We start from the raw sequence: 72,089 nt of genomic DNA on the forward strand, positions 1-72,089 counted from the left end.
TTTTGTATCTACTACCCCTATAAAAGGAAGAGAGGGCGGAGAACCAAACAATCAGACCCGTCCATCAACAAGATCTAATGGCCCTTAATCCTTCAATGTTTAACGCAACAAACCACGCATTAAACCAAATCCATCGTTCAAAAAAAAACGCTGCCCGCACACGACCGCACGACCTCTCCCCTCCTTCCCGCACGACCTCTCTCGCCCCTCCTCCCTGCACGTCTCTCGTCCCCTCCTCGACCTTTCTCGCCCCCTCCTCCTCCTCCTCCTGTGCCGTTCGCCGCCCCGCCGTTCCTCCCGCAGCCTCGCGCCGCTGTTAGCCGCAGAAGCCGCCCCGCCGCGCCCGAAGCCGCCTCCCGCAGCCGCCGCCAGCCACCCCTGTGAGGAGGAGGCATCCCGCACAAGATTCGGCCAATAGGTGTTCCCTCGCCCTATCCCATGACTGGGGATGGACCAGGGAGGCGGTCGTCGCCCGTATGGTTCACTCAACTCACGCCGCCACAGATCTGAGCCTCCTCATCACGCCATCGATCTTGGGACCAGAAACTCCTTCACCTCGCGCGTGCAAGTATGCCATCGACCTGGTCTCGCGCCAAACCTCCTCTCCCGCCAGCCGTTAACCTCGCCTCGCCGCGGATCTGAAGCATCGTATTCATATATTCTTCTTCAGGCAGGTTAGTGTGAGCCTCTGCTCCTCTCCAGGCCTCCCCCTTCAATCTTCCTCTGTTTCGTGTCTTCCTAAATATGCTCTGCCAGTCATGGTGCTCCATTGTCATAATATAACTGAAATAGCCATATTAAATGCATGGTAGTGAACTGAACCTCACGTTCAGATTTCTGTTCGCACCATTCCCCTCTGAAGTCTCTTTGTTTTAACATGCACATGATTCAGATTCAAGAGGAGGCGAGGAACTTTCGGCTGTTGGTGGATGTACGGCAATGAGACCACTCAAATTCAAGAGCTGGCGGGAAACTTTGGGCCATTGATGGATGTACTTGTCAGCAAGGGTGATGGATCCTCATTGCTTAACAAACCTATGAGAATTAAGAGAATTGTTCAAGCATCATCTGCCACTGCTGAAAGATCTTTAACTGTTAAGGTAATTCAACGGCACATATATCAAATAGAATAGCTGAATTGTTGTGCTCACCTTGTCTTTGCTTCTTGATTCTAGGTAAGAACAACTTTCTTTGAAGGAAGAAACTGTGCTGATTCGTTAGTTTCAGACATTTATGACTCGGGTGCTTCAGCCATAACAATACATGGTCGATCACAGCAACAATGCTATAGCAAATTTGCCGGTTTTGACTATACTAACCAGTGTGCATAGAAGGCCCCTGACGATCCGCATGTCATGGGAAATGGTGATATATTCTCCTTTATAAAGGTTAGTATATACATCAGTTTACATGATTTACAATTTTAGCGAAGTTTGCTTGTGATCCACATTTTAACTTGTAATTGTGTAAGCAAAACATTTTCAAATAATTACAATATCCTCACTTCTCTCTAAATTTATACCAGAAAGCAAGAAGAATTGCCAGCTTAATCAGGAAATACGAAATCTAGGCGTTACAGAAAATTATCAGCTATTATCAAGCATTTATCTGCTCCCATTGTTTTGCGCAGCCTATGGAAAGGAAGATTCCCAACAGTGGTCAGGGGAACAAGGTACAACTTCTCCCAAAAATCTATTATCTTTCTTTCACGTAAATGAGGTGTTGCAACTAGCTCAATTCTACGGGAGCTTGGGATATTTGAGAGCACTTCCAATCATTAACTAAATTAGGATCTTCAAGTTCTGCCTTAGTTCTAGATAAAATGGATTATGCTCCAATTTTTACTTTTGAAAAGGTCTAACTTTTGGCCCAACTTTCAATGGTCATCTGCCATAAGAAGTGCTATTCATCGCTGCAAAACATTGCTATTTCTGAAAGTTTTTAACGCTCTGCATATACCTTTTCTGTATCTGGCACGATACCTTTTAAATACTTACAACCATTCCATAATTTGAATAGCTATTTTGTCTGTCTTCTGCAGTGGCTCAACCAGAGCATATAAACTGTTATATTCACATTTGCTGCTCTTCTACGAATGTCTCACTGATCCCTCTTCTTTGATCTCAAAATTTAGATGACAATTACTCCTATCTTTAGAATCAATATATTTGGTTCATGTTCGTAGATGCGTAATGGTTGATGACTGTGCATTCATATTGTTTATGTAGTTAGTGAAAGGTCTGTATAATGCATACTTTACATTGAACTGATAGCTGATAGACAAGGTAAACTGTAGCATGAAATCGCTATAATTCATGAGGATACATGCAAAGTCAGTATTACTTATGCTCATAGGTCCTAACATTTTTTTGTAATGCTTTTACTTGCTTAATTAGTAACCTCTCTACGTCTCTGTAATAGATGCGATGTTTGATTGATCAGTCTAACAGCGTCTGATCACCATTGAAACAACCTATGCAGTGATTTGTTAAACATAATGGAACACATGGTTGGCAAGAAATGTATATACGTATATGCCCTTATGTGAAATTGTATTAAATTTCTTTGGTGCTAATGCATGACATTTGATACTTGACAGCCTTGGATATTTACTGAGATAAAAGAACAAAGGGACTTGGATATTTACTGAGATAAAAGAACAAAGTGACTTGGATATTTACTGAGATAAAAGAACAAAGGGACTGGGATATCACATTTGGTGAGAGATTGAGTATTCTGAAAGATTTAACGTGCTTCTGTCTCGAACACTAGGGCTCTGCTGGCATCAAAGGCGAGTCATCTCATCATCTCTGAGAGTATGTAGAAATTAGGACATTTTCTTTGTCATATTTTCATAAGGAGGGTGTAATTATTGAAAACTGATGTTGGGTGTGATTATGTACAAGGAAGAAGCTTTTGACTTGTTGAAGACAGAAGGTCTAGCATACCTCACCTTGATGTTGAATATGCGTTTAATGGACATTAACAAGCGTTGGATATAAACTACTTTTGCTTTCTTGGCGGCGGCTCTCGGAGGGAAGGAGCATCATGTTGTGAACATTGTTATCTTGAAGACATAACTTTTTGTTGATTAGCTCACATTGTTTGATAAAGAAATAGTCAAATGTCGTTTATGTTGCATGAGTTTTTTTAGCGGAGCTTATGCATTCTGAGGATTTCTGAAGGCTTTGGAGTTGCTAATTTGAATAGCCCGTATGGTTAATGGAAGCTCATGTTTGTGTCATCCATTGCGGCTAATTATAGCAAACGTGTGTGGCTGGGTTTTGAATTCAGCCTAAGAGCGTGTCCCCCTTACTACTCGCCCCCAGCTGTCATTGCAATCTGGTGTAGTTTGGGTTTGTATCCTTGTAAGACCGATGTTTTCATGTTACTTTTTGTTGGTTCGATTTTTGTGGCGTTAGAACCCTTCCTTAACACTGTAATGAAGATTTTTATGATTTGTGTTTCAGCAAAATACAAGCCAACATTTTTTCTCCATGATATCAGGTGTGTCTATAAAAAATAGACGCCCATCAATGCTTGAAAACGTTGCCGCTGAGGTGCTTATTTAGGCTATGAAAATAATATGTTGATTACGTGCGTTGCACGTGCAAGCTTAGTACTTTTCAAATCCGTTTTGAACTTCTCTAAAATCAAGGGAGCAGAGCACAAAATCCGCACTGGCGGTTAACACGTCTGTCATGTGACGGCGCGGTGCGGTGGCCCAACCGCCCACCGCGACCGTGGCCCAAGCACCTCACTCGCACCCACACCAACCCCCTACCGCGCACCCGGTCGAACACCTCGGCCGCACCCGCACCCACCACCACCACCCACCTCCGACGTGCACACGCGCCGCACTCCTCTCTATATATCCCCACGCCTCCAATCGCCACCACTCGCCGCCCACCTCCCCCTCTCCACTCCCCCCCTCCGCCGACGACCACCACTCCCCCCTTCCTCCTCCTCCTCCGCCGCCGCCGCAGCAATGGACTCCGTCGCGTCGTGGGGGCTGACCCCGCTGGCGGACGCGGACCCGGACGTCTTCGACCTCATCGAGCGGGAGAAGCGGCGCCAGCGGAGCGGGATCGAGCTCATCGCCTCGGAGAACTTCACCTCCTTCGCCGTCATCGAGGCGCTCGGCTCGGCCCTCACCAACAAGTACTCCGAGGGCATGCCGGGGGCGCGCTACTACGGCGGCAACGACGTCATCGACGAGATCGAGAACCTCTGCCGCGACCGCGCCCTCGCCGCCTTCCGCCTCGACGCCGCCTCCTGGGGCGTCAACGTGCAGCCCTACTCCGGCTCGCCCGCCAACTTCGCCGCCTACACCGCGCTCCTCAACCCGCACGACCGGATCATGGGGCTCGACCTCCCCTCGGGCGGCCACCTCACCCACGGCTACTACACCGCCGGGGGGAAGAAGATCTCCGCCACCTCCATCTACTTCGAGAGCCTGCCCTACAAGGTCAGCGCCGCCAACGGCTACATCGACTACGACAAGCTCGAGGAGAAGGCCATGGACTTCCGCCCCAAGCTCATCATCTGCGGAGGCAGCGCCTACCCCAGGGACTGGGACTACGCCAGGCTCAGGGCCGTCGCCGACAAGGTCGGGGCCATGCTCCTCTGCGACATGGCGCACATCAGCGGACTGGTCGCCGCGCAGGTATAATCACCACAAACTCACGTCGGCTTGTTACATTCAGAAATTGGATCTTGGCTTCAAGATTCCTCTTTTATGCGATGCGATCTGGTTGTTGGGATCTTAGTAGTAGGTACCTGGTTGTTGAGCTTTCTAGTTGTATATGATTGTCTTTTAGCTGTGTGCATCTATTAGATCTGTGCATATTTCATAACTGGTTGGTGCTGGGTTGTTCTGAACTGGAAAATAGATGCACACAGCTAAAAGAGTTGAGCTTTCTAGTAGGTACCTGGTTGTTGAGCTTTCTAGTTGTATATGATTGTCTTTTAGCTGTGTGCATCTATTAGATCTGTGCATATTTCATAACTGGTTGGTGCTGGGTTGTTCTGAACTGGAAAATACTCTGTTTACCTGGAATGTTACTATTAGATCCCATCTAAGTAAGTGAGTTGCGCTTTGGTATCTTTCCGTAAATGTTTAGTTTCTTAAAACGTTGAGTTGTAATTTCAGACAAATGCAAGATCGAAGGATTAACAACTGTTATTTTTTCCCCTGATAGAACATGCAACAATCTGGAGTTCATACTTAAGTGCAAGTTTGTTGTATAAATAGTAGTAGTAGTAATAATAATTGTTAATCTTTGTTTCAGCGTAAATACTTGAGTACATTGTTTGGATATAATCAATTGTGTTTTTGCACTGATTAACCTATGGAATGACTGCTCTTATACTATCTTTCGTCAAACATATGACAAACGGCCCTGAGTCCTGGCTTGACATATGGCATGGTATATATAAATATAATGTGCTACTTGCCTCAATTGAGTACACGTTTTTCATATATTGAGCGCTCAGCTGTCTGCTAGGGTGACTGATGTGCATATTCCTTCTGTACTGTACATAGTCAGGGGAACCACTTGTTTGACTGTACTTTTCTCATGTTCTTCTGAACTCTGCTTTTCTGTAAGTGAAGAACAATACTTCTATAAGCGTAGTCATGAAAAATGCATATAGTGTACCATGTAATTGAAAAGAATGTCCTATTAATTTTTATAAAATCCTGATCATCTTTCTTTAGGTGTTTCAGGCATACTGCAATAGGTTGAAGATTAAAGAGTGTATGAATGTCGATGTAATCCTACAGTTTCTGAGATGCTTACTGTTTCCTTTCTTTTATCTAGGAAGCTGCAAATCCTTTTGAGTTCTGCGATGTGGTTACCACTACAACACACAAGTCTCTCCGGGGACCGAGGGCTGGCATGATCTTCTACAGGAAAGGCCCTAAGCCTGCGAAGAAGGGCCAGCCTGAGGGTGCTGTGTATGACTATGAGGACAAGATCAACTTTGCGGTGTTCCCATCGCTCCAGGGTGGTCCCCACAACCACCAGATTGCTGCCCTTGCAGTTGCCCTGAAGCAAACTTTGACTCCTGGATTCAAGGCCTATGCAAAGCAGGTCAAGGCCAACGCTGTTGCGGTTGGAAAATATCTCATGAGCAAGGGTTACAAGATGGTGACCGATGGAACTGACAACCATCTTGTTCTATGGGATCTCCGCCCTCTTGGCTTGACTGGTATGCCCCAGTTTATTTGTGTGAGTTGATTTTCTAGCAGTCCTATTATCACTTGTTCTAATATTAGCTTATTTCTGCAGGAAACAAGGTCGAAAAGATGTGTGACCTTTGCAGCATTACATTGAACAAGAATGCTGTCTTCGGTGACAGCAGTGCATTGTCCCCGGGTGGTGTCCGCATTGGTAAGAATCACTCCGTCTGCTTATTTGTTTTAATTACATCTGCTGATACTGCAAGCGTGAAGAAATTATTACTACCTCCATCCGGAATAGATGAATTTCTAGAATGCGTGCAGTCAAACTTCTTATTCATTAGATTGGTTAATAGAAATATTTCCACATTCACAATTCATATTTAATGAACGGGGGCTGTACTGTTTACTTCATTCATGTTGCATACATTTCAATGTGAGCAATCATGGTCATTGTGACTTGTTATTCACCGCTGTTGACGTGATAAATTTTCTCTGAACTAAAACAAGTACATGATACAAACTAAATTACTATGACACTTTATTTGGGAATTGGGAATGACCTTTTCTATCCCTTGATAGAAGTAATTCAGAGTGAGATCTTCAATAATCTGAGAGATTTGTCTGTGATGGGATACCAGATACCTGTTCCGCAAGCCCTGTTATGCCTGTTGACATAGCTGATAGGCTTTACAGGAAGACTGTATCATCCCAACATGTTTCCTAGTTTTTCCCTGGCACATAGCCTGCTGAAATGTCGTCTGAGCGGATTCTGGCTATTGTTTTCAGGTGCTCCCGCGATGACTTCCAGGGGTCTGGTCGAGAAGGACTTCGAGCAGATCGCCGAGTTCCTCCACCAGGCTGTGACCATCTGCCTGAACATCCAGAAGGAGCACGGCAAGCTGCTCAAGGACTTCTCCAAGGGCCTGGTGAACAACAAGGACATCGAGAACCTCAAGGTTGAGGTCGAGAAGTTTGCCCTCTCCTTCGACATGCCTGGGTTCTCGCTCGAGAGCATGAAGTACAAGGAGTAGGATGATGATACATATGTCGTGGTTGTCTCCGCTAATCGTCCATACGCCATGCGCTTCTAAGCCTTCTTGGCCGCCGCGCAATGCCACAGTGCTGTGCTTCTATGAGATTTGTCTGCTCGCCCTGGAGCCCTGGATAGTTCTGTAAACGCGTCCCACCTTTATGCTCTGTTTGCCGTCCACATTCCATCATATTTCTTTGTAGGAATTGTTCGCCTGGGATCATGGAATGTCGAGTATTTGCCAATAATCTTCCATATTATTTTTGTGTATGCTCTGCATATGGGAAAAATATATGTGTTATTTTCTTTGTTGAGAAAGAAAACTGTGGTGCTACATAGTCTGATCAATCAACTCAACGTTACACTGACCTGTACCAGGATAAGACCACAGAAAGATCATAATAACAAGTTTTAAAAGAATCACTTGGAGATTGTAGTGTAATCTGGGCATACTCTAGGAATTCAATTAAAAAACATGGAACATGCATATAAAGAAAGAAAGAAGACAGTCAGGAAAATCCATTTCTGCACCCGAGCTCATCTGCACCCGCGTCGACGAAAAAAATCAAAATAAATACTAGAAAAATTCAAAAAATTCCAAATAAAATTTGTGTGATAGACATTTTGATGCTTGAGGCCCGCTTCAAATTTCAAGTCATTTGGACATATGAGCAGCTCTCAGCAAAAAAGACAAATTGGGGGTCTGTAAAAATATTTACTGTTCATGTACTGTTTTGGTTCGATTTGTCTTTTTTTCTGAGAGCTTCTCATATGTCCAAATGACTTGAAATTTGGGGCAGGCCTCACGCATCAAATTGTCTACCATACAAATTTTATTTGAAATTTTTTAAATTTGTTTTGAATTTTTTATGATTTTTTTTCTAACCGGGTGTAGATGAGCCTGGGCACCAAAATGCCCTACTCGACAGTCAGCGGTTATTCTTCTCTTTCTCTCATAGCTACTATTCGCTGCAAGGAGTCTCTTTTCTTACATCGGTCTACAACTCTACATCTCATGCCAATGGTGCCCAAAAAGTTAAGATTTTCTGCAACTTTTGACAACAATAGACAAATTTTGGTAGCACGAGAGCTTCTCTCTAGCACCTCCGGAGAAGATCCTTTTAATGTTGCAACCCATTTCACAAAGCAATGTCATTTTAATGCACTGGTTTTTTGTATGGGCAGGCCCATTTTTTCGGCTTACATTCAATCCTTTTTGGGAAGCTTCTAGAACTTTCTCTGAGCCGGTTTTTTCTTTATTTTTTATTTCGTTTTTTCTTCCTTTTTATTTCTTCTTTTTTATGTTCATTTTTCTGTTTTTAGTTTTTTGTTTTGTTTTCTGATTTCCCTTTTTGATTTATATTCTTTGTTTTCTCAAATTGCAAAAATCTTTTAAACTCCTGAACTTTTTTTAAATTTTGAACATTGTTTGAAATCATGAACATTTTTTAAATTCATGAACATTTTCTTTACATCAGATTCCAAAAATGTTCAACAATGTAAAACATATATTCAACAAATTCAATTTTTGCTCGTCAAATTAAAAAATTATTAATCAAATTCAAAAAATGTTCATCGAAATAAAAATGGTTGATAAAATTCGAAATTTGTTCATCTCTTTTTCAAAATTTGTTCATTGCTTTTTCAAAAAATGGTCATTGATAGCAAAATTTGTTCTTCCATTTTTCAAAAAACAATGTTTTGGAATACATTTTTTGTTCATCAAGTTCAAAAAATGTTCATAGAATTTTGAATTAGTGAACATTTGTTTCGAAGTTTATGAACATTTGTTGAATTTACGATTTTTTTAAAGATGTAAACATTTTTTACGAAATCATGAACATCTTTTAACCACCACATGTGATGATTTCTGGAAAATGTTCCCCAAAATTATTATTTTTCCTTAAAGTTTGAACTTTTTTGATATTCCAAATTGTTTTAAAGAAGAAAAAACAGAAAAAATGGAATAAAAAGACCAGGACGCCCAACCCCGCTTATGGGCCCCATGCGCCCAATTGGAGGCCCCGTTTCAATGCTGCGGAGCATCCTGTACTACTGGGCTGGCCAGCGTATGTGGGCCTCCGTTGCCGTGCAGCTCACCAGAAAAAAGGAGTAGCAGTGATCATGAGGGAAGCTTTCAAGGCGCATCAGCGATAGTGGTGAAGGGGGTGTTTGATCCGCCGACTCTTGAAGCTCTTGCTGTCCGGGAAGCACTGGCACTTGCTGAGGATCTCAACATACAGAGAATACATGTTGCATCAGACTGCAAGACTGTGATAAATGATATCAAACAGAAGAACCCGGCTAGCTACGGGGCGATCTTACATGAAATAATAGACTAAATCTCTTCTTTCAGTAGTTGTAGTTTTGTTCATGAGTTTAGAAACTCGAATTTCGAGGCTCACAATCTAGCGAAGCATGTTTTAAGTTTAGGGGTGGGCCGCCATGTTTGGTTAGAACACCCTGGTAATATCTCGTTTGTACCTCTGAACATTGGGTCGGACTAAATAAAGCTTCGCGTGGATTGTCTCAAAAAAAAAAAACAGAAAGAAGGAGCGTGATGCACAGGGCAAACAAAACTGGGCCGGCCCACTGGGTGGAACAACAGTGAGCGGATGTAAAAAATCGCCATAAAAACGTAAGCGTTCACTTGGAGTCGACCTCGCGACCTGCATCTTGTGATTCATGCACCTGGAACTCACCACTCCTAGTGACAGAAGCGCACCGCTAATGTTATAAAGAACTAACGACAGCAACAGAAATGAAAACTTTTCCTTCAAATTTTGAAGCATTTTGCAGGATTCGATTTTATTTAAGATTACGAAGAATTTCTATCAAACATGAACAATTTTTTTTATAAACATCCGAACATTTTTTTAATTTGTGAAAAATTTCTTTAAATGGGAAACATTTTGTGAAACTGTGAACAGTTTTTAGATAGATGTTTTTTTAATTCCCGATCATTTTTCAAAAGGACCCTGATAAGTGTCACACTGACACAAACTCATGGCAACTCCAAATGTTTTTGATGGCAAGTTTAATGATGCGAGGATGTCAATTTTATTTGTCAAGCATTGCAACTTTCTTTTCGGATGGCAGGTTTAGTTTTTTTTGGTTTGTTTTTTCTTTTCGGATGGCAACTTTAGCCGCAAAAAACGCCAGAGCGGGATTGCTTCGTGCCACACCTGTGGCACTTATCGTTTGAATTTTTGAAATTGCGAACAACTTTTAATACGATCAACATTTTTTTTAAACATGAGAACATTCTTTGAAATTCCGAACAAGTTTTGAGACCGCGGCATCTTTTAAAAATTACCGATTTTTGAATCAGTGAATATTTTCTAGAAAATGGATTTTTTGAAATTTCGAACAGCTTTTGGATATATGATCATTTCTTGGAACACGAACATTTTTATATTTGTGACCAAAATTTGGAAAACAGGAGCATTTTTGAAAAAAAATTCAAACAACGTTTGAAATCTCCAAACATTAAAAATAATAGAAGTAAACATGAAACAGAAGAAAGAACATTCGCAGAATAATAGTAAAAGAAAACGAAGAGATGAAAAGAAACTGGTAGGCAGTCGTTGGATGAGAATCAAACGGTGATGGCTCGCTGTCATCAGTGTACTTTTCCTTCCCTTGAGAACAGTGGGACTGTCCATTTCTTCAGTCAAGACTCAAGACCGCATCTCAATCTCAATGAGAAGTGTTGGAGTTGGGTTTTCCCTTTGTGGCTTGCGGACGGCAGCCGCGGCGACACATGGCGGCGCTGCAAGGTGACGTGTCTCTCCGGACTCCTCCCCTCCATCCCCACCTCAAGGCTCCCATACCAATCCCCTCCCCGACCTCGTGGGTTGCAGAACCCAGCCCCAGCTCCATTCACACCCTCCCGTCTTCCTTCCTCCTCCCGCACCATACCATCAAGGTGCTTGTCTGCTTGGGGCCTTGAGGGACATAGGAAGAAAGAGGGGAGGACATGGATCGGTACGAGGTGGTGAGGGACATCGGGTCCGGCAACTTCGGGGTGGCCAAGCTGGTGCGGGACGTCCGGACCAAGGAGCACTTCGCCGTCAAGTTCATCGAGCGAGGCCACAAGGTACGCGCGCGAGCAGCCTCGTCGTCCCTCATACCCACACGGTTCATCGGCGCTTGATCCAAAACTATTCTCCCGTGTGCGCTGTCCTAGGCTCGATGGCCCCGTGATTGGTTAGAAATGTTTTGGCCGGTCAGCGTCCATGGATTCACTCTGCTCCGTCCTCTGTTTTACGCGGTAGCGGAGCTGCAGGACAGTGAGATTATCTCGTGCTTCTCCCGTGTGTGCCTGGAATCTTGCTTGACCGATACTTGCCGTTTTTACTGCTCGGCAGCATGTGTTGCGCGGGCATGGTTCTAATTGTGTGGGTAGGCTTACCAGGACTGCGGATGTTGGCCATGTGCTGCTCTTTGAGTTCAGGCGCTCGAGTTCCAGGGATGAGGACTCTAGGTTCGACCTTCATTAGTTGAATTTGACAATGGAACGACGCCCCCTTTTGTTAAAGACATTGCATGGAGTTTACCCAGACTCTCTCTTAATCCCAAAGGAACCATATTCTAACAAAATAGACAAGGAAGTATCCAGGGCCTGCCACCCTGCCGTTGCTTCCAATGCTTCCCTCCAATAAAAATAATTGAAAAGAATCAGTGACACACACCGAATCTGCTTCTGCTGCCACATAATGTCCAATGTAGTAGGTATATGATTAACTATTCATAGCCTTCGCTTTGGTGTGGCTTTGGTTTCAAGCATTTATGCATTTCTCCTTTTGGGTCTACCTGTTGAAAGCATCTTTTATTGAAATGCGATAACAAAATCTTACCACAGTTATTAAAGAACTAATAGATGATTCACCCAAGTGATTCCACAGTTCAGGACGACATCCAACGGCTCGGAGCGTGTGGTGTGGTGGATCGATCCTAATGTTCAGAATGCTGTGTCGTGCTTAAGTAACAAACGGGTGTCAAATCCATTTTTATATACAAGGCCACTATCAAGGAGACAAGCTGCCTTGCAACATTGACTTAGAAGATATTAACTTTTGCCTTGGTACCTGTAATATGGGTTTGTGGCCTTGTATACAAAAATGGAGGGAGTATTTATGATTCATGAGTTAACTCTAAACATTTATTTTTGCTGCAGATTGATGAACATGTTCAAAGGGAGATTATGAACCACCGGTCACTCAAGCATCCAAATATTATTCGATTCAAGGAGGTAATTTCTTGGCTTCTAGGACAGTGATTGTCCCTCATATAGGCTCAAAGTTGTTTGGAGGAATTTTGTAGGATTTTCATAGGATAGGATTTCTATAGGAAAAATTCCTTCAAAGCTCTTTGGTTTGTAGGAATGAGATCCTATTCCTATGGAGGAATTCTTCCTATCCTCCACATTTCATAGGGAATAAACATTAGCCTAGACTAAATGGAAAAAAATCTTATGGTGTGAATCAAAGGGCATCTCCTTTTCTATTCCTATGCATAGGATTTGAGATGCATGTCATCTCATTTCCTATGACTTTCCTATTCCTATGATTTTCCAATCCTATGAACCAAAGGAGGCCGAGTTATGAGTGTAATGCTTTAGCTCTTTACCTCATGAAATTTAACGCAGGGTAACTAGTCACATATTGTACTGATACTTCGTTACAGAAAATTGTGGCTTTGCAAGATTATGGATCTCCTTTTATATTACTTTTACGATTGCAAGTTGTTGATCGCAGTGATTGATTTCGGAGACTTGACTCACATATGGAAACATACTAATATGGAAGTTAAGGTTATCTCTAGTGGGAAGTAGAATGTGTAACTGAAATTTAGTTCCATGTTTTGAGGCTAGGACTTTTTACTACTTTGGTGTATGTTATTTTACATCAAACATGCTGGCTAACCACTTCACTACTATTAGACTACTTGCTTTGAATTGTTAAATGCTTATCAGCTTAACATTTTCTTCCTCTTTGCACTGTTCTGCACTAGTCAGGCAAGTAAACTTATTATTTAGATTTGCATCCCCATACTTTGGATTTTTTTCAGATACCTGATTGCTTAGCTCATGTAACTAGACCATTGATGATTTAGCGGGTAATTAACCAGTAGAAAAATGACATACATGTGTTTTTAGAGGGTATGAACATTTCCTCTTGGTTGGAAAGAACTTCATTTTTAATGAAACAAAAAAACTTGATTTTCCATAGAGATGAAATTCTTGCATGGGAAGAAATATCATCTCATATGCACATTCCTGATCTGGACTACTTCAGATTCTTACCCACTGCCATTCAAGAATATATAATCTTACATTGGGTGGAGAGTTTGGAATCAACTGAGCTTGTGAATGCCGCTAGCTGTTTTCTCCCTGATCATCTTGAATTCTCGGCCTGCTTATCAAAGCTTTAATCTTCGATTCATGCTTAAACGTGCTTAGTTTTTCAGGTCGTGCTAACTCCCACACATTTGGCAATAGTTATGGAATATGCCTCTGGCGGCGAGCTATTTCAAAGGATTTGCAACGCAGGGAGATTTAGCGAGGATGAGGTAGATAATATTTGCAACGACCTTTGGAACTTCCTTCAATGGTTACATATAATTACATTAACTGTTACTTACTCATTACTCTTAACAGGGAAGATTCTTCTTCCAACAATTGATTTCTGGAGTGAGCTATTGTCACTCTATGGTACGTAGTACTCTGCCAAACCAGCTCGCAGATAGCAGCTTATGTCAAACGCTCATCACACGATATGTCATCTTTTTTTCTTTTTTCTTTTTGCCTGCAGCAAGTATGTCATAGAGATTTGAAACTAGAAAACACTCTCTTGGATGGTAGTGTCGCACCTCGGCTCAAGATTTGTGACTTCGGTTACTCCAAGGTATTCCCGCGCAAGATAATGACCTCTGAATGTTGCGTTTTCATCGCCTAAACAAGGACCCTGTTTCGACTCTTTTCATTTCAGTCTTCTGTCTTGCACTCTCAACCGAAGTCAACTGTCGGCACACCGGCATACATCGCCCCAGAGGTCCTCTCTAGAAGAGAATATGATGGAAAGGTACGAATGTTCGAAGTTTGGTCCGCTACGACACGATTTTAACGGTTTAAGTACCACATCTGAAGCATTCAGTTATATACCAACTCTTGTAATCTTAGGTCGCCGATGTTTGGTCATGCGGAGTAACGCTCTATGTGATGCTTGTCGGGGCATATCCTTTCGAGGACCCTGATGAGCCAAGGAACTTCCGCAAAACGATCACTGTGAGTGCACACCCTTCCCACCTTATCTCTCATGAAACTTTTGCATCATCTCTATCTGATGCCTCTCACTGTGTTACTAGAAAAGTTAATTGTTGGTGTCTTCCACAGAGGATACTCAGCGTACAGTACTCTGTTCCGGACTACGTTCGAGTCTCGATGGACTGCATACATCTGCTGTCCCGCATTTTCGTTGGAAATCCTCAGCAGGTTATATATTCTTGTCCTGGAATAGTTCAGTTCCTAGTCATATAGTGCTCACATTTGTATCTGCGTGCAGCGAATAACCATCCCGGAGATCAAGAACCATCCATGGTTCCTCAAGAGATTGCCCGTTGAGATGACCGATGAGTACCAAAGGAGCATGCAGCTGGCAGACATGAACACGCCGTCACAGAGCCTGGAAGAAGCCATGGCGATCATCCAGGAGGCGCAGAAACCTGGCGATAACGCCCTAGGGGTTGCCGGGCAGGTTGCCTGCCTGGGGAGCATGGATTTGGACGACATCGATTTCGATATCGACGACATTGACGTTGAGAGCAGCGGGGATTTCGTGTGCCCGTTGTGATTGCTCATGAGTGGTTCGAAAGTTCTCTTGATGGTTTGCCTGTGGATGGATCCCTGTTTTGTCATGCTTCCACTAGATTTTGTTCTGGGTCACAAATTCTCTGTAGCCTACAGATTGGCTTGATGTGTAAACAGTGTAAGATAAGTTTACATGCTTATATCGAAATCAGTAGTTTTACCCGAAAAACTCTTGCTTCCCAGTTTATATATAAAGCAACACAGCTGAACTGGTACAAGATGAGGAGGGGTACCGTAAAAGAACTCCTCTAGAACAACTCCAATGGGGCAACCCAAACGGACAGCGATTTCGTCCGTTTGGGCCGATCGTACGTCCGGCGTCTGCCCTATTTTAGATATGGGTCAGCGTGTCCAACACGTTAACCATATGTGCCGGTGTGGCCGGCTGGCCGTTCAATTTTTGCATTGATGAAAATAGTTTGAATTGAATAAAATAGCATAGTTTTACAAAGTGAATAAAAATAAAAATATTTCGCATAGTTTTGCAAACGAATAAAAAAAGATACATTTATTGGTTGTCAATGTAAGTCTATACATGCTCAATCAAATCATTTTGTAGTTGCACGTGAGTTTTTTTCAATCACACATGTCATGATGAAATTGGATAAACTGTTTAAATGTTGCCGCTCCTCCATGCTCACGCACAACATTTCTTATCCTGAAACTGAAACCCTTGATCACACAGACATTCCGGGCGCTCGTCTTCTACGATCATATTATGCATGATCACACAAGCAGTCATCACCTCCCACAGTTTCTGCGTGCTCCAGGATTAGCAGGATACCGAACGATGCCCCATCGAGATTGCAAAACACCAAAGGCACACTCGACATGCTTTCTAGCACTCTCTTGCTCTTGGGCAAATCTTTTCCTCTTCTCTCCGATAGGGTTGGGTATTGTCTTGACAATAGTGGTCCACCGAGGATAGATACCGTCACCTAGGTAGTATCATTTGTCATAGTTGTGACCGTTGATAGTAAAGTACACCGGTGGGCTGTTGCCTTCGGCAAGCCTAGCAAACACCGGCGAGCGCTGAAACACGTTGATGTCACTGTGTGATCCAGCCATGCCAAAGAAAGTGCCAGATCCAGAGATCTTGAGATGCCACGGCCTCTAGGATGACGGTGCAGGCCCTGACATGGCCCTTATACCGCCCTTGCCAAGCAGAAGGGCAGTTCTTCCACCTCCCGGTGCATGCAGTCTATACTACCAAGCATCCCTGGGAAGCCCCTGGTGGCATTTATCGCCAACAAATAGGCTGTATCTTCAGCTGTCGGCTCTCTCAAGTACTCAGACTCAAATATAGCAATAATAGCTTTGCAGAACTTATACATGGACTCTAGGCATGTAGACTCACTCATACAGACGTACTCGTCAATGAGATCCTCGGGCACTCCGTATGCAAGCATTCGGATGGCGGCAGTGCATTTCTGATAAGAGGAGAAACCAATCTTGCCAACGACATCCTCTTTGCACTCGAAATAGTCATCATAGTCGACCACCCCCTCTCTAATATGGTTGAAAAGAGGCCTACTCATACAGAAACGGCGGCAGAATTTTTGATGTTTGAACGAGTTTGTTGTATTAAAGTAGTCCTTCCAAAGAAGGAAATGTCCGCTCTCTCGGTTGCGATTCAACGCCGGGAGGTGGCCCGGAATGGAGCCACGGAACAACGGCCGCTGGCTATTGAGGTGGTGATGGACCAACACGGCAGCCAATATCTCCTCCTCGTCATCAGACGATGAATCGTCGGAGTCACAAAGGAAATTGTGAAAAAACAACTCGTCGGCGGAGTCCATTTTGTACCTTGGCAAACTGTTGAACAACTTGCAGGCGTCGACGAAGGAGACGGCCGTCAAAGGGAGTCGCGACGCACACGGACCAGCTAGCTGCCCTGCCAGCGTCCAACGAATGGGCCAACGTCCGACGAGCGTGCCGGTGAGGATCTAGCCGGGGCAGCGAGGCGACTTCTTGGCCGGGGGCGGCTGCGTGGTGGTGGTGGTGATGGTGGTGGTGGTGGTGGTGGTGGTGGGGAAGCAGTTGGCTCCCCGGCGGCAAGACGGTGGTGGCGGGCGACGTGGGAGGGGGCGGCGTTGCTGGGCGGACGTGGAGGCGCCGGCAGCTGGTAGAGTCGCCGGCAAAAATGGACGACGGCGTCGGCGACGAAGAAGGCGGGCGAGGGTTGCTGTTGGATGTGGGAGACCAATATGCCACCAACCAGCGGGCTCGGGGGAGGAGAATGCGAGCACGCGCGCGTCCGTCGCATGCCCGCGCCGACACAAATCCGGCTCAAAAATGGGCCAGGAATAGGTCGCCCACGGATGAAAAACGGACACGCATCCGTTGGATCGGCGCGTTAGGCCGACTTTTCTGTCCACGTAGACTCAAACGAACAACGGCGAACAAAATGGGTCGCCCCATTAAAGTTGCTCTTACGAAGCAGGCCAAAGATAAACAAGAGTACAAGAGCAGTCATATCCTATCAAAAAACAACCTAAATTACTACTCGTACCAAGACGTCCTCGGGGACGGGCCTCTGCCCCCTGCCATCCCGCTCCGGAGCATGGAGCACCGATCCAGCCCACGAACAACAAGGCCATGAGTGGTGCAGGAGGCAAGCGAGATCTCCTCATGTCAGAGCTGAAGGCACTTCAAGGCAGGATCGGAACTAGCTTGTCGATGACGATGAGGCGCCGCTAGGATAAACCCGAGCTCCACGATGATGCCTCTGCTGGGTTGAACCTGCCGATGACGATGAGGCGCGATTGGGACGAGCCTACGCTCCACAATGATGCCTCTGCTGGGATGAGCTTGGGCTCCACGATGACGCTCTCAAGAGGTCGACGATGATGTGCATCACCTCTGCCGTGACCGCATGGGTTGCAGCTGCGGACGTCTAGCAACGCCCGGGCGACAGCCGGAGAGGTACAAAAACAATGGCGAACGAGAAGGGTGCGGATGTAGAGCAAAGGGGGAGCATGGACGAAGTGGAAGAAACGTGACACAAGAGGAGGATTTGAGTGGGCTGGGGGTGTAAGAGAGGAAGATCAAATCAACACAGATAACAAACCTTCTATAGTTTGCGTCCAGTTTGTTATAAACACGACATGCAATAAAAGAGAGGAAGATCAAATCAACACAGATGACAAAAAAATTTAACGAGGAAAACCCCCCTCAAATGTGAAGTGTAAAAGGTAAACGAAATATGTATATGGCAACCGGGTGGCAGATTGCGAAACTGCCACACGCATCCAGCGTCGTCAGTTCCCTCTCGATCTCCTTCCTTTCCCGCACGACCTCCCGATTTCGTTCCTTTCCGCATGACTCCCGATCTCCTTCCTTTCCCGCACGTCCTTCCCCACCGACCTCTCCTGATTTCCTTCCTAATTTTCGTAATCGTCAATTATGGCCCCACGCGCCTTCCTGATTTTTGACAAAAATAATGCTTGGACTAGGATTTGATCTCTGTTTTGCAAGTAATCAACAAAGGGAGCTTACCACCTCACCTATGGCACTCATTGTTGAACAAGCTAAGGAAAATACCGTTTTTGACATGTTTTTGCCTTTAATATGTTAGCACTGAAAAACTTTTTGTTTCAAGCATCGTGGTAACTTCGATCATTGGGAATAAATTTGTTGAACCCGCCCCCCGGCAATTTATGTAAATAGCACGATAACATTCACGCCATTGACATGATAATTTAGATACAAACATCATGGTAATTTTAACCATTGAGGAAGACAAATGTGAAAAGATATCCGATGATTTATGTGTAAATAGATGGTAGTATACGCAGCGCACATCTGATAACTATGGTAGAAACACCATGGTAACTTTGACCGTAGGGAATATTTTTTTTGAAAAGATACTCCGGTATCTTCTATGTAAATAGCACGGTAGTTTACCTCCCTCCCCTGGCATTTTACCTCCCTCCTTTCTCGCACGTCCTTCCCCACCGACCTCCCCTGGCTTACAAGAGGTACATATAGCATTCGTGACCTAGGTTGAAACTGATTGGCTCGGCCTAAGAATTCAGACAAGCAGAGGTGTTCACGGATAATTAAGGGTCCGTGTTGAATGACAAATTATGTCCAAATTGTGTCTTCGTACAACTCGGTTCAAATTATGCAGTCGTTCTGAGGGTCCTCATTGGAGATGCCCTTAGTAGCAATCGGTGCTCATCTCTTTGATTGTACCACCACGGAGTTCTCCTCAGCATGAGAGACAAGCACGCAACCACTCCACTCCCATCCAGAAAGACACGAGAAAAACAGAGCAATGAGAAAGAAACAGAGCACTGGACAGAGAAATGTGACCGATTCAGAGCACTGGACCGAGGGGGTGCAAAGCTCAGTGAACCCGGCGGATCCGCACACGGTTTTGGGGGTGCGCGCGCCCCGTAAACGAGGGCGCCACGGCCACTCAGTCAGGTGAGGCACGCGGCGACGGTACGACACGAGCGCGCAGCCAACCGTGATCTCGCCTGCTGTCCGACCGCAGCGCCCTCGCCATCGCACAGGCACAGCGCGCGTGGCCGTCACGCACACACACCGGCAGAGAACTCGTCGCCGTCGCGCGCTCCCTCGCACGCATGCCGATGTCGTTACGAAGGCGACCGATCACGAGCGCGGGCACCGGGCAGCAGTACGCGCCCATGCCCATGCCCGCGGCGCCGTGCCATCCATGGCACCGGGCACGCACGCACGTCTCTGTGTGCGCGCGCCAAACCGGGGCAAGACTTTCCGGGCTCCTGATAAGACAGTCGGAGCTAGAGGTCGCGGGGATCGATGCTCGGCTCAATCATGCGCCGCGCCATGCAGTTCGTCAATGTGATATCGCGAATCTATCCCTTTCGTCCCATAATCACGCTCGGCAGACCAGAATATACAGTGTCTTCTGTACAGTCGCAACAGCCGTACGTGGGCTGCGAGTCGCTGACATGACAAAACTGGAGAACATGGCAGGCAGCTGAGGTGCCAATGATAGCATCGTTTTCAGGGCTGGGTTCTTCCGGAAGAACGGGCGGTCATGTCGCCGCTCCTTGTCCATGCCCGAGGAGCGTGACCGGCAGATCGATAGACCGGCCGGTCGGCCGGCTGGTATTTGCAAATCCGTTGGCTGCGCGGTTGCTGCTGACGGGGACGGCGGAATCGGATAGCGGTAACGGTGTAGCTCGTGTTCGTACTCCCGATCATGTCGATGGGGGCTCGACTGTATGAGAACCCACTTTTGGTATCACGTGCAGGCGGATCTTTCAATCCAATATCTGCCCAGCCCAAGTGTGTACGTCCAACTAGATTTCGCATGATCGGTGTGAAGGCTACTCTTAGGATTGTGCATTGCATCCTGCATCCTCAAAAAAATAAAAAAATAAATCAAGATTGTGGATTGCATCCTAAAAAAAAGGATTGTGGATTGCACCGTGACGATCTAAACAATAAACAATTAGCTGCCATGGAAAGTTTATTTTGTTGAAAATACATTCTTTTTATGTTAATTAAAACAAATACTTACTCGGCTACTCTTATAATTTTGGAAATTCTTTTCACATTCTTTTTTAAGTTAACCAATTGGCCGTCTTGGTAAGCTACCAACAAAAAATTGCAATCAAACCAATACTTACTCTGGATACGTTTATACTTTTGATAATTCTTTTAAATGATTGGGTTGCCATATGTGCGGAACCTGTTTCACCGCCACCTCATGAGCCATACTGCTTTGAGTGGGATCAACAGGGCGGTTTACAAAATTGAAGGTCCAAAATATGTAGTTTTGAAGTTGATGGACCGGCTGCTAACTGGGTGATCTTCGTCCTTTCAGCCCATCCTCACGGTTTCGGTTGTTAACAACGTGGTTTTGGTTTTGCCCATTGCCTTCCGTTCAAGTGTTTTTGATGGGGTTCCTTTTGGTTGTACAAGTGTTAGGGTTGCAGTTGGTGTGTGTTCAGACCGTTTGACGTGCTACTTGTGCGGTAGCGTGGTATTATGCTTTGTGAATTGATCTTTTATGCTCAGTTTGTATTGGGTTTCACCTGATTTTCCGTAGATTAACTATGCAACTCTCTTTTTCTTAATTAATGGATGCGACAAATCTTTTGTTTTCATTTCAAGAAGAAAGTTAAGGTACCACAAACCATGTTTTTTTTGAGAAATGAGATTATAATTTTGCAAACTCTTGGAACATAAAGAACATTACACATGTCAAATGGTTGATACAGTTTCAAGATCCTTATGTTGTCTCGGCATAATCTTATAATTATTCCAAAGACATTTTTTTGGACAAATACCGACTACAACATAGAGGCATTAACATATGAACACTACCATCACACGCACACACTTACACAATGCATTTTTGATATCAATCACAGAGTTTCAAGATTGATGTTACCATCGATGCCTCGTTGTCAATATGAATAATGCCTCCCACTAAGGTGTATTCCGACTTAACAAGACACAAAATAGGTCATTTGATCTTTAGTGTACAAAATTGGACAACCATCATGGTACCCATCCAAGAGCATCTCCAGCTACAGACCTCAACCCCCGCCCCCCATTTGTGTGTGGATATGCTTGAACATATTCGTGGACAACCGACGACCGATCCCCACTTGTTCGCCCGGGTAATGGCACCCTCTACCCCCCTCCCCATTTGTCCATCCCATTTTTAGTTTGTGATTTTCAATTTTTGTCAACTGAATTTGCTAAAACTAGAATGATATGGATTGAACAAACAAATAAAAGTTAAAATATAAAAGCACATCACTGAAGCCATAGATATTATTTGAAATACATAGTTTAAACATCAAATTCAAACAACATCACAAATATTCTGGTTTCTAACATGAACCCAAACATGCTCCACAAGATCATTGAGTAGTTGTACATGCGCATGTTGATCTCGAAGTTGTCGATGCATCTCTAGGAAATTGACAGTGTGTTGTGCCTCTTGTTCTCGGAGGCAGACATGTACTCGGAGCTTACTAAACTCACGAGTATTGCGAACACCATCACCCTCACCCTCGACAACCATGTTGTGAAAGATCACACAATATGTCATCACCTCTCACTATATCTTGGGGTCCGACATATTTGCAGCTCCAAAATAATACCTCAACGAGTTTGAAGAACTCCAAATGCACTCCCCACATCTTTTGTAGCACCTTCTTGCATTTGGCTAATGAGAGTTTTTTTCGTTATTTTGGGGCTAGGAGATAGTCTTCACAATCACTGCCCACTGACGGTAGATACCATCGGCATGGTGGTGCCCCTTGTCGTAGTCGTGCCTACTGGCGATGTAATTGCACGCCGAGGCATCCCCATCACAAAGTTTTTTGAAAATGGAAATCGCCGAAGCACGTTGATGTCATTGTGAGATCCTCGCACATGCCAAAGATAGTGTCAAATCCACACTTCTTTAGATGACACTACTTCAAGTATGATGGTTGATCTTTGGTGTGACCTTGGTATTACCCTTCCAAACCTGCTAGTTGGTACTCCCATCGTAAAATGCGTGTAATCGACTGAACTGAGGATATGGGGAAAGCCTATTGCTTCTCCAATTGCAAAACGCTTTTGTGTGTCCTTGATATTTGGTTCTCTCAAGTACTCTGGTCCAAGCACCTTCTATTTGAGAACATGCTCATTTTCCTTCTCCATTCCTTCGAGGATGCTCATTACCATAATCAACCGATCAACATTTTCGTCATCACATTCCATGACGACGAATTGAAGAACTCCTTGTTAAGAAATAATCATCATCCAAATAAAAAAGCTCACCCTCCGACGAATCTGAAGGAAATATGCCCTAGAGGCAATAATAAAGCTGTTATTTATATTTCCTTATATCATGATAAATGTTTATTATTCATGCTAGAATTGTATTAACCGGAAACTTAGTACATGTGTGAATACATAGACAAACAGAGTGTCACTAGTATGCCTCTACTTAACTAGCTCGTTGATCAAAGATGGTTATGTTTCCTAGCCATGGACAAAGAGTTGTCATTTGATAAACGGGATCACATCATTAGAGAATGATGCGATTGACTTGACCCATCCGTTAGCTTAGCACGATGATCGTTTAGTTTACTGCTATTGCTTTCTCCATAACTTATACATGTTCCTATGACTATGAGATTATGCAACTCCCGAATACCGGAGGAACACTTAGTGTGCTATCAAACGTCACAACGTAACTGGGTGACTATAAAGATGCTCTACAAGTGTCTCCGATGGTGTTTGTTGAGTTGGCATAGATCGAGATTAGGATTTGTCACTGTGTATCGGAGAGGTATCTCTGGGCCCTCTCGGTAGTGCACATCACTATAAGCCTTGCAAGCAATGTGACTAATGAGTTAGTTACATGATGTTGCATTACGGAACGAGTAAAGAGACTTGCCGGTAACGAGATTGAACTAGGTATTGAGATACTGACGAACGAATCTCGGGCAAGTAACATACCGATGACAAAGGGAACAACGTATGTTGTTATGTGGTTTGACCGATAAAGATCTTCGTAGAATATGTAGGAACCAATATGAGCATCCAGTTTCCGCTATTGGTTATTGACTGGAGATGAGTCTCGGTCACGTCTACATAGTTCTTGAACCCATAGGGTTCGCACGCTTAACGTTTGGTGACGATCGGTATTATGAGTTTATGTGTTTTGATGTACTGAAGGTTGTTCGGAGTCCCGGATATGATCACGGACATGACGAGGAGTCTCGAAATGGTCGAGACATAAAGATTGATATATTGGATGGCTATATTCGGACACCGAAAGTGTTCCGGGTGATTTCGGAGAAAACCGGAGTGCCGGAGGGTTACCGGAACGCCCCGGGGAACTAGTGGGCCTAGATGGGCCTTAGTGGAGAGAGAGAGAGGGGCTGCCAAGGCAGGCCTATTGGAGATATGCCCTAGAGGCAATCATGTATGATGATATTTCCTATGTGTTTATGAATAAAGATAGTCCTTGGACATTATCAATGATGTGTATCAGCAAGCACGTGACTTGTTTGTGGGACTATGCATTGTATGATGACTGTCCTAAAAGGTCCCTAGTCGAAAGCACTGTGTGGACGCGCAGCCGACTAGACTAGCATATGACACGGTCGATGGCTTGGTCTCACTAGCCATGGAGCATTGGATGCTAACCGGATAATATGGACTTGGAAGGATCTGGTCGGATCCGACGTAGTCGGATCCGAGTTGAGATAAGGTCCGACTCGGACAGACCCAACTATGAGACACAGCGATATGTCATTTATGAGTCTCGAGTACAACATATGTTCTATGTCCTAAGACCTGAGCTGACACATGTACTCAGGATGGTGACAGACTTGCTTTGAGCCGACCAAACGCTACTTCATAACTGGGTAGTTATAAAGGTAGGTTTCGGGTTAGTCCAGAACCATGCTGCGAGACGTGGTCGAGCAAGATGGGATTTTCCCCTCCGATCATGAGAGATATACTCTGGGCCCCTCGTGTGATCCGACCAGGATAAGCATGGCCATGCGACAAGGATTATGAGATAATCCGGTTTGTGGTCGGCATCACTAGAACGAGAAAGAGGTCGGGCTAGCACAAGGATGACAAACTCGCCTTGAGCCCGACAACATATATCGTGTGGCAAAAGGAATGGAAGTATGATGTACAGGTTCGCCTAACCAGCTTCATAGTCAGTTTGGTGGTCGGCATGCCTTGCTAGAGGCCGCTACCAGCCATGTAGTCCGGAGGTGATCCGAACTGCGACCAAGCCGGTTTGAACCTAAGGGGTCGCGTGCTTAAGGGAAGGAACCTACGAGGTTGGATCCGAGGACACTGGTCTGATGTGATCCGAGCTGTATTCGGATTGTGGCCGGGTAGACTTATGGGCTTTAGGGTCCGTGCGAGGCCCAAGTGTTGAGCCTGCGACGGACGCCTATGTAAAGTGGAGGTGCCACACACTCACGGGGTTGATGGCTATGGTGCTGTCACTAGGGTTTGCATGTGTTGCGAATAGACACCTCCACTCGCCGCCACTTGTGTGATCGGACCTAGCAGTCCGTCGCACGACGTTCCTCCTGCACGCGCGGATACCATTAGAGGCGGTGCACTTGTGCCGCTCCGGCGAACCTGTACGTGGGAACCGACTACCGGCTATACAAGGGAGATCGTACGAGGAGGAGACGATCCACACGGACGCGCTGCCCCAACTCTTCTTCCGCTGCACGGCACTGCGCGTCTAGTGGTAACGAACCGTGATCCATCTCCCGCAGTATGTTCTTGGTTGTTCTGCGCGTATGAAAATTTTAATTTGCAGTCGACGCACCCTACCGTAGAACCCACAGTGGTATCAGAGCCTCTGCTATAGGATTTGGATTCAGATCGTATGCATATTAGATATGTGGAGGCGATAGATGAGATCTGTTGTCGTTGATGAGATCGGCTGTGTGCACGGTTGATGAGACCAACTGCTCATGGGGATCGATGTGGCTATGTTTTCTGATGATCAGAATCGATGAGGTCGTGACACAACCTACCCCTACCGGTCGGTATCCGCCATCGGGGTTAACAGTGAAACATAAATCCGAATCGGGCTCGCGATGATCGATAAGATCGGTCAGATCAGAAAATTCGGCGTGATCGGAGTTTAGATGTGATCTGTGATTTCCGAATCGGGACCGCCGTGTGCGTAGCGCCTTGTATTTCATACAAGATCACTCAAACCCATAGAATGCGATTCTATGCATAACTTTATTTTGCAGGGTTTGATGTGAATAGTATGGCTCATGTGTATGTGATGCATGTGTGTAAATTGTACATGGCCTGCGTGTCATGTTTGTCAGCCGACAGGAGCCAAAGTGTTGTCATTTTATTGTATAACGACCCGCGTGTCGACTTATGACTCTATGTAAAATTCATTACTAGTTGTAGTACTTGGATAATAGAGATCAGTTTGGCGGCTTGGCGGACCGGCGTGACAAACAAGATGGAGTTTCTAGATGGTCATCGGAGTTAGAGCCGACCTAGAAGAACATCCATGAAGGAGCCATACTATTTCACAATATATGTTTTACTTGTGATTGTTATGCTTCTTTGTTTCTATGCATGTTAGAATGGTAGAAAGACCCCTCATGAATATCAAGTAAATTGCCATTCCTAATGTTGCACCTTCGCATGTCAAGTACGTCTAGTAGTGGGCTCATAAAATTGGGGTGCTGCTAGGTGTCCTTGAACTGAAGGGTTCGTGTCGGACACGGACATGCACTGCATTAGGTTAACTTGATAAGGCTATCAAAACGGTTTTGGGCCTTGTGGCAAAAGAGTTTGGGAGCAGGGGTATGAGATACCTACCCGACCGATAGGAGTCGTATAGAGATACGATTAGTAAGGAGTTTCTTACCAGATAGGCATGTTGTCTAGCAGTGATGCTAAAGCTCACTAGTCACATGTGCTAGTCGGATCCTGAATCACTGAGAGTTTGCGGAGGGATGCTGACTTCAGTGGGAGTATTTCTGTCTAAGGCTAGAATTACTCTACATAAACACATTGCTTAGTGATTGCATATTTTTCTGTTGTAGATCAATGGCACCACCTGCTCAACCCAACTTTGCATTGAAATCAATTCTGGAAAAGGATAAACTGAATGGATCAAACTTTACTACCTGGTATAGAAATTTGAGAATTGTTCTCCAGCATGATAAAAAGGAACATGTTCTAGAGGATCTGCTTCCAGAGGAATCTGCCGATAATGCTAGTACCACAACCAAGAATGCCTACCAGAAACTCGTTGATGAATCAAACGAGATCAGCTGCCTCATGCTGGGTTGTATGGAGCCCGATTTGCAACAGCATTTCGAAGATGTTAGGGCTTTCGATATGATCGAGAGTCTCAAGAGCATGTTTCAGGTGTAGGCTAGGAACGAAAGGTTCAACGTCTGGCAATCCTTGATGGATTGTAAGCTGAAGGAAGGTGATCCACATAGCCCACATGTGATCAAGATGATCGGATATGTGCAAGCTTTGGATTGGTTGGGCTTCCCGCTCTTGGATGAGCTAGCTACTGATGTAGTTCTGGGTTCTCTTCCGCCCAACTATGGGACGTTCATCTCGAACTATCATATGCATGGCATGGATAGGAAGCTCACTAAAATTCATGGGATGCTCAAAGTGGCAGAGCAGGATATTAAGAAAGGCACGCATCAAGTGTTGATGGTGCAGAAATCGGCTAAGTTCAAGAAGAGTTGGTCCAAGAAAAAGGCTAAGGTAAAGGGCACGGAGACGGTAACCTCCGCCGCTGCGCCGAAGTCTGGACCGGACTCAAAGACCATTTGCTATCATTGCAAGGAAACTGGTCACTGGAAGAGGAACTGTAGCAAATGGCTTGCAGAGCATGGCAAGAAGGCCGGGAATGCTGCTTCAGGCAAAGGTACACTTGTTGCATATGTTATAGACATTTACCTTGCTGGCATACCTAGCAGCTCTTGGGTATTTGATACCAGATTGGTTGTTCACATTTGCAACTCGATGCAGGGGCTGGTAAGAACTAGGCGCGTGGCGCAAGGGGAGATTGACATCAGGGTCGGCAACAAAGCAAGAGTTGCTGCGTTGGAGGCCGGCGCGATGCAGCTCCAGCTTCCTTCTGGATTTATTTTGGAATTGAATAATTGTTATTACATTCCTGCACTTAGTCGGAACATTATTTCTGCCTCATGTTTGATGAGTCAGGGTTATGAATTCAATTTAAAGGACAATGGTTGTTCAATTTATTTGAATGGTATGTTCCACGGCTATGCACCCATTGTTGATGGGTTATTTATATTGAATCTAGAATAGGAACCGGTCTATAACGTGAATGTCAAGAGGCATAAGCCTAATGAGATAAATCCGACATACTTCTGGCATTGCCGGCTTGGACACATTAATCTGAAACGCACGAAGAAGCTCCATGATGATGGACTCCTAACTTCGACCGACTTTGGGTCGTTCGAGACATGTGAATCATGCTTGCTCAGCAAGATGACTAAGTCTCCTTTCGCAAAGAGTTGTGAGAGGGCATCTGAGCTGTTGGAACTGATACACAATGATGTGTGTGGACCAATGAGCACAACTGCCAGAGGTGGCTATCAGTACTTAGTGACTTTTACCGACGACTTGAATAGATATGGATATATCTATTTGATGAGGCACAAGTCGGAAACTTTTGAAAAGTTCAAAGAGTTTCAAAACTAGGTTGAGAATCAGCTCGGCAAGACTATAAAACTTCTACGATCTGATCATGGAGGTGAGTACATGAGCCAGGAGTTTGATGATCATCTGAAAAGCAGAGGTATAGTACCTCAGCTCACACCTCCAGGTACGCCACAGAGAAATGGTGTATCAGAACGGAGGAATCGTACCTTGTTGGGCATGGTTCGATCTATGATGAGCAAATCGGATTTACCCTTGTCATTCTGGGGATACTCTCTAGAAACTGCAGCGTTCGCACTTAACAGGGTACCATCAAAATCCATAGACAAGACACCACATGAGATGTGGACCGGGAAGAGTCCCAGTTTGTCTTTTCTAAAGATTTGGGGTTGTGAAGCATTTGTCAAGAAACTTATGTCAGAAAAGCTTATACCCAAGTCGGATAAATGCATATTCGTGGGATATCCTAGGGAAACCTTGGGATATAGCTTCTACAACCTGGAAGAGAACAAAGTGTTTGTTGCTCGGAACGGGATTTTCCTTGAGAAAGAGTTTCTCAGTCGGGAGGCTAGTAGGAGGACGGTCCGACTCGAAGAAATTCGAGGACCACTCGGGGACGGCTCGGCTGGTGATGAGATCATACCGGAGTCAGTCAGGGAACCCGTAGTGGAATCGGCACCAGAACCACGAAGGTCGGAAAGATTGCGCAGAGTGCGTGATGTATTGTTGCTAGAAAGTGACGAGCCATCCACGTATGCGAAAGCGATGGTGAGGCCAGATTCTGAGGCATGGCTGGAGGCCATGAGATCCGAGTTAAAGTCCATGGATGAGAATCAAGTCTGGGACTTGGTTGATCTGCCGCCTAGCGCAACAGTCATTGGTTGCAAATGGGTCTTTAAGAAGAAAATCGATGTGGATGGAAATGTTCAGATCCACAAAGCTCGGCTTGTCGCTAAGGGTTATGGACAAGTTCAAGGAATTGAGTACGACGAGACTTACTCACCGGTAGCGATGCTGAAGTCGGTGAGGATCGTACTAGCTATAGCTGCATATTTCGATTACGAGATATGGCAGATGGATGTCAAGACGGCTTTCCTTCACAGAAATTTAACCGAGGACGTGTATATGATACAGCCGAGGGTTTTGTCGATTCGACTAGCACTAGTAAGGTATGCAAGCTCAAGAGATCCATTTATGGGTTGAGGCAAGCATCTCAGAGCTGGAACATTCGTTTTGATGAGGTCGTCACTGGTTTCGGCTTCATCAAAAGCGAAGAGGACTCTTGTTTATACAAGAAGTTAAGTGGGCGCTCGATAATATTTTTGATTTTGTATGTGGATGACATACTACTGATCGGAAATGATATTTCGATGTTGAACTCGGTCAAGGAGTCATTGAATGGCAAGTTTTCGATGAAGGACCTTGGAGAGGCAATGTACATTTTAGGCATTAAGATCTATAGAGATAGATCAAGGAGGCCGCTCGGCTTGAGACAGAGCACGTACATAGATAAAGTGTTGAAGCGGTTCAACATGAGTGAGGCAAAGAAAGGGTTCTTGCCACTCTCACATGGTATAAGGCTAAGCGAGACTCAAAGTCCTTCGACATCTGATGAGCGAAGTAGGATGAGTAGGATTCCGTATGCCTCGGCAATTGGATCCATCATGTATGCCACGATATGTATACGGCCTGATGTTGCTTTTGCAATAAGCCTAACAAGTAGATACCAGGCCAACCCAGGTGAGAGTCACTGGGCAGCGGTAAAGACTATTTTGAAGTACCTGAAAAGGCCTAAAGAGATGTTCCTAGTTTATGGAGGTGAGGAAGAGCTCGTCGTAAGGGTTTACGCCGATGCTAGTTTCCAAACCGACAGAGATGATTGTCGACCACAGTCCGGATTCGTGTACGTCATGAATGGAGGAGCAGTGAGCTGGATGAGTTCCAAGCAAGATACGATGGCCGATTCTACTACAGAAGCCGAATACATTGCGGCTTGTGAAGCTGCAAATGAAGGTGTTTGGATCCGGAACTTTCTGGATGATCTTGGTATTTTCCCAGCCTCGGTAAAACCGTTGGACCTTTATTGTGATAATTCTGGTGCCATCGCACAAGCCAAGGAGCCGAGGAATCACCACAAGGTCAGACACATAGATCGGAAATATCACCTGATACGAAAGATCATAAAGAGTGGTGATGTAGAGTTATGCAAAATTCACACCGATGCAAATATTGCGGATCCATTGACTAAGCCGCTTCCACAACCCAAGCATGAGTGGCAAGTTATAGCTATGGGCATTCGATGTCTATTTGATTGACTCTAGTGCAAGTGGGAGACTGTTGGAGATATGCCCTAGAGGCAATCATGTATGATGATATTTCCTATGTGTTTATGAATAAAGATAGTCCTTGGACATTATCAATGATGTGTATCAGCAAGTACGTGACTTGTTTGTGGGACTATGCATTGTATGATGACTGTCCTAAAAGGTCCCTAGTCGAAAAGGCTGTGTGGACGCGCAACCAACTAGACTAGCGTATGACACGGCCGATGGCTTGGTCTCACTAGTCATGGAGCATTGGATGCTAACCGAATAATATGGACTTGGAAGGATCTGGTCGGATTCGACGTAGTCAGATCCGAGTCGAGATAAGGTCTGAGTCGGACAGATCCAACTATGAGACACAGCGATATGTCATCTGTGAGTCTCGAGTACAACATATGTTCTATGTCCTAAGACCTGAGCTGACGCATGTACTCGGGATGGTGACAGACTTGCTTTGGGCCGACCAAACGCTACTCCGTAAATGGGTAGTTATAAAGGTAGGTTTCGGGTTAGTCCAGAACCATGCTGCGAGACGTGGTCGAGCAAGATGGGATTTGCCCCTCCGACCAGGAGAGATATACTCTGGGCCCCTCGTGTGATCTGACCAGGATAAGCATGGCCATGCGACAAGGATTATGAGATAATCCGGTTTGTGGTCGGCATCACTGGAACGAGAAAGAGGTCGGGCTAGCACAAGGATGACAGACTCGCCTTGAGCCCGACAACATATATCGTGTGGCAAAAGGAATGGAAGTATGATGTACAGGTTCGCCTAACCAACTTCATAGTCTGTTTGGTGGTCGGCATGCCTTGCTAGAGGCCGCTACCAGCCATGTAGTCCGGAGGTGATCAGAACTGAGCCGGTTTGAACCTAAGGGGTCCCGTGCTTAAGGGAAGGAACCTACGAGGTCGGATCTGAGGACACTGGTCGGATGTGATCCAAGCTGTATTCGGATTGTGGCCGAGTAGACTTATGGGCTTTAGGGTCCTTACGAGGCCCAAGTGTTGAGCCTGCGACGGACGCCTATATAAAGTGGAGGCGCCGCACACTCACGGGGTTGATGGCTACAGCGCTGTCACTAGGGTTTGCATGTGTTGCGAATAGACACCTCCACTCGCCACCAGTTGTGTGATCGGACCTAGAAGTCCGCCGCACGACGTTCTTCCTGCACGCGTGGATATCGTTAGAGGCGGTGCACTTGCGCCGCTCCGGCGAACCTGTACGTGGGAACCGACTACCGGCTGTACGAGGGAGATCGGACGAGGAGGAGACGATCCACGCGGACGCGCTGCCCCAACTCTTCTTCCGCTGCACGGCACTGCTTGTCTAGTGGTAACGAACTGTGATCCATCTCCCGTAGCATGTTCTTGGTTATTCTGCGCGTAGGAAAATTTTAATTTGCAGTCGACACACCCTACCGTAGAACCCAACAAGGCCGCGCGCCCCTTCCCCCTTGAGTCTGAATTGGACTAGGAGGGGGGGGTGCCCCCCTTTGCTTCCCCTCTCCCACTCTTTCCTCCCCCCTCCTAGTAGGACTAGGAAAGGAGGAATCCTGCTCCTACTAGGAGGAGGATTCCTCCCCTCCTTGGCACGCCCTAGGGCCGGCCGGCCTCCCCCTTGCTCCTTTATATATGGGGGAAGGGGGCACCCTAGAAGACACAATAGACAACTGTCTTAGCCGTGTGCGGTGCCCCCCTCCACCATAATCCACCTCGGTCATATTGTCGTAGTGCTTAGGCGAAGCCCTGCGTTGGTAACTTCATCATCACCGTCATCACGCCGTCGTGCAGACGAAGCTCTCCCTCGACACCCAGCTAAATCGAGAGTTCGTGGGACATCACCGAGCCGAACATGTGCAGATCGCGGAGGTGCCGTACTTTCGGTACTAGGATCAGTCGGATCGTGAAGACGTACGACAACATCAACCGCGTTGTCATAACGCTTCCGCTTACAGTCTACGAGGATACGTGGACAACACTCTTCCCCTCTCGTTGCAATGCATCACCATGATAGATCTTGCGTGTGCGTAGGATTTTTTTTGAAATTACTGCGTTCCCCAACATAATCCATCGCGTGCTCCTATAAATTTGTAAAAAGGGTAAAAAAAGGAGTCCAGATATTTCATCAAACATATGGTAGCGAGGCGTATTGGTAACCCACAAGTATAGGGGATCGCAACAGTTTTTGATAAGTAAGAGTGTCGAACCCAACGAGGAGCTAAAGGCAGAACAAATATTCCCTCAAGTTCTATCGACCACCGATACAACTCTATGCACGCTTGATGTTCGCTTTACCTAGAACAAGTATGAAACTAGAAGTAGTTTGTAGGTGTTGTTGGATAGGTTTGCAAGGTAATAAAGAGCAAGTAAATAAAAAGTAGGGGCTGTTTAGGTAAAGACACAACTAAGTTAGTTTTAGTAAAGAGCTTTTTGTTACGATAAAGTTATCTGTCCCTAGGCAATCGATAACTAGATCGGTAGTTATTATTGCAATTTTATTTGAGGGAGAGGCATAAGCTAACATACTTTCTCTACTTGGATCATATGCACTTATGATTGGAACTCTAGCAAGCATCCACAACTACTAAAGACCATTAAGGTAAAACCCAACCATAGCATTAAAGCATCAAGTCCTCTTTATCCCATATGCAACAACCCCCTTACTCGGGTTTGTGTTTCAGTCACTCACGCAACCCACTATAAGCGAATCATGAACGTATTGCAACACCCTACAACGGGGATCCCTCATACTTGCGCGACACGGAGAGCACCATAGGACAGCACCAATAATAAAACATGCAACTCAAACCAATCTTGATCATCAAATAGCCCATAGGACAAAACGGATCTACTCAAACATCATAGGATAGCCATACATCATTGGGAAATAATATATAGCGTTGAGCACCATGTTTAAGTAGAGATTACAGCGGGTAAGAGAGAGGTTACACCGCTGCATAGAGGGGGGAAGAGTTGGTGATGATGGCGGTGAAGTTGTTGGTGAAGATTGCGGTGATGATGATGGCCCCCGGTGGCACTCCGGTGCCACCGGAAGCGAGGGGGGAGAGAGGATCCCTCCTTCTTCTTCTTCCTTGACCTCCTCCCTAGATGGGAGAAGGGTTTCCCCTCTGGTCCATGGCCTCCATGGCATGGGAGGGGCGAGAGCCCCTCCGAGATTGGACCCATCTCTCTGTCTCTCTCTGTTTCTGCGTTCTCAGATTCTACGCTTTCACCGTTTCTTATATTCCCGGAGATCCGTAACTCCGATTGGGCTGAAATTTTAACACGATCTCTATCCGGATATTAGCTTTCTTGAGGCGAAAGAAGGGCACCAACCTCCTTACGGGGTGGCCACGAGGGTCAGGGGCGCGCCCCCTGCCTCATGGGCCCCTCGAGCATCGTCTCGCGTTGATTTCACTTCCCAAAAATCACATATATTCCAAAAAAATCTCTGTCTGTTTTTATCCCGTTTGGACTCCGTTTGATATGGATTTTCTATGAAACAAAAAACATGCAACAAACAGGAACCGGCACTGGGCACTAGATCAATATGTTAGTCCCAAAAATAGTATAAAAAGTTGCCAAAAGTATATGAAAGTTGTAGAATATTGGCATGGAACAATCAAAAATTATAGATACGACGAAGACGTATCAGCATCCCCAAGCTTAATTCCTGCTCGTCCTCGAGTAGGTAAATGTTAAAAAAAGATAATTTTTGATGTGGAATGCTACCTAGCATAATCTTGATCACATATCTAATCATGGCATGAATATTAAGATACGAGTGATTCAAAGCAATAGTCTATCATTTGACATAAAAACAATAATACTTCAAGCCCACTAATAAAGCAATCATGTCTTTTCAAAATAACAAGGCCAAAGAAAGTTATCCCTACAAAATCATATAGTCTGGCTATGCTCCATCTTCACCACACAAAATATTCACATCATGCACAACCCCGATGACAAGCCAAGCAATTGTTTCATACTTTTGACGTTCTCAAACCTTTTCAACTTTCACGCAATACGAGTGATTCAAAGGAATAGAATGGTGGTTGTGGAGAAGACAAAAAGGAGAAGATAGTCTCACATCAACTAGGCGTATCAACGGGCTATGGAGATGCCCATCAATAGATATAAATGTGAGCGAGTAGGGATTGCCATGCAACGGATGCACTAAGAGCTATAAGTGTACGAAAGCTCAAACTGAAACTAAGTGGGTGTGCATCCAACTTGCTTGCTCATGAAGACCTCGGGCATTTGAGGAAGCCCATCATCGGAATATACAAGCCAAGATCTATAATGAAAATTCCCACTAGTATATGAAAGTCATAACTCAAGAGACTCTCTATATGAAGAACATGGTGCTACTTTGAAGCACAAGTGTGGTAAAAGGATAGTAACATTGCCCCTTCTCTCTTTTTCTCTCATTTTTTTGTTTTTCTGGTGGGCTTCTTTGGCCTCTTTTTTTATTTGGGTTTCTTTGGCCTCTTTTATTTATTTTTAAAGTCCGGAGTCTCATCCCGACTTGTGGGGGAATCATAGTCTCCATCATCCTTTCCTCACTGGGGCAATGCTCTAATAATGATGATCGTCACACTTTTATTTACTTACAACCCGATACTAGAACAAAGATATGACTCTATATGAATGCCTCCAGTGTGTACCGGGATGTGCAATGATCTAGCGTAGCAATGACATCAAAAAACGGACAAGCCAGGAAAACATCATGCTAGCTATCTTACGATCATGTAAAGCAATATGACAATGATGCTCAAGTCATGTATATGATGATGATGGAAGTTGCATGGCAATATATCTCGGAATGGCTATGGAAATGCCATGATAGGTAGGCATGGTGGCTGTTTTGAGGAAGGTATATGGTGGGTTTATGGTACTGGCGAAAGTTGCGCGGTACTAGAGAGGCTAACAATGGTGGAAGGGTGAGAGTGCGTATAATCCATGGACTCAACATTAGTCATAAAGAACTCACATACTTACTGCAAAAGTCTATTAGTCATCGAAACAAAGTACTACGCACATGCTCCTAGGGGGATAGATTGGTAGGAAAAGACCATCGCTCGTCCCCGACCGCCACTCATAAGGAAGACAATCAATAAATAAATCATGCTCCGACTTCATCACATAACGGTTCGCCATACGTGCATGCTACGGGAATCACAAACCTCAGCACAAGTATTTCTACAATCCACAACTACCCACTAGCATGACTCTAATATCACCATCTTTATATCGCAAAACTATTGCAAGGAATCAAACATATCATATTCAGTGATCTACAAGTTTTATGTAGGATTTTATGACTAACCATGTGAATGACCAATTCCTGTCATCTCTCTAAATAGATATAAGTGAAGCAAGAGAGTTTAATTATTTCTACAAAATATATGCCCGTGCTCTAACAAATATAAGTGAAGCAAAAGAGCATTCTACAAATGGCGGTTGTCTATGTAAAGAGAAACAGGCAATCCAAACTTCAAATGATATAAGTGAAGCACATGAAGCATTCTATAAAGCCATACTCAAAAGATATAAGTGAAGTGCAATGAGCATTCTATAAATCAACCAAGGACTATCTCATACCAGCATGGTGTATAAAAGAAAAATGAAAACCAAATGCAAAAGACGCTCCAAGATTGCACATATCGCATGAACGAAACGAATCCGAAAACATACCGATACTTGTTGAAGAAAGAGGGGATGCCTTCCGGGGCATCCCCAAGCTTAGACGCTTGAGTCTCCTTGTATATTTACTTGGGGTGCCTCGGGCATCCCCGCTTGATCTCTTGCCTCTCTTCCTTCTTCTCACATCGAGACCTTCTCGATCATCGAACACTTCATCCACACAAAACTTCAACAGAAAACTCGGTAAGATCCGTTAGTATAATAAAGCAAATCACTACTCTAAGTACTGTTCCAAACCAATTCATATTTTGTTTTTGCATTGTGTCTACTTTAATATAACTTTTTCATGGCTTAATCCACTAATATAAATTTATAGTTTCATCAAAATAAGCAAACTATGCATCAAAAACAGAATCTGTCTAAAACAGAACAGTCTGTAATAATCTGAACATTCGCCATACTTATGATACTTGAAAAATTCTACCAAAATTAGGGAAAATAAACAATTTGTATAGGAAGACAGTGCAAAAATAATCAGAACCATTGGACGTTGCAGCTAAAAACGTAAAATCGTGCACTACAGCCAAAGTTTCTGTCCTGCACCGTACAAACCATCAAGCAAATGTAAACATCCTAAAGACAAACCTTGGCACATTATTTTTATAATACAGTGGAATTGTACAAGGGTATAATTATTTTTGTTGAAAAGTTTCTGTAATCAAGATTCACAAAGTTGCCGTGAGCATGAACAAAGTTCAAGGAGCTCTCCCACTTCAACAATGCTTGTCTTTCTCACTTTCACTTTCCTTTTTGAAAAAGTTTTGGGTTCCCCTCTTTATTTTTGTTGTTTTTAAACTATATGAAAGCACTCAACAGAAGTAAATGACTCTCTAAAACTTCCGGGTTGTCTCCCTGGCAGCGCTTTCTTTAAAGCCATTAAGCTAGGCATATAGTGCTCAAGTAATGAATCCACCTGGATCCCAAGGTATATCAAAGCCAATTTTAATTAACAATGATTTGTAATTTAGTAGTGAGCACAAAGTAACATATATCATGTAACAACAAAGTCTAACTCTCTTCCTATGCATCGGCATGTCATAACAGAACAATTCATGCACACATAGTAAAGGCCAATGCATAGCATAAGCAGTTTCTTGCAATTTTATCATATTGGAAACATAGAGAGGTGGAGATATAATTCCTCTCTCATAATAATTGCAAGTAGGATCAGCAAGCACATGCATATTATATTCATCAAAATCATCATGTGCAACGGTAAAAGGCAACCCATCAATATAATTCTTAATAAGTGCAAACTTCTCTGATATAGTGTAGTCGGGAGAATTCAAAATGATAATAGGACTATCGTGTGTGGGTGCAATAGCAACAATTTCATGTTTAACATAAGTAACTATAGCAAGTTCATCTCCATAAGCATAATTTATATTGGCATCTTGGCCACAAGCATAGCAAGCATCATCAAAAGGGATATTTCAAGAGAATCAATGGGATCATAACAATCATTATAGCAATCATCCTTCGGTAAGCACGAAGGGAAATTAAACAATGTATGAGTTGAAGAGTTACTCTAATTAGAAGGTGGGCATGGGTAGCTAATCCACTCTTCCTCCTTTTGTTCTTCGCTCTCCTCCTCATCTTTTTCATCCAATGAGCTCATAGTTTCATCAATTTCTTCCTCCATAGACTCCTGCAAAATATTAATCTCTTCTTGGACAGCGGGGTAGTCCTCAATATATGGTTCAACATAGGAATTAGAAGCATAATTATCATAGCAATATTTAAGTATGTCAAAATTTTCAGATTTGTAAAGAGTAGCATCATACGTTTCAATCAAAGAAGCAATTTCATAAGCACCCTTAAAAGCAACAAATTCTTCAATTTGTTGAACATCATAGTAACTATAAACACCCTTAGCATACAAAGATACGATTCCATTATCACTAAACTCACATTGATAGGGAAGGTGTTTCTTAGGGTTTTCAGAACAACAAGTAATATCATGTATTTCACATAAATTCCAAGCATAGCATTGCAAACGATGAATTTGACCCAGTAAAATTTTGCTTTTTTCAGATATTCGGTGTCGTACATAGCAAGCATGCTCATCTAAATATTTGCCCTCAACTAAGCTAGTTGGGGTTTCAGCACGAGCACATAGGGATCGAAGATGATCCAAGTAATAAGCTTCAGCAGTGTGATAGATTTTGAGTGGTTCTTCAACCATTGGTTTAGTAGGTACAACTAATTTTTTTTGGTATTTTGCGTTTCCTACCCGTAACTAAAGATAGAAAACAACTAAGAACAATAAATAAAAATTACTTAGTGATAAAGCAAATAAGCACACACGAGAATATTCACCCCACGCTATTGCTCCCCGGCAACGGCGCCAGAAAAGGTCTTGATAACCCACAAGTATAGGGGATCGCAACAGTTTTCGATAAGTAAGAGTGTCAAACCCAACGAGGAGCTAAAGGAAGAACAAATATTTCCTCAAGTTCTATCGACCACCGATACAACTCTACGCATGCTTGATGTTCGCTTTACCTAGAACAAGTATGAAACTAGAAGTACTTTGTTGGTGTTGTTGGATAGGTTTGCAAGGTAATAAAGAGCAAGTAAATAAAAAGTAGGGGCTGTTTAGGTAAAGACACAACTAAGTTAGTTTTAGTAAAGAGCTTTTTGTTACGAGAAAGTTATTTGTCCCTAGGCAATCGATAACTAGACCGGTAATCATTATTGCAATTTTATTTGAGGGAGAGGCATAAGCTAACATACTTTGTCTACTTGGATCATATGCACTTATGATTGGAACTCTAGAAAGCATCCGCAACTACTAAAGATCATTAAGGTAAAACCCAACCATAGCATTAAAGCATCAAGTCCTCTTTATCCCATACGCAACAACCCCCTTACTCGGGTTTGTGTTTCAGTCACTCACGCAACCCACTATAAGCGAATCATGAACGTATTGCAACACTCTACAACGGGGATCCCTCACGCTTGCATGACACAAAGAGCACCATAGGAGAGCACCAATAATAAAACATGCAGCTCAAACCAATCTTGATCATCAAATAGCCCATAGGACAAAACGGATCTACTCAAACATCATAGGATAGCCATACATCATTGGGAAATAATATATAGCGTTGAGCACCATGTTTAAGTAGAGGTTACAGCGGGTAAGAGAGAGGTTACACCGCTGCATAGAGGGGGGAAGAGTTGGTGATGATGGCGGTGAAGTTGTTGGTGAAGATTGCGGTGATGATGATGGCCCCCGGTGGCACTCCGGTGCCACCGGAAGCGAGGGGGAGAGAGCCTCCCTCCTTCTTCTTCTTCCTTGACCTCCTCCCTAGATGGGAGAACGGGTTCCCCTCTGGTCCATGGCCTCCATGGCGTGGGAGGGGCGAGAGCCCCTCCGAGATTGGATTTGTCTCTCTGTCTCTCTCTGTTTCTGCGTTCTCAGATTCTACGCTTTCACCGTTTCTTATATTCCCGAAGATCCGTAACTCCGATTGGGCTAAAATTTTAACATGATCTCTATCCGGATATTAGCTTTCTTGCCGCAAAAGAAGGGCACCAACCGCCTTACGGGGTGGCCACGAGGGTCAGGGGCGTGCCCCCTGCCTCGTGGGCCCCTCGAGCATCGTCTCGCGTTGATTTCACTTCCCAAAAATCACATATATTCCAAAAAAAATCTCCGTCCATTTTTATCCCGTTTGGACTCCGTTTGATATGGATTTTCTGTGAAACAAAATATATGCAACAAACAGGAACTGGCACTGGATCAATATGTTAGTCCCAAAAATAGTATAAAAAGTTGCCAAAAGTATATGAAAGTTGTAGAATATTGGCATGGAACAATGAAAAATTATAGATACGACGGAGACGTATCACGTATGACGGGTGGACTAGGACACCCGTCCGGTATGGGGTCCGGGACGACGATGACATCCGATGGTGGTGCTCCGGTTGGTGGACGGTGATAGTGTTTGATGTTGTAGCTTTGTGTGGGGGTAGGATAGTGAGGCTGCGACACGAACATGAATGGAGCATAGGAAAGGAGGAAGAGAGCAGGCCGGGGTTGAGGGGAAGTGGGCCAATTTGGTAGGACTAAAGTGGGGCAGAACTGTCAGGTACGATGTGGCAGACAGTCCGGGTTGTATCTGAACGAGCCAAATCGACCCCGCATATGGGTTGGGTTTGGCGGCCTCCGGACAATCCAAACAAATGGGGGCGGTTTGGGAAGATGTGCTTTTTTGTCTGGAGAATGTCCAAGTTGTCCACTTGGACATATGTTATTTATTTATGTTTTCAAATTGAAGCGATATTAAAACCTATCTTAGAGCCAAACATAGAAAAAACATTGGTGAACGCTTATGGATTTTTCATTTTTGAGTTGAGGAGCTCACACTCTCGGGCTCATTTTAAATGGAACCAACAAGATCCACAAATTCCAGCCAAACCCACTACAAAACAACCCACACACTACTTGAAAATAAGAGTATCATAAAGAATTAAACACCTACTATCACTACTAGGGAAAACCCTAGCAGTAGCGCTGGTTTTGTGCTCACTAGTAGCGCGGGTAGGCGCGCTACTAATAAGGCGCTACAGCTATTGCTTAGCAGTAACGCGTGCCGCACGCGCTACTGCTAGGACAAATAGCTGCAACGCTTGTTCACTCCCACGCTGCTGCTAATGTAACTACTGACAGCGTGTTTTCTTTCCATCGCTACTAGTATTGTTTTTTAATTTTTTTAATTTTAGTGTATTTATGCGCCATCGTATAAATATTGGTACAATACCAGTTATGAGGTTTACATCATTATGTCCATAACAGTGTGTCAAATGAAGGTGAATTAGGTTCAAGTGGAGGCAATATGTGGTGCATGTCAAAAGTATACTACTAATCCAAACTTGATCTAGTTTGGACTAGTAGTACTTTCGATGTGCACCACATGTTGCCTCCACTTGAATCTAATCCGCCAGCACAAGCTATTTAATCATCATCATAATCATTAGCACCAACAATATTTATTTAATCACCACTAACACTAGCTAATAATAATCATCAGTCATTACCACCAACACTAGCTATTTTATCATCATAGTAATAGTGTAGCACATCATCATCCTCAAACTCATTTCTAGCTAATCACTCCTGCTGCTCTCTCTTAGGCAAAATAACATAAAACATGTGTAGCTCTCCTCCTTGATCAAGTTGGAGCATGCAGATGAACCTGTCTCCTAATTTTGGGTAGCACATCTGTTTGCTGCCCCCTAGTACTTGTCTGCGCTCCCCCATCACATATCTGGTCCAGTCTTGCACTATTAAGCATTCATCGCTGATCTTGAATGCACTAAAGTAACATGTAGGATATCTTGGCCGTAAGCTAATAATACTCATGGTACCTTTAGTCTCGATCCCATAAGGCACAACATTCATCGGGAGTCCCTGTTGAAGAACATCGTATGGTCACATACTTAGCAATGAAGTTTAGCTTCACAAATAATGTATGGAAAAGATGCACTGAGGACAAATAGTAAAAATCTTACCATCCTTCCAAAATAGATGTGACCGTAGTTCATGACGAACACTATTGGTCGCACGTTTTCAGTACTAAGATTTCTAAGTCCAGGAAGAAAATTTGTCTTGACGGTATCAAGATCCTCAAGCCATGAAACATAATGACTTAGCTCATCGCAGTTTAGTTCAGCCCCGGGACAGTAGTAGGTCCTGTCTACCAAGCGCTGGACATGTTTGCTTGCACCGAAATAAGCTGACAATACAAATTAGTTGTCAACTATTTTTGAATAAACAATATCAAAGACATAAATATGGTTGAGAAACTTACATTTTGGTGTAACTGGAGGCGTCTGCACATCGACCCAGATGTCGGTATTACCTTCAATATCATCTTCCGGACGAATATCAAAGGTGATAACCATATCAGGCTGAAATGCACAAGTCTTGCATAGTGCTCACCATGTTTTGCATCCAAAATAGGTGTAGTCGTCTGAATTGTATAATTTTACGTGGAAAATATAACCATGCTCGGTCTTCAAATAAACTTTCTTTACCTCCGTAGTATGACTGAAACCTATCTTATCCAAAACAAAAACTCTTGCATGGCAGGGGATACGCCAGTAGAATAGTAAAAAAAATAAGTTCAAGCAAATGAAGCAGATGTCATGCTTAATTACGAAAAAAGACTTGTCGTTGTGACTTACTGTATCCACTTCGAAGTTCTCGTCCAGCTTGATGCTGAAGCGCCTATCATCATCTAGGAAGATTCCATCGCACAGGCCGCGCTCGTCTTCGCAGTATTTGCAAATACCGAAATCCTTTTTGTCGTCAGACATTTCCTATGTTCATAGTTAAAACATTAATTGAAAATCGATAGAAGACAACTACCAGGATACTCAACACACAAATCCGGGGCACTTGATATTTCCTACATATTCTGGCAAAAGTCATGCCAAAATTCACGGAAAAATCCGGCATGACCTTTGCTAAAATAGGATATATTGAGCGCCTGAAATTTGCCGGAACAAAAATGAATCAACACTCCGGCAAAACATAGGCCACTCGGAGGTGTAACCTGCAAACATGACCGGCCACTTGGATATTGAGCAACACAAGATATACATTTCAAAATATCTTATAAGACTCAAATTAGCATGCATTCAATAAGCAAAAGTAAATCATCTCATGCATCCGTACATCGTCGAATATTATCACTAATACATCCCGAATAGTGTCATACATATAACATCACTAGTACAACTAAAACCCTAGCACACGACGGGTATCGGCGCGGGCGGTGGACACCCATAGAGAAGGAACCATCACGGGATCATAGCTCCAGTGAGATCCCTGGAGAACCTGCCAGGTATTGGAGAACCTGTGCTCCAACGCAAACAAGTAGCGACATACATGCGCGTCCTCCTCACCGACACGGTGACGCACCACCTCCGCGGAGTCCTCGAGCCTCTGGACCGTCACTGGCCCACGCGACCGCCACCAAAGAAGGTTCGGGTCAACGACAGGCTGGCTCCTCACCAACCTGCGCCCCCCGGTAGGTAGCGCCTCCCAGTACCACCCCGGCGGAGCCCAGTCCCGGACATGGCCCATCTGGTCAAGCAGGTGTCATCCTCCGCCGACTCGACGACGAGGATGCGGGATAGGCATCGTCCACGTCGATGCGGGAAAATTGCTTTAACTAAAAAAATAGCAACAAGTTCTTACTAACTAGTTCTATTAATTCAACTAGTTCTTACTAAAAATAAACTTACTATAAATAAAAATATTCTAGTACCTAATTAGTACCTAGTTCTTACTAACTAATTAGTACCTAAGAACTACTGCCCTAATTACCCTAACTAATTTGATGGAGGTAGAAACCCTAGGCAGAGGTAGGGGAGAGGGAGGAGCAGGCGTGCTCACCTCGGGTGCCTGCGACGAGGGAGGGGCAGGCGGCATCGAGGTCGTGGTCGGGGCTCCGGGGCGGCGTTGAGGTCGGGGTCGGGGGCGGCGTCCCGGGCGGCGTTGAGGTCAGGGGCGGGGCCGGTGTTAAATCTGGGGTCGGGGGCGGCGTGGGGAGAGCGCGCGGCGGCCGAGGGGCGGCGGCGGTGAGGCTAAGGGCGGCCTCGGGCGACGGCGGTGAGGAGACGACGGCGAGGGCGAGGGACGATTTGGGGAAGAATTGGTGGCCGGTGGGCGGGGTGGGGGGAATAAGTGAAACGTAACGGCAGCGCGTTTCCGGAAATGCGCTATAGCTAGCTATAGCGCGTTTACTGAAACCCGCTACTGCTATTCCTTTCTCCTTTTTTCCCTTTTTTCTTTTATTTTTCTTTACATTTTATTTTTTCCCTTTCTCCTTTTTCTATTTCTTTCATTTTCATTTACTTTTCTACTTGTTTTTCACTTTATTTTATTTCCTTTAGCAGCAGCGCTTTACACGCAAGCGCGCTGCAGCTAAGGAGATTAGCAGTAGCGCTGGGCCATTATACGCGCTACTGCTAGGTTGGGCTAGCCATGTGTGCCCAGTTCAAACGTAGCAGCGGCGCTTTTCGCTAGTACGCGCTACTACTAAAGTCATAGCAGTAGAGTGGTTTATTTACGCGCGCTGCTACTAAGTAGCAGCAGCGCTTGATTTTGTACAGCGCTACTGGTAAAATTCTGTGTATAGGCTTTTCCCTAGTAGTGTATAATCAAAACAAACCATAAACAACAAGCAAAACACGTTTGTAAAGTAGCAGCCACAACTATTGTATAAAACTAGAAAAAAAATTGACAATTAAGTGAGAGCTCAAACAAATAATTCAAGAGCAAGCTCATGCTAGCCCTACCTTTTCGTCAATGGCACCCATCTTGCACGCCTGGATAAAAATCAGTTGCCACCCTTAAAAGTTGCAATGCAAGATGCTGTCCACCATTTGTTTTATGTGTAGGTATCCAATATTCAATCCTTCTAGTGGTGTGGTACATTACAATATTTGAATCATGCTGGTATACATGATCAAAACATATTGTGTTCTTTGGTTGCTACGGAAGCCAAATAATAGGAGCAACACCCACCCACGCTATCCCTCTTTCATTACACAACACACTCAAAATCCAAGAGCTAATCTTCAAGAAACTACTAGGCACTTCTATAATATCAGTAAAACATTTTACCAGCCCCAGAAGTATCTCGCTAACATGCACTTAAAATAACAAATGATTGCGATATTCAAGCTCGTCATATTTTCGAAAGGGCTCCAAGCCGTCAATATAATACTATGTGTTTTTTTAACCCCCTATAATATTGTTGTCTAAATATGTAGACAGTGCAAAAGAACTCTATATTTGGTCAAAAGTTAGACACCTGTGTATTTTTCACGTCACTACAGTGTTCATGTAAAACCTAAAATTACATATTCTTTCATACTTTTCACGCAATGACATATCACCACAAATCCAAAATCTTCCCAAAATCTTATTATGTTATAATTTATTGTTTCCCGACAAATTTTAAGAACCACTTACTATAGTCTCCCGAAAGTGAGATTGTTTAGGTTTTTCCTTGCACTAGCACACCGTGAAGTTTATAATATATTTATTTCTAATTTTTTTTCCAAATCTCATGTTCATTCTTAAGCTTGCACAATTATTTAATAGTCAGAAAAATTTACAACATGTGAACTCAATAGTAGGACATTTATCTTTTTATATAGTCTTCTAATCTAAGGCACACATGCAGAAAGAAAATCCACTTTAACACTACATTTGTAGGAAAAACAATCAATCTTACCATAAGCCTGAAGAATTACTAGTAAAAATTCCCGTGCGTTGCAAGGGGAGAAAAAATCCTATCATATCTCTAGCTGGATCAGTATGACAAACTGTGCGTGGCCGGTTCGCAGGTTACGAGATCGAACCCTCCCATTAGCAATTTGTTTGCCACCTCTCCAGACCTGGGCCTCAGTGCGCCGCCAGGTAGACTTTCTCTGCTGGGCCAAAACGGTTGGCAAGTAATGAAACCAAATAGCGTACGTGAAATTAATTGAAGCGGGACCAAACGAAGCGAGACGAAACCAAGAATATCACCTCCCTTTAATAGTAGGTATAGATATAGATATAGACTTTAAAGAAGACTTGATTTTTTTTCTTCTTATGCATTTCATGTTGAAGGAAATATGCCCTAGAGGCAATAATAAAGTTGTTATTTATATTTCCTTATATCATGATAAATATTTATTATTCATGCTAGAATTGTATTAACTGGAAGCTTAGTACATGTGTGAATACATAGACAAACAGAGTGTCCCTAGTATGCCTCTACTTGACTAGCTCGTTAATCAAAGATGGTTAAGTTTCCTAACCATAGACATGTGTTGTCATTTGATGAAAGGGATCACATCATTAGAGATTGATGTGATGGAGAAGACCCATCCGTTAGCTTAGCATAATGATCGTTTAGTTTTTATTGCTATTGCTTTCTTCATGACTTATACATATTTCTCTAACTATGAGATTATGCAACTCCCGAATACCGGAGGAACACCTTGTGTGCTATCAAATGTCACAACGTAACTGGGTGACTATAAAGATGCTCTACAGGTGTCTCCGAAAGTATTTATTGAGTTGGCATAGATCAAGAATAAGATTTGTCACTCCGATTGTCGAAGAGGTATCTCTGGGCCCTCTCGGTAATGCACATCACTATAAGCCTTGCAAGCAATGCAACTAATGAGCTAGTTGCGGGATGATGCATTGCGGAACTAGTAAAGAGACTTGCCAGTAACGAGATTGAGCTAGGTATTGAGATACCGTCGATCAAATATCGGGCAAGTAACATACCGATGACAAAGGGAACAATGTATGTTGTTATGCGGTTTGACCGATAAAGATCTTCGTAGAATATGTAGGAACCAATATGAGCATCCAGGTTCCGCTATTGGTTATTGACTGGAGATGAGTTTCGGTCACGTCTACATAGTTCTCGAACCCGTAGGGTCCGCACGCTTAATGTTCGGTGACGATCGGTATTATGAGTTTATGTGTTTTGATGTACCGAAGGTTGTTCGGAGTCCCAGATATGATCATGGACATGACGAGGAGTCTCTAAATGGTCGAGACATAAAGATTGATATATTGGACGGCATATTCGGACACCGGAAGTGTTTCGGGTGATTTCGGAGAAAACCGGAGTGCCGGAGGGTTACCGGAACCCCCCGGGGAACTAGTGGACCGAGATGGGCCTTAGTGGAGAGAGAGAGGGACTGCCAGGGCAGGCCGCGCGCCCTCTCCCCCTTGAGTCCGAATTGGACTAGGAGGGGGGGGTGCCCCCCTTTCCTTCCGCTCTCCCACTCTTTCCTTCCCCCTCCTAGTAGGACTAGGAAAGGAGGAATCCTACTCCTACTAGGAGGAGGATTCCTCCCCTCCTTGGTGCGCCCCAGGGCCGGCCGGCTTCCCCCTTGCTCCTTTATATACGGGGGAAGGGGGCACCCTAGAAGACACAACAGACAACTGTCTTAGCCGTGTGCGATGCCCTCCTCCACCGTAATCCACCTCGGTCATATCGTCGTAGTGCTTAGGCGAAGCCTTGCGCTGGTAACTTCATCATCACCGTCATCATGCCGTCGTGCTGACGAAGCTCTCCCTCGACACTCAGCTAAATCTAGAGTTTGTGGGACGTCACCGAGCCGAACGTGTGCAGATCGCGGAGGTGCCGTACTTTCGGTACTAGGATCAGTCGGATCGTGAAGACGTACGACAACATCAACTGCGTTGTCATAACACTCCCGCTTACGGTCTACGAGGATACATGGATAACACTCTTCCCCTCTCGTTGCTATGCATCACCATGATAGATCTTGCGTGTGTGTAGGATTTTTTTGAAATTACCGCGTTCTCCAACATAATCCATCGTGTGCTCCTATAAATTTGCAAAAAGGGTAAAAAGGAGTTCAAATATTTCATCAAACATATGGTAGCGAGGTGTATGACGGGTGGACTAGGACACCCGGCTGGTATGGGGTCCGGGACAACGATGACATCCGATGGTGGTGCTCCGGTTGGTGGACGGCGATAGTGTTCGATGTTGTAGCTTTGTGTGGGGGTAGGACAGTGAGGCTGCAACACGAACATGAATAGAGCATAGGAAAGGAGGAAGAGAGCAGGCCGGGGGTGAGGGGAAGTGGGCCAATTTGGTAGGACTTAAGTGGGGCGGAACTGTCAGGTACGATGTGGCAGATAGTCCGGGTTGTATCCGAACGAGCCAAATTGACCCCACATATGGGTTGGGTTTGGTGGCCTCCGGACAATCCAAACAAATGGGGGCGGTTTGGGAAGGCCCATTGGAGATGTGCTTTTTTGTCTGGAGAATGTCCAAGATGTCCGCTTGGACATATGTTATTTATTTATTTTTTCAAATTGAAGTGATATTAAAACCTAGCTTAGAGCCAAACATAGAAAAAACATTGGTGAAAGCGTATGGATTTTTCATTTTTGAGTGGAGGAGCTCACACTCTCGGCCTCATTTTAAACGGAACCAATAAGATCCACAAATTCCAGCCAAACCCACTACAAAACAACCCACACACTACTTGAAAATAAGAGTATCATAAAGAATTAAACACCTACTATAATCAGAACAAACCATAAACAACAAGCAAAACACGTTTGTAAAGTAGCAGCCACAACTATTGTATAAAACTAGAAAAAAATTGACAATTAAGTGAGAGCTCAAACAAATTATTCAAGAGCAAGCTCATGCTAGCCCTACCTTTTTGTCAATGGCACCCATCCCGCATGCCTGAATAAAAATCAGTTGCCACCCTTGATAGTTGCAACGCAAGATGTTGTCCACCATTTTTTTATGTGCAGGTATCCAATATTCAATCCTTCTAGTGGTATGGTACATTACAATATTTGAATCATGCTGGTATACATGATCAAAACATATTGTGTTCTTTGGTTGCTACGGAAACCAAATAATAGAAGCAACACCCACCCACGCCATCCCTCTTTCATTACACAACACACTCAAAATCCAAGAGCTAATCTTTAAGAAACTACTAGGCACATCTATAATATCAGTAAAACATTTTACCAGCCCCAGAAGTATCTCGCTAACATGCACTTAAAATAACAAATGATTGCGATATTCAAGCTCGTCATATTTTCGAAAGGGCTCCAAGCCGTCAATATAATACTATGTGTTCTTTTAACCCCCTATAATATTGCTGTCTAAATATGGAGACAGTGCAAAAGAACTCTATATTTGGTCAAAAGTTAGACACCTCTGTATTTTTCACGTCACTACAGTGTTGTTCATGTAAAACCTAAAATTACATATTCTTTCATACTTGTCACGCAATGACATATCACCACAAATCCAAAATCTTCCCAAAATCTTATTATGTTATAATTTATTGTTTCCCGACAAAATTTAAGAACCACTTACTATAGTCTCCCGAAAGTGAGATTGTTTAGGTTTTTCCTTGTAGAAGCACACCGTGAAGTTTATAATATATTTATTTCTAATATTTTTTTTTCAAATCTCATGTTCATTCTTAAGCTTGCACAATTATTTAATAGTCAAAAAATTTTACAACATGTGAACTCAATAGTAGGACACTTATCTTTTTATATAGTCTTCTAATCTAAGGCACACATGCAGGATGAAAATCCACTTTAACACTACATTTGTAGGAAAAAAACAATCAATCTTACCATAAGCCTTAAGAATTACTAGTAAAAATTCCCGTGCGTTGCAACGGGAGAAAAAAATCCTATCATATCTCTAGCTGGATTAGTATGACAAACTGTGCGTGGCCGGTTCGCGGGTTATGAGATCGAACCCTCCTATTAACAATTTTTTGCCACCTCTCCGGACCCGGGCCTCAGTGCGCCGCCAGGTAGACTTTCTCTGCTGGGCCAAAACGGTTGGCAAGTAATGAAACCAAATAGCGTACGTGAAATTAATTGAAGTGGGAACAAACGAAGCGGGACGAAACCAAGAATATCACCTCCCTTTAATAGTAGGTATAGATATAGATATAGACTTTAAAGAAGACTCGATCTTTTTTCTTCCTATGCATTTCATGCTGAAGGAAATATGCCCTAGAGGCAACAATAAAGTTGTTATTTATATTTTCTTATATCATGATAAATATTTATTATTCATGCTAGAATTGTATTAACCGGAAGCTTAGTACATGTGTGAATACATAGACAAACAGAGTGTCCCTAGTATGCCTCTACTTGATTAGCTCGTTAATCAAAGATGGTTAAGTTTCCTGACCATAGACATGTGTTGTCATTTGATGAACGTGATCACATCATTAGAGAATGATGTGATGGAGAAGACCCATCCGTTAGCTTAGCATAATGATCGTTTAGTTTTATTGCTATTGCTTTCTTCATGACTTATACATATTTCTCTAACTATGAGATTATGCAACTCCCAAATACCGGAGGAACACGTTGTGTGCTATCAAACTTCACAATGTAACTGGGTGATTATAAAGATGCTCTACAGGTGTCTCCGAAAGTATTTGTTGAGTTGGCATAGATCAAGATTAGGATTTGTCACTAAATGTATCGTAGAGGCATCTCTCGGCCCTCTCGGTAATGCACATCACTATAAGCCTTGCAAGCAATGTGACTAATGAGTTAGTTGCGGGATGATGCATTACGGAACGAGTAAAGAGACTTGCCGGTAACGAGGTTGAACTAGGTATAAAGGATACCGACGATCAAATCTCGGTCAAGTAACATACCAATGACAAAGGGAATAACGTATGTTGTTATGCGGTTTGACCGATAAAGATCTTCGTAGAATATGTAGGAGCCAATATGAGCATCCAGGTTCCGCTATTGGTTATTGATCGGAGATATGTCTCGGTCATGTCTACATAGTTCTCGAACCCGTAGTGTCTGCACGCTTAACGTTCGATGATGATTTGTATCATATATGAGTTATGTGTTTTGGTGAACGAAGTTTGTTCGGAGTCCCAGATGAGATCACAGACATGACGAGGAGTCTTAAAATGGTCGAGAGGTAAAGATTGATATATTGGAAGGTTATATACGGACACCGGAATGGTTCCGATAAGGTTCAGAGATTTTTCGGAGAACCGGGAGGCTACCAGAACCCCCCCCCCCCCACCCGGGAAAGTTAATGGGCCTAATGGGCCATAGTGGAGGAGAGGAGGCAGGCCACGGGAGGAGGCGCGCGGCCCCCCTTGCCCAATCCGAATTGGACAAGGGGAGGGGGCGCGCCCCCCTCTTTCCTTCTACTTCTCCCTCCTTTCCTCTTTCCCCCTCTCCGTTGGAAGGAAAGGGTGGGGGGGGCGAATCCTACTAGGAACGGAGTCCTAGTAGGAATCCCCCCTCTTGGTGCGCCCCCAATTGGGTTGGCCTCCTCCTCCCCCTCCTTTATATACGTGGGCAGGGGGGTACCCCAAAGGCACAACAGTTGTTTCTTAGCCGTGTGCGGTGCCCCCCTCCACAGTTTACTCCTCCGGTCATAGCGTCGTAGTGCTTAGGCGAAGCCCTGCGCGGATCACATCACCATCACAGTCACCACGCCGTCGTGCTGCCGGAACTCTCCCTCGACCCTCTACTGGATCAAGAGCTCGAGGGACGTCATCGAGCTGAACATGTGCTGAACACGGAGGTGTCGTACGTTCGGTACTTGGATCAGTTGGATCGTGAAGACGTTCGACTACATCAACCGCGTTAACCTAACGCTTCCGCTTTCGGTCTACAAGGGTACATGGACACACTCTCCCCGTCTCGTTGCTATGCATCTCCTAGATAGATCTTGTGTGATCGTAGGAATTTTTTTGAAATTGCATGCTACATTTCCCATCACATGCAACAAAGTCACTATTTATTAGTTGGAACATCAACTCAATTATTGGTAATGTTAGTAACATTTCAAATACCGCATTAAGATGAAAAATTGACCTATAATGTTGAATTTTACTAGCATCTAAACTTTTAGGAATAAGAGTGAGAATTTCACAAGTAAAATCTTGCAATATCCAATCTACCATGGCAGAATTCATGGAAAGGATAAGTGAAGATCATGATAAACTAGAAGCCAAAATTTCTAATCAAACTCAATAGGTAGTCCATCAGGGCGAGGACTAATATTATATGTCATTTGGGAAGGAAGACCCGTTTTTATACTTACCATACTAAAGACGCTATGAAGAAAAGATCTATCTGCAAAATCTAGAGTACAACCCATAGGACAATCTAGAGATATGTATAAAACTGCAGCAGCAAAACAATAAATAGATTTTTTTTCTATATCCATTCAGATATATTTTTCATTGTATCAACAGGACTTCTATGCGAACCAACCTATGGTTGGTTGGTTAGAAGGACTGCGGTATCCCCAGCCCATCAGGGTTCAAGTCCTGGTGCTCACATTTATTTATGGATTTATTTCAGGATTTCCGACGACGCGTATTCAGTGGGAGGAGACTTTCCTGTCGACGACGAGGTGCCTACGGTGACTTTGTAAATTTCAAGATGATATATCGGTTCAGTCTTTCGGAGGTGATCATAGGGGTAGGGTATGCGTGTGTGTTCATAGAGGTGAGTGTATGCACGTATATATGAGCACTTTGCGTCTGTACTTTGTGCAAAAAAAGGACTTCTATAAAATATTCCATGTACATTCAAATGGTCGAAGATCCATGTGGAATCTAATATGGTCTGCAGAAGTACCTCCTACTGTTCGCAACTTTGCTTGGCGAGTTGTTACTGACTCTGGAACCGGAGGACAACTTTCATCCATTCTGTCGCTGTCCTATAGCTCGCTGTCTTTGGAAATTCATGGCGGAGGTTTGGAACCTACCAAACATGGATATGGTAGTGTGCACCGGGAAAGAATGGCTATTTCATGTGCTGCAACTCCTGCAGGATATTGAGAGGAACATGCTGCTCATGACACTTTGGCGTTGTTGGTTCATACGCAATGAGATTGTCCATCAAAAGAAGCCTCCCCCACTAGAAGTATCAAGAAAGTTCCTCGTCGGTTATCTTGAATCTTTGATCGTTGTCAAGACCAACTTGAATGCTGATCCGTTGAAAGGGAAAACCGTTATCAGCTTTGACCGCATGTTACATAATACGCCAGCCAGGAGGGTGGAACCCTCGCCCTCTTGGGCGCCCCCTCCTGATGGCTGGGTGAAACTTAACTCGAATGGATCCTATTGTGCTGAGAACGCAGGAGCTGGCATGGTCCTGCGTGACTCTCAGGGAGCCATTATATTTTCTGCTTGCAGGACCTTCTTCTCGTGCCGTGAAGCTCTCGAGGCAGAGCTAGGCGCGTGCATGGAAGGCTTACCCCTAGCGATCCAGAGAAGCGACCTTCCGGTCATCATTGAGATGGACTCACTTGTGGCAGTCAAGATGATCAAAGGACGAGAACAAGATAGGTCGATTTATGCTTCCTTAGTTAAGGAGATTAGATATCTCATGTCACTTCGTGAATGTTGTATTACTCATGTTAGCCGCCATGTTAATAAGGTTAGTGATAGCTTGGCAAATTTTGCACGCATAGAGGGAAGAACAATGACTTGGCTAGGATCTGGTCCCTCTGTTGCGATAGAACTAGCAGCGGCTGATTGTAATCTTCTTGATGGTTGAGTAATACAAATTTCACTCGCAAAAAAATGGATTTGTCAAGGGGACACCTAATAAAACTTTGGATCACCGGATAGACTCAAGACAGGAAATGCATGCAAACCAAGCTGAAACTGCGGTCAGCCGTGAATTGGTAGAAAAGAGTGGAAAACGTGGAGGTTTAGGGAAAGTAAGCCAGGACCAGTGGCACGGCACAGGAAGCGCATGCGTCAAATGGAGATGGAGGTCGATCGACCTACGCTCCACGTACGTACGTACGCCGGTGGTCCGATTTTCTTGCTGCATGGCGCCTACGTAGCCTGCAGCTACTCAACGTGCCCGCCTGGTTCACTGGATCTGGCCATCTGGGACTGAAAGTGGAGGCTAGCTAGCTCGCGCCTTTAAGGTTGGGTGTGCGAGCGCACAAACAGCAGATGCCAATGGCGTGCCGGACCGGACTATCGGCACGTGGGCAGCCAGCACGGCTGGAGCCTTCGTGGGTGCATGGCCAGATGGTCTGGACTGCCACCGCGGAGTTACCCTCTCTGGCTAGCCTGGTCCGATCCTCTCGGACTCCCTTCTCTCTAGGCTGGTCCTCTCAGGGAGGGAAACTGGGACAGGGGACCAAGAAATGCATGCATGAGCAACTGTGACATTTTTTTTTAAAATGGAGGTAAAAGATTTTGCCTCATCGATTAAATAAAAGAAGAATAGAGTTACAGAGTATTACAAAAGGTCGAGAGAACGGCATGACAATTACTCGCATAATACAATTTTCTCTAATTTCATCGTCCCCACAGTAACCCAAAGGTTGGCCTCGTCCACAATAAGCTTTAGGAGGATCGGTGGCGGTGCATTCTTGTGACGGAACACCCTACACTAGTAGAATAAGGGCCTTTAGTCCCGGTTCATAAGGGTCTTTAGTCCCGGTTCCTAGACCGGGACTAAAGGGTCGTTACTAAAGCCTCCCCCTTTAGTCCCGGTTCTTACACCAACCGGGACTAAAGGCCCTCCACGTGGCCGCTGCCTGGAGGTCCACCTTTAGTCCCGGTTGGTAACACCCACTTTCAGTCACTGCTCAATTTAACCTCTAACCTCTAATCACCCCTCATCATTCCAAATCATCTAATTTCCCAAACGGTCATCCATCCTCTCACTACTCCAGCCTGAGCACGCTTAACTTTCGGGTTTTATTCCCCCTCGTTTCCAAGTCTGCACTTGTTGTTTTCCTGACAATAGTAAGATGTCAATCGTATTAACCCTCAGGAGTTTAGCTTGAGCATGAAGTCACATGTTTCACTGTTTGAGTTTGAAACTATTATTCTAAAAAACAATAATTATTTAGTAACACTAATATTTCTTGAATAAGTAGTTTGACCATAGTTTGACCATAGTTTGACCATAGTTTGACCAAAATTCAAAAAATTGAAATACTTATTTAGTAACACTAATATTTTTGAATAATTATTTAGTAACACTAATATTTATTGAATAAGTAGTTTGACCATAGTTTGACCCCTGTTTGACTAGATTTGACCAAAATTCAAAAAAATTGAAATAATTATTTAGTAACACTAATATTCTTGAATAATTATTTAGTAACACTAATACTTTTTGAATAAGTAGTTTGACCATAGTTTGACTAGATTTAACCAAAATTCAAAAAAAACTAAAATTTGAGCATATCTTTTTTTTCCTTTTGGAATTTGAGGATTCTAAAAATTTGCAAACAGGCCGTAGGCAGTCAAAATAAGATGTGGATTTTCGTTCTAAACATTTTGATATATTATACGTTTTTTTCCGACATCGTATGCAAAAGTTACAGCCGTTTTACATTTTCCCTACACTTTTTGCAGAACATGTCCAAATTTATGTTTTTAAATTTTCCTAACTAGTAGATGTAGTAACATAACTATATCTTGAAGGATTTTAATTTTCGAAGTTTTTATCATTTTCTTTTGGTTTTTACAAAACTGAAAAGGCGATCCACGGGGGTGTGGTGGTAGAGTTTGAAAATGGGACCTTTAGTAACGGTTTGAGACACGAACCGGTACCAAAGGGCATTGCACCCTTTAGTACCGGTTCATGTCCCAAACCGGGACTAAAGGTCTAATCTTTAGTCCCGGTTTGAGATATGAACCAGGACTAAAAGGCATCACACCCTTTAGTCCCGGTTCGTGTCTACCGGGACTAAAGGGCTCATTTGAACCGGGACTAATGCCTTTACCGCACAAACTGGGACCAATGCTCACATTAGTCCCGGTTCGTGAATGAACCGGGACTAATGGGCTTATCTGGTCCGAACGAAAGCCCTGTTTTCTACTAGTGCTAGCGTTCCTCTCATTCCATATTGTCCACGACACAAGTATGGTAAGAGAGGCCATGGCACGTCGATCCGGGTTGCTCAAATTGGTTCGCCTATCCCACCACTCCAAAAGGGATCCCGCAAGGTGCCAGTCATTAGTGTCCATGTGTACAAGGCCATATTTATAAATGATCAAACGCCAAAGCCTAGTAGTGAAGCGGCACCTGACGAAGAGATGGATGCCCGTCTACTGTTCTCGCTTGCAGAGGGGGAAAAGGCCACAGTTAGGCCAACCACGCCGCTCAAGCCGGTCGGCGGTCTAAATCCGATCTTGCAAGGCCAGCCAAGCGAAGAATTTGACTTTCGGGGGTGCCCACACCTTCCACACCATGAAGTTCATGAGGGATAGAGTCAAACCAAGGAACTGCGCCTTGTACGCGGTTGACGCCGAGTATAAACCATCTATAGAGTGTTTCCATATAATGTCGTCCTCGGAGTGATCGTCGAGCTGGAAATCATGAATTAATGAGCATCCAGAGGGTAAATAATTCGCGGATGTGGTGGCCGGTGATGACGGTGTCTTGTCTGATCTTGAGCATCCAGGCATTCCCCTTGAGAGCTTCCCGCACCTTCCAGTTCTTCCTCCTCGAGGCCTAAAAAATGAGTGGTGCAATTTCCTTGGGCTTGCGACCAAGCAACCAAGGCGAAACCCAAAAAGGCGTTTTGGCTCCATTGCCCATGATGATAGTAGTGGAGGCATAGAAGAAATCATGGTCCTCCGTGGTCCAAGGGTTACCCAGACCTACCCACGGTTCGCTCGGCTCTTTCTATTCAAGCCAAAGCCATCTCAGCCTCAAGGCACGAGCAAATATATCGGTATTGAGGACACCCAGGCCTCCATAGCTTGTAGGTCGGCATACTATGTCCCAGTTGACTTTGCATTTTGTACCGGTAGTTTTGTTCGAGCCAGACCATAAAAAAGTCCGCTCGATCTTGTTGAGATTGTTGAGGGAGCCCTGTGGGACAATGAATGGTGTAATGGAGTACACATCCTAGGAGGTGATGACCGAACGAACAAGGGCCTTGCGCCCAATGGTGGTGATGTTTTTCCCATCCCAGGTGAACAATTTCCCGGCCGCCTTGTCCTCTAGGTATTGGAAGTCAACTTTCCTCAGCTGGCACACTGAGAGCGGAAGACCCAAATATTTGATTGGGAAGGACGCCCTTGATGCCGGAATACTATGGAGGATGTGCATTAAATCGAGGTTGGCGCATCGGATGGGCACCACGGAGCTTTTATGGAAGTTGGTGCGGAGGCCTGTCACATCACCAAAGCCCTTTAAGATAACAGATAAGTTGTCGATGTCTCTCTTGATCGGCGCCACAAAAACCACTACATCATTGACGTAGAGGGAGGTTCGCACCATGGCACATCGCCCACGGATCTTATGAAGGATGCCCTTGCGCGTCGCAAGGTCGAGGATCTTGTGCAGAGGGTCATTGGGTCAATTGCAAGGACAAACAATATCGGCAAAATAGAGTCTCCTTGGCGAAACCCACGCCCATGCCTGATAGGGGAACCAGGTAGGCCATTGAGGAGGAAACGCGAGGTTGAAGAGGAGAGTAGTGCAGCAATCCAATTCCGGAATTTATCCGGAAACCCCATGCATTGCAGAAGGTCCAAAACATATTCCCATCTGACGGAGTCGACTGCCTTTTTAATGTCGAGCTTGAACAAGAGGGCCGGAGTCTTGCACTTGTGTAGCCGGCGACTAAAGTTGCGAACATACATGAAATTATCATGAATGCTCCTTTTCTTTATGAATGCACTCTGCGCGTTTGAGACCAGGGTGTTCATGTGTGGTGCGAGACGTAGGGATAAGATCTTCGCAATGATTTTGGCAACGGCGTGAATAAGACTGATGGGCCTATAGTCAGAAAAGCCCTCAGAGCCCTCCTTCTTAGGCGGCAGGACCACATTGGCCGAGTTTAGCCATTGCAGGTTGGCTGTGTGCAGGGAGTCGAAGCACTGGATGACCCTCATGATGTCAAATTTTGTCATGTAAGAAAGATAGTTGAAGAGATTAAGCTGCACTGAACGAGAAATGTTCTTGTATGTGAAAAGATTGATTCACCAGATATTTTGTGAACAAGTCTAACAGAAAACACAAAGTAACCTGTATCATGTGAACTTGTGAAACACAGAGCTGTAGACATCGATCACACTCGACTCGTCTCACTTTCACCGGAAATGATACTACAAACCGCTTTACTGCACTGCTAGTGCTACGCTACTGCTAGGTCTCACGTGCAAGACACACGACACACGTCCAAGTCAGCACGGGTTCACGGTGCGATGCCGGTGCCATTCCTGCGATTTCCGCCAACTCCAGTGGCCGACTCCGAGCCCCGCCGCTATATATTCTCCACCCCGTCCCGCTCTCCAAATACTCCATCCAATACTCAAGCTGCAGAACAAAGCAAACCCAGATCGTCTTCAGACTTCAGTCCGGTCAGTCAAGCTCAAGCATGTGCAAGGTCATCAACACGGTCCGGTCGCTCGCCTGGCTGCGCCGCATCGTGCGGAGGTGGCGCTCCCGAGCGGCGGCCTCGGTGCGGCCCAACAAGGATGTGCTCGAGCTAGACGCCGCGGTGCCGGCGGGGCACGTGGCGGTGCGCGTGGAGGGCCGTGGCGACGGACAGTCGTCGTCGAGGCGGTTCGTTGTGCCGGTGGCGCAGCTGAGCCACCCGGCGTTCTGGGAGCTGCTCCAGCAGGCGGAGGAGGAGTACGGTTTCCCGTCGGCCTCCGGCCCCCTCGCGCTCCCCTGCGACGAGGACCACCTCCGTGACGTCCTCCGCCGCGTCTCGTCCTCCGAAACCGAGGAGCGCGGCTCCTTCCGCCGCCGCGGTGTCGTGGCGGCGCCGCACGATGACTCGCGGCCGCTGCTGCAGGGGGTGGCCGTGAAGAAGCTCGCCTCGTGATCGATCCTTTTCGAGCAACCCGGAAGCAGCAGCCAGCAGTAGTACAACTACGCGCGCGCCCATGCCGCGGAGCCGTGCCATACCCCATCCATGGCGCGACAGTTACACTGACAAAGTCCCCCGATGCTACTGGATTATCCATCAGTCGAGCTGCCATTTTACAAAATGTACATATTTTCTTCTCCTAGAAATTAATTGGATATATTTCTGTCCTATTTTTCTGCAACCTGTTGCCTGTACCCTGTACCTGCACACAACCAGCTAAAAAAACACCACAACACGCACGCACACTCACTCATACGGACACCGTGGCTGAGGAGGAGAGGAAGGGGGCGGAGAGGAAAGTAGTTGGTTGTTTTTTTTGTGAAATGAGAAAAGTACTTGGTTTGTTAGGTTTAAGTCGTATACTTGGTACTCTGATATGTTCATAGATAACCTGTTCAAAGGACACGTCTTGTCTTGCCCGAAAGAACTAGTTGTTGGTGGGAGATTTACGCTGCAGTTGTTGCTTCATTGTCATTTTGGTACCCTGATTTGTGTGGCTGAGACATGGAGACGGCACGTGGCTGCGGGTAACCATGACCTTATTCTGCAATGTACGTATCTTTGAAGAGGTGGTGCGTGCTGCAGTCCTTGGGTTGATGGCAGCAGATCATGGAAACAGCGAAGGAGTGCCGACTCGTGGTGCATTGTCTCGACACCATCGGGCATGCCCAGATTTACCATTGAAGTACACCTGCGTCGGAGGGTATCGCTGGATTATGAGATTCTGGCAGCACTATCTTCCCTCACCCTGCAATCTGCGCCACTTGTGCATCGATGGATGTTCTTGGTTTCATAGGCCACTCTGGGGTGCCCGGCTGCTTGTCTAGTGTGTGCAAGTTTCTCAGTCACGTGGCTGGGTCCACGTTTGAATCGTGTTCACTTGCATCTTCTTCGTTGGATAAATGACTACTCGGCGAGGATAATGTTGCATTTTTCTATTATTTTCTAACATTTTCCTCTGCCTTGGCATAACTTTGCTCTTTGCCGGTGTAAGACTTTGTGTGTGTGCGTCAACGTTGGATGTGTGCATCCTAATTGTGCAGAGGTCGGATGTGTTCTTTCTGTGTTTTGTATCACTTGATGCTTCATGATGAGTTAATAAAGAACATCCTTATAAATAAATGGGGATGTCATTCTATCATTGAAAGATACTTATAGTTTAGATGGGTTTCTAAATGAGATATGCTCCAAAATGGGTATGACTCACTAGATACCAATGCTTTATCATTTACAATTAATTTGTATATTCATAGATGTTATTCTTTTCAAAGTTGGGGCCTTTGTTAACTTTGTAGGAGAGAGACAATACATCTGTTAAAATTCTCTTAAAATTTTGTCTCTTCATCCACATTTGCGACTTGATTCAAAATTGGCTAAGCTTAATTGACATGAACATTGACTCTTGGGCCAACTTTCACTCTGTTAAGGATTGGTTGTGTTCTGATATTCATCTCTAGAATATCCAGGGGCATGACATATTGCGCGTGCTAGTTTGTTTGGCAATATGAACCGAAAATCCACGAGATTCTTTCGAAATAATTTCATCCATGACACCAAACATCGACACAAAGATTTAACTCGAAGACGTGGATGGAGTATCACTAGGGCTAAACACTCGAGCTATGTCATACAACGAGAATGTACCTTTTCGTTTGTTTTCGAGCCTTCGAAGCATCCTTATCACGATAGCAAAATTTCATTTTCAGCAATATTTATTCAAAATAAAAAAATAATATTGTATGAACATTCATATAATAGGAATAATATTATCATTTGGCAGAAGGATATGCAGAAGAATCTAATATAGAGTGAACGTAAAATCGCTCATCGCTATACAATATATATTGGTACAATAATTAGTTGTTAATGGGAATATAATGTCTAGACGAAAAACATAAATAATGTCTAAATAATTAGACTACAAGGAATACTACTGGTCTTCACATTTTTAAGATGTCATTTAATTGTGTATGAGAAATAAGCAATAAAAAACCTCTCGTCCACACAGAACAGACCAAAAGATATGACTTTCTCTAGAAACCATTCTCCATAGTGTCAAGGATGAATCATGTGATGTTGGTACTTTGGGAGAGGTGCTGACAGTGAGGTGTCATTTTTAACTACATCGAATGAGTACATGTTGGTCATAGACAAATGTAACGAATAAAACAATCTTGCATTTATAATTAATGTGTGGTCTCATATGGTGCCTCTAATTAGTAATATGAAATAGTTTTTATCATGTTTTACAGTTTATTTTTTATGACGAAGGGGAGATATTTAGAAAACTTTTCCACCACTATGTTTTATAATTTTCATAACCTAAAGCATGCATCTAACATGAAAACACCCTTTAACATTACACTTGTAGAAAACATCAATCACGCTTATCATAAATCTTATTAAAATTTATTTTGAAGAGGACTCCATTTTTATTCTTCTTATGCATTTCATCCAACAAGACCACACCTATTTTATTAGTTTAAGCAATAACTTAATATTAATGATTTTAGTAAATTTTGAAATAACATATTAAGATGAAAAATCAATCTATAATATTGAATTTTGCTAGATTCTATACATTTAGGATTAAGAGTGAGAATTCCATAATTACAATCTTGCAATGTCTAATCTACAACGGTGGAATTCATGGAAAAGGTAAATGAAGAGCATAATACGTACACTAGAGGCCAAAAATTCTCATAAAACTCAATAGGTAGCCCATCACGACGAGGAATTTTGTTATGTTTCATTTGGGAAACACTAGCTTTTATTTATTACACACTAAAAGTACTACGAAGAAAATATCTATCAGCATAATCTAGAGCACATGGCATAGGGTAATGTAGAGATATGTTTAAAACTGTATCAGCAACACAATAAATAGACCGTTTGGTACAGGCGGTTCGCTATCTGCAAAAAAACACAATAAATAGATTATTCCATATCTAATAATATATATTTTTCATTGTATCGGCAGAACATTCTATACAACATTCCATATCCATTCACATGGAATTTTTTGCGAGGAAACTTTCGATCTATTCGTTAGCCATGACACTACAAAGAACACATAAATGACAAAAATTACATCCATGTCCATAGAGCACCAAGCGATGACTACAAGTACTGAAACGAGCTAAAGGTGCGGCGCCGTCATCGTCCCTTCCTTACCTTAGTCGGGCCAAACTTATTGTAGCAGGCAGTCGAGAAGTCGTCATGCTAAGGCCCCAAAGGACCAGCGTATCAAAACATCAACCGTCGCCAGTGAAAAGAAGTATAGATCGAAGGGATCAAACCCGTAGACACACGAATGAAGACGAAGAAATATTGGATCCAAGTAGATTCACTGAAAACTAGCATCGATCGAATCCCATGAGATATGCAGGAGACAAACCTCTACACGCCATCCGATGATGCTAGACGCATCACTGAATGGCGACTAGGCCGGGATAACCTTATTCCATCTTCAGAGAGCCACCACTGCCTCAACTTCCTAAGCAGGATGCAAACCCTAAACAAATTCACAAAAACACCTAAAAGCGAAGCCAGATCCCTCCCGCCGGCAAGGGCCAGTCCACCGCGTCTCCATGACCCAGGGCCACTTGAGACGATGCAGACCTGCTGGAGGCACTGGGACCCTAAACTTTTCTTTTTTTCTTCAGAAGGAGGTGGCTGCTGCGTTGCACACCTTGGATTTTTGTGCCATCAAAATGGATTTGTCAAGGGACACACCTAAAAGCTTGGATCATCGGATAGACTCAAAACAGGAATTGCAAACCAAGCTGAAACTATGCTCAGTCGTGAAGTGGCAACAAAGAGTGGAAAACGTGGGGATTTTGTATAACTACACAAAAGAATTGTCTTTTCTCTGTTTGGGTGGCCAGGTGCACACCAAATCTCCACTCGTGTCAACCCCCTCTCCAGTGCATGCTACCCGCATGACACATATTAGGGTTTTCTTTATCCTTTCTTGGTTTATATATATATGGTTGCCAAAAGTCTGTTCCATTAATGAAACTAAAAAACATAACTAAATATTAAATAAACCCTAGATCTAACTAGGGTGTCCGCCGAAGCACGCGGTGGCGCTGGAGCCTAGTGCTCATCCTCGTCGCCGACGAGGTCGATGTAGGTTGGAGGCGACCATGGCGATACTGGTGGCGATGGAGGCGGCGGCCCTACTGTTAGTGTGCGCGATGGCGTAGATGGCGTCTCTTTGCGTCTCGTGTTGTGGCTCCTACTGGCGCTCCTCCTCCGGCTCTAGCGTCGACAAGAATGTGGAAGTCCACGTGCACGTCTGCCCCACTAGTCCATGAAGTGGACATCTCCGGCTCTGGTGTAGGAGTGGGTGCGATGGCCTCCATCGTTGATGCCTGAGCGCCTAGGGCAGGTCAGGCCAAAGCGCCAGCTCGACCAGCTCCGAGGCCTCATTGGCCTGCTTGAGCACATCCTCGTCCTCCTTCACCATGGGACCCCTCAACTGCTCAAGTGCTGGAGCACACACGCACGGCGGCACTAGAGCAAAGCATGTTGAGATGGAGGCCGCGTAGGAGAACGAAGGATGAATAGGATCGTTGGGGTGGGATGGAGGGCGTCACTAGCCACCCGCTAACGCATCGATGCCCTGCCATGACTGCGTTGGAGGCCGCCAGCTAACGTGTTATGCCTTGCCCTCGCTTTTAGGCGGATGCTCGCCACACCTCCTACGTCGAGGCCACCGCCCCTAGAATAGTCTTTGAGGAGTTTGTCGCAGGACGATCGTTGGCACTGGAGAGGGAGCGCACCATCTGGGCCAACTTAGAGGTGGCACACGAGGCAACACATGAGATGGGCGTGGAGAGGATACCACCGTCTTTGGACCAGCCTCCTCTGGCCAAGCTGCCCCTGACCTCAACATCGGCGTCTGGCCTGTATGGGATGAAGGCGCTCTCGGCCAATTCCACGCTGAAAGGGACCGTGTCCGTGTCTACCATGATGCTCATGTCCCCTCTCAGTTTCTTACTCTGGCAAAAACCACGTCGGACTGTCCCGCCGCCGCGCTTAGTCCTTGACCCGACGTCCACTACTAAAATGTATGAAAATGTCAATTATGGACATTTCCCCCTAACTATAGTTGGTACATATATTGTAAAAGCAAAAAAGATTGCCCCTCCCTCCTACTAATTTCTCGCCCTATATTAAGAACTTTTTTGTGTGTGTGTGGGGGGGGGGGGGGGGGGGGGGAGGACAAATTATGAAGGCTGCATATGACACCTTTGAGATTGTGCGACATCTCGCGAGCCTCCAAAAAATTATGAAGCGTCCTTCGTTCGCGTTTTGAAGGTTGCGGATTTGACTGACTTTACTAGAGTTACCACGGAGAAAAACTGACTCTACTAGAATTGCTCTTAGAGGCAAAATTTTGTGTTTTGACCTTTTTTCTAAAAGTTAATCAAGATCTTTTTTTGCAGGGAAAAGTTAATTAAGATCTGATCCCAATTTATGAAAATTTCGGGGATCTAATCCTTTTGCTACCGCCAGGATCCACGGCGGTAGGGTGTAACAGCCTACTGCAAGGGACCTTGACGATAGGAAACACCCCTACCGTCAAACAGGTTGGCGGTAGCCTGTACAATCCTACCGTCAAGATGCTCGGCGGTAGATGCAAGCATGCACTGTGTTTCATATTTAAAAAAAAATTGGTAGAGTGTGCAACCCTACCGCCAGGACCTTGGGGGTAGGCTGTTACACCCTACTATCATAGACCCCGACGTTAAGGAAAGGGTCAGATCCCAAAAATTTTGTAAGGCGGGATCAGATCTCGATCAAGTTTCGAAACAGGGTCAAAACATGAAATTTAGCCGCTCTTATATGAGTGGCAAATGTTGCTCCTCTTTTGATTGTACCACCAGGGAGTTCTCCGCTCGATGAAAAGGACGCAACCACTTCACTCCCATCGACACGGACACGAGAAAAACAGAGAAAGGAGAAAGAAGCAGAGTACTGGATCACGACCGCGGGCTCTGGGCAGCAGTACGCGCCCATGCCCCGCGGCGCCGTGGCATCCACGGCGCCGGAGGCGTACTCACGCACGTAGCGCGCATCTCTGTGTGCGCGCGCCGAAACCGGGGCAAGACTTTCCGGGCTCCTGACCAGACAGTCGGAGCTAGAGGTCGCGGGGATCGATGCTCAGCTCAATCATGCGCCGCGCCATGCAGTTCGTCGAATCCATCCCTTTCATCCCATAATCACGCTCGACAGGCTAGAATATACAGCGGTCGCCAGCATGACGAAACTGAAGAACATGGCAGGCAGCTGAGGTGCCAATGGTAGCATCGTTTTCAGGGCTGGGTTCTTCCGGAAGAACGGGCGGTCATGTCGCCGCCCCTTGTCCTGCCTGAAGAACCTGACCTGAGGAGGGTAGGGTAGTCTCAAGGAGCAGATTGATGGACCGTTGGCTGCGCGCTTGATGCTGACGGGGGACGCCGGAATCGGATAGCGGCAACGGTGTAGCTCGTGCTCGTACCCCATCATGTGCTGTCGATGGCGAGGGCTCAACTGTATGAGACGTCGAACCCACTTTTGGTATCACGCACGTCGAACTTGATTTCCCATGATCGGGTTCAACTTGGTGGATACCAAAAGACGACAACTTGATTTTGCATTTTTTGTGGAAGAGAAACACATCCGAGGCATTTCACACAAAGAGGATCAGATCTATTATAAAGATTCACCAGAAGTATAAAATCACCTCAAACATAATTAAAATTACATCGAGATCCATGAACCACTGAAGACTATTGCCGCCGCCAAAACGAGCCGCCGACGCACCGCTGTCGCCGCTCCCATACCGGAACCGGTTGACCTTGCCGATGACAGCCGGAAAGTCTTGCTCGTGCCCCTAAGGACCAGCGCTCTGGAGCCGCAGTCGTCGTCTTTGAATCCTTGAATCAATCTAAAGAAACTGATACCAAATGTCGCCGTTGTGTACGCATGACGAGAAACCCTAACCTCGCCGCCCCAAGAAGCTGGCAGAAATCTACACCGGAGCTCCGTCTAATCCGTCCTAACAAATGAACTTGGGGAGGATCGAATCCTGGAAGACTGTCTCGAAGAAAGAGCGCCGCCATCCGTCAAAACGCCGCCCCTGCGAGGACTAAAACCCTACTGATCTACTAGGGGGAGTCAAGACACCAGGATTTTCTCCGCCGCCACTGGACGCCAGAGCGTCAGGCGGAGGGGAGGCGAATCCACAGACTCGTCGGCGGAGATCGAGGGAAGGAAGGCTTTCCCAAGTCGCCTTGGTAGGCAGGAAAGAAAAGCAATTACCTCTCCATGCAGCGTCCGGGCTATTTGGTACTGCTGATATTGAAATTCCACTCTTGGTCTTTCAACCACTGATTGACTCTAGATTTGATCCCCTAGACTTTTCAAACCGGTCAAATTTGGTTTGTGCCCTCCATCGATCAAACTGGTATGATAGCAACTCTAGCAGTGTCACAGTACAAGTCTGATCGGCATAATAACTACCAATATGATAATTTTGGCCAAAACGACCACCCTGGCAGAGTCTCCATTCAGCCATTGTTCGCCATAATTTACGGTGCGCCCTTCATATACAACCCATAAGAGTCTATATTTGAAGGCTGGTTGCCTTGATATGGCGTGCGTGTCATCGGCCAACCACTCAAATGGAAGGGAAGTTTAGCTCCCTCCTTGTACTTCTGCGTGCTCCATCTCCTCACCCTCTCAATGGCGCAGACGGTAGAAGAGGCTATGGCACCGGAAAGCATGACATATCGGCGGACGTAGCGTGCCAACTTCCCGTTCTCATTAACATCAAGTTTCCGGCGACATTTTCTTACAGGCCGCCAGGTTTCTGCATCGCTCGCCGCCCACGGCTATGAAATGGTCGTCGCCATGGTTGAATAGCTCACAAGCTGTAGTTTGAACACTACCCCCTACAGTACAACTTCCACCTCCCTCTCCATAGCCATGGTTGAATAGCCTAAAACACAACCTCCACTTCCCTCTTACCGTCACCATGCCTCTTACCCCGCAGCAAGACTTGGTGCCGCTCTCGAAGGAGGAAGGGGCAAATCCTAGACGAAGCCGTGATGTAGGAGAAGGCCGACCTCATCGTCGAGGAGGAGGGGAAGGATCGTTTTTACGCATTGGTGGCCGCATATGGCGGCTGTGGAGGAGGAGACCGAGGAGGAGTATTTTAAGCACTCAAATTGACTTTATTCATTTTTGAGTTGATGCAACAAGAAAATAGAAAAGAAAATATATGGATGGGAATGAAAATGGAGGCAAATTCCTTTGATCTCATTGTCAGAAGAATGTAAGAAATTTACAATCCACTTCGCCTACCTTTTAGATTGCTACACACAAAGTACAAGATCAAAGTCTTCAGTGACATAATGATATCCTAGTTGTACCTTTTCATGTGGTTTGACTTTGATTTGATTGAGTTTAATAATATTCCAATGTTTTTTCTATTCCCGTGAACCAAACACGTAATTTAACATAACTCCTTCCTATTCATATTACTTGTCACTCAAACAAATGTATTTAGCACTGAAATACGTCTAGACACATGTGTTTGAACGACAAGTAATATTGACCGGAGAGAGGCCCTGAAATACGCCTAGATACATCCGTTTAAGCGAAGAGTAATATGGATCGGAGGGAGTACTACTGTGTTTCGTATCCACTGCTTTGCACTAGTTATCTTTTCTTGTGTTTTTCTATTTCTATGTTTATGAAATCCTATGAGCCAACGACACCCTATGTGTTTTCCTAGATAAATAAATATTTTTACTAGGGCCTCTAGACAGTTCAAAAACGGATATCATATAGAGAGGAACAATACCAAGACATGATTTAAATAGGACTAATCCGCCCCATAGATTTTTCTCTACCAGCCCAGCTATGTAATTTTCTCACAACCTTCTTGTTATTGTACTTTTCTAGTATTTATTATGTAGACTAACTAAAGAATGCCCACATATTGAAAAGATAATTGACCATCTACATACACAAAGTAGTTTAATAATCATCGATGATGATTTTGGATTGTATTTTAGCCTCACCAAAAATTCAAGAGCACATCATAGTGGAAAACAATTTTTAAACATGACAGAAGCTCAAGAAAACACAAATAATTATAGATGCATAACACAATTCGAATTATATTGAAAAATGAAGATGATTTCCTTCATATTGCAGTAAGTCGATATCGCTTTGCACTAAATTATCAAATAAATCTAGTAATAAATTATGTTCACTTGCTTTATTGATGAGTATCCTTAGATCTTCTACTACAATGTTAAATAAAATGTGGGATGTATACCCACATTTGTGTAAATGCGTTCCTAGTTTAAAAGAGTTCACAATTGAATCAAACACCATTACAATAATTTTACTGTGTTTGTATTTTTTCAAAACACAGGATACATATCTAACATGGAAAATATTTGAACATACATTTGTAGAAAAAACCAATTGATCTTATCATAAACCTTCTCAAAATCCACTTCAATGAAAATTAACATATTTCTTGTTCTTATGCATCTCATCCACACTTCAGACGGCAAGACCACACCATTTAGGATGCATCTAACATTTATAGGAAGTTTTTGTAAACGGAAAAGTCATTTATAAGCTCCAACAACTATATTATTGATTACCTCTGTAGAAAGCTTCATAAACAAATTAAAAAGACAAATGGACCTGTAATGTTGAATTTTACTAGCATCTACACATTTAGGAATAGGAGTGAGAATACCATAACCAAATTTAGCAATGTCAAATCTACCATTGTGAGTACAATCCTTGGTAAAGATAATGAAGACCATGACAAACTAGAGGCCAAAATTTATAATAAAATTCAATAAGAAATTCATCGGGAGGAGGAGTTCTATTATGCTTTATTTAGGAAACACCAGCTTTTATATTCTTTCCAAACTAGAAACACGATGAAGAAAAAGATCCACCAGCACAATCTAGAGCACAATGCATAGGGCAATCTAGAGATGTGTTTAAACTGTATCAGCAGCACAGTCTATAGAGTTTTCTATATCCATCCAGATGGATTTGTCATGGAGACACACCCACACACACATCCTAGGCCAACTCCACCGCGCGACCCTATTCTGTCCGCCCCCGTCCGATTGGGATAAAAGGGACAAACTAGACGGCCCAGCGCGCGACGGCCCGAACCCATCTGGTCTATTTTGTGTCCGGGCCGACCCATTTCGAGCGCAAACTTGCGCCGTGTTTGGGTCGCGGCGGACAGCGAACGGACGCTTCGAACGTCCACGGCGGGGCCGCGTGGCAGGCAGCCACCTATCTCCCACCCGCCAACATAAATGCGCACGGGCGGGTGGCCCCACCTGTTATCCACACAGCGAAGGGTCGTCATCCTTCTTAAATGGGAAGCCGTGGACCGGTCTTCGTCCACACTTCCCACTTCGGCCCCTCTCTGCCCCCTCGAAACCCGACACCCTAGAAACCCTAGCCGCTCCCCGTCGTCGACCTCGCCAGCCGGCCGTAGCCATGGGCCTTTGGAACTACGGCTGCAAGGGAAAGCACGACCGCGAGGCCGGCTCCTCCTCGGGCCGCCGCCGCGGATCCGTGAAGGAGGAGGAGCCCGCGTCACCGCCGCGCTCCTCCCGTCAAGCCCCCGCGCCGGCCCCCTTCACCATTGCCCCTAGGCCCGTCGGCAATCGCGACCGGCAGTACATCTGCACGGACGTGTGCCGGAGGTACTGGGAGACAAGGACGCCGGTCCCGTGGAGCGACGCCCACCTCCCCAACGGATGGCACCTCTCCGCGGACCGCGTCTCCATCCCGCCAGTGTCGGCGACCAGCCGTGCCCGGCGCGATGAGATCGAGCGCCGCCGCCGCCTCCTCCCCGACGACCTGTACTACGACCACAGGTATGCCCCCGACTCCCCGCTGTGGGACACATGACTTCAGGACGAGCACGACGTGCGGCGCGCGTCCTACTTCGCCGGCACCGTGTCGGGGCCGCGGAGGCCACGTGCAGAGGCGCGCGGGCGTACACGGGTGCGCGGCCTGACGCCCACGCCGTCGCCTTCCCCGTCTCCGTCGCCACCTCCCCCTCCTCGCATGACGGCGGAGGAGGCCCGTCTCCTGCAGCGTGTCATGGACGACTCCATGAACATGCACGACGAGCGGTAGTGGGACGGCCTGGAGGAGACCATGGCCCTCTCTGCCGCCGGGGACGTCGCCTTCCCGGAGCTGCAGATGGCGGCCGTCACGGAGGAGGCGATGGAGGAGGACCCGCCGACCGCGTTCCAGCAGCTGCTGGGTCAGGGGTGGGGCTGGTCCTGCATTGCTCCGGAGATGGCCGCCGGCGTGGGCGTGAACTGGTGCCCCACTCCGCCGCGGTCACCGGAGCAGGAGGTGTCGCCACGGGAGGAGGTGGTGCAGGCACCTTCGGCCGTCCAGCCCGCCCCCGTCTACCACGCACCTCCGGCCCATCTGTGGACGTCGCCGGTCTACGTCGACCTCGTCAGCGACGACGACGACACCGGCGGCCAGTGAAGACGGCCACGGCCACGACACTGACGGGCGCGGCAGGAGCGCGCGGGAGGCGTTTTTTTTATTTTGTTTTTATATGTTAATTATGAAATTGGGCCTTTTAAGTGGCCGTGGAAACTGGGCCGTTTTGTGGCCGACCCCTATATATGTTTTATGTTTTTTTAAATGTGTTTATTTAGTTTTTTAGTTATTTCATTCTAGTTTTTATATATTTTTTATTCACGTCCACTCCGGACACGATTTGGAGTGCGGCCGCGCGGTGGGCGCACGCACCAACCATCTGACAAAGCCGGACACAGATGAACCCATCGGTGTCCCAAAGGGACAAAATCCGGCCAATCCGAACGTCCGTTTAAAATTGCGCGGTGGAGTTAGCCTAAAAGGTGGGACATCATCGGATATGCTCAAAATTTGGAAATGCAAACCAAGCTAAGGTGTGCCCGCGCGCTCAGCCGTGAACAACGAGGCAGAGAATGAGAGGAAAACGTGGAGGAAAAATCAACCAAGATCCGTGGCACGGCACACGAAACGCATGCGTCATATGGATTTCGACCGACCTACGTCAGTGGACCCAGCTTCTTTCTTGCTGCATGGCGCCTTGCTCGCTTGCCCGGTTCAGTGGATCTGGCAGCGGAGCGTCTTTAGAGGAACTCCAATGGGTCGACCCAAACAAATGATGATTTCGTCTGTTTTTTATTTGTTTGGATCGACCGCCCGTCTGGCGTCCGCCCTGTTTTTCATATGAGTCGGCAGCGCGCCCAACGCGCCGATCCATATGTACAGGCATGGCCGGCTGGCCGTTCAATTTTGCATTGCATTCTTATATATGGTGAAATGAAAATTTAACAAATAAAATAGTCCATCCAAATAAATAGTATAGTTTACAAGCCAAATAAAAATAAAAATGTTTCACATAGTTTTGCAAAACGAATAAAAAAGATACATCTATTGGTTGCCAACATGAGTCCACATATGTTTAACCAAATCATTTTGCAGTTGCACGTGAGTTTCCAATCACGCATGTTTTCATGAAACTGAGTGAACTGCTCAAATGTTGCCGCTACTCCATGCTCAGACACAACATTCTCACCCTGAAACTGAAAGCCTTAATCGTACAGACGTTCCGGCGCTTGTCTTCTACGATCATGTTGTGCATGATCACACAAGCAGTCATCACCTCCCATAGTTTCTGCTTGCTCCAAGTATTAGCAGGATACCGAACGATGCGCCATCAAGATTGCAAAACACTAAAGGCACGCTCGACATCCTTTCTAGCACTCTCTTGCTCTTGGGCAAATCTTTTCCTTTTCTCTCCGACAAGGTTGGGTATTGTCTTGACAATAGTGGTCCACTGAGGATAGGTACCGTCACCCAGATAATACCCTTTGTCGTAGGTGTGGCCGTTGACAGTAAAGTTCACCGGTGGGCTGTTGCCTTCGGCAAGCCTAGCAAACACCGGCGAACGCTGAAGCACGTTGATATCATTGTGCGATCCAGCCATGCCAAAGAAAGAGTGCCATATCCAGAGATCTTGAGACGCCACGGCCTCTAGTATGACAGTGCAAGCCCTGACATGTCCCTTATACTGCCCTTGCCAAGCAGAAGGACAGTTCTTCCACTCCCAGTGGATGCAGTCTATACTGCCAAGCATCCCCAGGAAGCCCCTGCTAGCATTCATCGCCAACAAACGGGCTGTATCTTCAGCTGTCGGCTCTCTCAAGTACTCAGGGCCAAACACATCAATCACAGCCTTGCAGAACTTATACAGGGACTCTAGGCATGTAGACTCGCTCATACGGACGTACTCGTCAATGAG

General features: G+C 45.0%; 5 protein-coding genes and 1 pseudogene across 5 annotated transcripts in view; 4 read left to right on the forward strand and 2 right to left on the reverse strand.

Annotated features, from left to right (window-relative positions):
• Nucleotides 1-3,884: 3,884 nt before the first annotated feature.
• On the forward strand, nt 3,885-7,523 carry SHM4 (serine hydroxymethyltransferase 4). Its single transcript, XM_048703616.2, has 4 exons — nt 3,885-4,666; nt 5,823-6,213; nt 6,294-6,395; nt 6,974-7,523. The coding sequence occupies exons 1-4, from the start codon at nt 3,989-3,991 to the stop codon at nt 7,216-7,218; spliced, it is 1,416 nt and encodes a 471-aa protein (XP_048559573.1). The 5' UTR covers nt 3,885-3,988; the 3' UTR covers nt 7,219-7,523.
• Nucleotides 7,524-11,009: 3,486 nt separating this feature from the next.
• On the forward strand, nt 11,010-15,256 carry LOC125540046 (abscisic acid-inducible protein kinase). The gene is made up of 9 exons (XM_048703617.2): nt 11,010-11,316; nt 12,397-12,471; nt 13,689-13,790; nt 13,879-13,932; nt 14,033-14,125; nt 14,210-14,302; nt 14,401-14,505; nt 14,614-14,712; nt 14,783-15,256. Exons 1-9 carry the CDS (start codon nt 11,197-11,199, stop codon nt 15,068-15,070), a joined length of 1,029 nt encoding a protein of 342 aa, XP_048559574.1. The 5' UTR covers nt 11,010-11,196; the 3' UTR covers nt 15,071-15,256.
• Nucleotides 15,257-16,232: 976 nt separating this feature from the next.
• LOC147987009 (uncharacterized) lies at nt 16,233-16,886 on the reverse strand. Its single transcript, XM_087542234.1, has one exon. It carries the CDS (start codon nt 16,884-16,886, stop codon nt 16,233-16,235), a length of 654 nt encoding a protein of 217 aa, XP_087398360.1.
• A 41,267-nt stretch (nt 16,887-58,153) lies between these two features.
• LOC125534285 (auxin-responsive protein SAUR23-like) lies at nt 58,154-59,011 on the forward strand. The gene has a single exon (XM_048697546.2). It carries the CDS (start codon nt 58,223-58,225, stop codon nt 58,673-58,675), a length of 453 nt encoding a protein of 150 aa, XP_048553503.1. The 5' UTR covers nt 58,154-58,222; the 3' UTR covers nt 58,676-59,011.
• A 10,251-nt stretch (nt 59,012-69,262) lies between these two features.
• LOC147987010 (uncharacterized) lies at nt 69,263-70,276 on the forward strand (annotated as a pseudogene).
• Nucleotides 70,277-71,718: 1,442 nt separating this feature from the next.
• The window catches only part of LOC147987011 (uncharacterized), a 788-nt gene continuing 417 nt past the window's right edge, over nt 71,719-72,089 (reverse strand). Inside the window, exons 1-2 of the mRNA XM_087542235.1 lie at nt 71,882-72,089; nt 71,719-71,738 (exon numbers count right to left, since the gene is read on the reverse strand). The exon at nt 71,882-72,089 is cut by the window's right edge and continues 417 nt beyond it. Coding sequence (XP_087398361.1) covers nt 71,719-71,738; nt 71,882-72,089 — 228 coding nt within the window. The remainder of the gene's footprint in view (nt 71,739-71,881) is intronic.

Source organism: Triticum urartu, chromosome 2A (genome assembly GCF_056163025.1).
Source record: "Triticum urartu cultivar PI428250 chromosome 2A, HENAU_Tu73, whole genome shotgun sequence".
Classification (NCBI taxonomy): Eukaryota; Viridiplantae; Streptophyta; class Magnoliopsida; order Poales; family Poaceae; genus Triticum; species Triticum urartu.

Bases quoted from the DNA above. Each gene is read 5' to 3' on its own strand.
- LOC125534285 (XM_048697546.2), top strand. From the start codon at position 58,223: ATGTGCAAGGTCATCAACACGGTCCGGTCGCTCGCCTGGCTGCGCCGC.
- LOC125540046 (XM_048703617.2), top strand. From the start codon at position 11,197: ATGGATCGGTACGAGGTGGTGAGGGACATCGGGTCCGGCAACTTCGGG. The intron at 13,791-13,878 runs GTAGATAATATT...TACTCTTAACAG, and splicing joins GGAGATTTAGCGAGGATGAG to GGAAGATTCTTCTTCCAACA. The intron at 14,126-14,209 runs GTATTCCCGCGC...TTTTCATTTCAG, and splicing joins GTGACTTCGGTTACTCCAAG to TCTTCTGTCTTGCACTCTCA.
- SHM4 (XM_048703616.2), top strand. From the start codon at position 3,989: ATGGACTCCGTCGCGTCGTGGGGGCTGACCCCGCTGGCGGACGCGGAC. The intron at 6,214-6,293 runs GTATGCCCCAGT...TTATTTCTGCAG, and splicing joins CCGCCCTCTTGGCTTGACTG to GAAACAAGGTCGAAAAGATG. The intron at 6,396-6,973 runs GTAAGAATCACT...TATTGTTTTCAG, and splicing joins CCCGGGTGGTGTCCGCATTG to GTGCTCCCGCGATGACTTCC.
- LOC147987009 (XM_087542234.1), bottom strand. From the start codon at position 16,886: ATGGACTCCGCCGACGAGTTGTTTTTTCACAATTTCCTTTGTGACTCC.